The sequence below is a fragment of the Triticum aestivum genome, chromosome 3B, assembly GCF_018294505.1.
Source record: "Triticum aestivum cultivar Chinese Spring chromosome 3B, IWGSC CS RefSeq v2.1, whole genome shotgun sequence".
NCBI lineage: Eukaryota > Viridiplantae > Streptophyta > Magnoliopsida > Poales > Poaceae > Triticum > Triticum aestivum.
Genome location: NC_057801.1, coordinates 550,685,713 through 550,754,236, shown reverse-complemented (window position 1 = coordinate 550,754,236; position 68,524 = coordinate 550,685,713). Strand labels below are relative to the sequence as shown.

Here is a 68,524-nt window from a genome sequence, read left to right as displayed (position 1 = left end):
GTGAAATACCTTTCCAGGGACTCCATTAAGCAATACAGAAGAAGTTGCAGATGATAAAGTCATATTAATCCAATGAATCCATCTGTCTCCAAAGCCTCTAGCTTTCATGAGAGAAAAAATAGCATCATGCTCAATTAATTCAAAAGCCTTTGCAAAATCCAGCTTAAGCACCACACTAGGTTTTTTTTATTGCTGACACATGTGCAGATATTCAAAAGCCCATCCCAGACAGTCTTGGATTGTTCTTTTCTTGAGGAAACCATATTGGTTATCATGAACAATTTTTAAAACATTGCCTTGCAATCTGTTGGCCAATAGTTTTGTAATGATTTTGATTATGCAATTCAGCAGGGAGATGTGTCTGAAATCATTTGGACTGCTGGGGCTATCCTTATTGGGTATAAGTGTGATGTAGGAGGAGCTTATACTCTGAAGAGAAAGAACCTTCATAAAAGTCCTCAATAAGCTTGTAGAACTCCTCAGAAATTATATCCCAGCAAGCTTTGATAAAATCCCCATTAAATCCATCAGGGCATGGTGCTTTATCAGATGGCAAATGCTTCACTACATCATCAATTTCCTTTCTTGAAAAAGTTCTTTCCAGATCACTCAATCCATCCATTCTTTTGATAAGTGAAATAATATCGAGGTGGTTATTTGTGGGAGCAGATTGCCCTAGTCTTTCTTTAAAAGATTTCCAAAGAATGGCAGCCTTTGAATGGTGCTCAGTATGCTCAGTGCCTTGTTCATCTTGTAGCATATGGATATAGTTGTTTCTGTATTTGATTGTGGCTTTAGCTTGAATTTTTTTTTAGAATTCTCATTCCCAAATTTGACCCATTTCATAGTTGCCCTTTGCTTCCAGTAAATTCTTTGGAATGAAAGAAGTATTAGAAGGTGTTCTTTTAACAAGTCTCTTCCATTTTTCTCAATCACTGTCAGGGCTCTGAATTCCTCAAAAATGTCCCACATTAACATTGCAACATTAGTAGCTTGAATGTTCCCAGCAAGATTCGACAATTGTCTGCTCTAGATCTTAAGCCCCTTTCTAAGTCTCTTGAATTTTGATGTGATTAATTGGCACTATCACTCTCCTGCAAGGGCTTCCTCCAAATATTCTTAACTGTATCTTTGAAATTGTTGTGTTGCAACCAAAAATTCTCAAATCTGAATAGACTGGATTTAGGGATATTTGTGCCAATGGAGATGACTATGGGAGAATGATCAGACACTGGTTTTTCCAAAGAAGTCACTAATGTGTTAGAATAAACATTTGACCAATGCTCTGAGGTGAAAACCCAATCAATCTTTTCCAAGAGAGGAGCTTGTTGTGTATTGCTCCAAGGGTACTTTCTGCCTTTGAGAGGGATCTCTACCAGAGCCAGTGAACTAATGGCTTCATTGAACTGCATCATATTATGAGTATCCCCTGATCCATTATTCCTGTCAAAGGGATATCTTATATAATGGAAATCCCCTGCAATGATCCAGTTAGTATCATCTGGCATTTGAATGTCTTTGAACCAGTTTAAAAAATTGATTCTGCCTATATTGTCACAGGGCCCATAAATGTTTGTGAGAACCCAAGAGCTGCCATTGTGCACTAAGGAAAACCTGATAGATATGGAGAAGTTGTTTTTGAACAGGCACTCTCCACGGAAAACATTATCGTTCCAAGCAACCAACAAACCTCCTGAGGCACCAACAGATGGGACATACTCAAATTTATTTATTCTCTTAGGGCAGAAATGCTTGAGGTAAGGGCTATCAAAGTGCTCTCTTTTAGTTTCTTGCAGGCTGATTATAGCACACCCTGATTCTTCTATCTTATTAGAGATGGCCAACCATTTCTCACTGGAAATAATACCTCTCACATTCCAATTCAGTATACTCCAATTTTTACTCATAATGGGATAGGTGATCTAAACACTGGTCCGGAAGATGATTGATGCCACAAGCAGGTAAGGAAGGAAAGCAGATAATACTGGGTACAACAGCCCCTTTCTCATGTTTAAATGTTCTGGCCCAACTTAACAAAATAAGAGTCCTCATAAAGGAAAATTTCACTGACAAGAACAAGCAGATAGAAGTGCCTATTACATAACCAGATCCAGAGAAAGTACAAGCTTGCTTTCTAGGTCTATTGACAAAATATTGCAGCATTTTCTTTTCTCTTTTTCTCTGTTGCAGATCCCCTTCTAGTCCTTCCATGTTGGCTGCTTCCCTCCTTTCTTCACCTTTTTCTTCTGAAGAATTTCCTCGGTGCAACTCTTGGCATCAACCCTGCGATAAGATATGTTCAAGTTTTTAATGACTTTGCTATTGCAAGCTGGAGGCTGAGCTATACAGGCCGTACAATTAGCATCTTGGCAGGTTTTCTTTTTGAACCCTTTATTAATATGTAGCAGTCTCTCACTCCTTACCATGGCGGAGGCCGAAGCCACGAAGGGTAGCCATGTCGTGGGAATGGAAATCCACCGCGACCGGCATTAGACTAGGTGACTAGTTGAAGTATGTCCGAAATTATACCTCTAGGACGAGCTCCGCTTTTAGGTTAAGTATGTCCGAAATGTAATGAATTTTGTCCGGTTTATATGAAATCCGGCATTTTGCATGAATTTCGTCTGGTTAGTTCAGACAGTGATTGAAATGTAGTGTTGGATGACCGCCTCCCACTTCAGTGTCCGTGGACTAGTTCCCCTGTCCGCGGACAGATGCCGGAGCAAATTTGCGGGTCGGCGTTGGAGATGCCCTAAGACTGCAAACAAAACAACCAATGCCATTGTGGCACAAACCAAATATACTCTTAGAGATTTAGACATCATGGGAGAATCATCACTGTCGGTGTCAAAACCGGGGGATCTCAGGTAGGGGGTCCCGAACTGTGCGTCTAGGCGGATGGTAACAAGAGACAAGGGACACGATGTTTTTACCCAGGTTCGGGCCCTCTCGATGGAGGTAAAACCCTACGTCCTGCTTGATTAATATTGATGATATGGGTAGTACAAGAGTATATCTACCACGAGATCAAGGAGGCTAAACCCTAGAAGCTAGCCTATGGTATGATTGTTCTTCGTCCTACGGACTAAAACCCTCCGGTTTATATAGACACCGGAGAGGGCTAGGGTTACATAGAGTCGGTTACAATGGTAGGAGATCTACATATCCGTATTGCCAAGCTTGCCTTCCACGCCAAGGAAAGTCCCATCCGGACACGGGACGAAGTCTTCAATCTTGTATCTTCATAGTCTTGGAGTCTGGCCGATGATCATAGTTCGGCTATCCGGACACCCCCTAGTCCAGGACTCCTTCAGTAGCCCCTGAACCAGGCTTCAATGACGACGAGTCCGGCGCGCATATTGTCTTCGGCATTGCAAGGCGGGTTCCTTCTCCGAATAATCCATAGAAGATTTTGAACACCAGGATAGTGTCCGGCTCTGCAAAATAAATTCCACATTCCACCGTAGAGAGGATAATATTCACATAAGTTCAATCTGCTGACGTATTTCGTGGCATGACGTCACATCACGGCCAAGCCTTTACTCGAATCGTTTTTGTTGTTCCACCTCAGTGTGTTTGGCGAAGCGGTTTCCTTGGCACGTCTTGTCAAAGTAGAGATCGTGTCCCCTTATTCCGGGATTCTCATCAATACGGTCGTGGGTAACCCGACCGCGCCCGCTGGCTCGCCCCCTCCATCAAAGGCGAGTCCCAAACGGTTACGGGGACGGCTCTTGGTATTCAACCCCTTTATAACGAGACCAAGGCATGTTTCTTCTCTTCAATCTTCAATCGAATCCGCCCCTCGCCCCGAGTTCCAACACCCAAGGTTCCAGATTCAGGCGCTTCGGACCTTCGACAATGTCCGGCTCCGACCTACAGAGCCGGTGGATGCCCTCTTCCGTCACGGAAGAAGATGTGCTAAAGCTGAGAGACGCCAGGTATCTAACTGGCGAAATTTCGCATAGGCTGCCCGTACAAGGGCAAGTTATTCCCACTCCTGAGCCTGGTGAGAGCGTGGTGTTCGTGTCTCACTTCCGTCGGGGTTTAGGCTTCCCGATGGATCCCTTCGTGAGGGAGCTCATGTTTTATTATGGGCTGGAATTCCATGACTTGGATCCGGAGTCCATCCTCCACATCTCATCGTTCATTGTCGTATGCAAAGCCTTCCTCCACACCACTCCTCACTTTGGATTGTGGCTCAAGACCTTCGACGTGGAGCCGAAGATGATCGAGGAGCGGCAGGCAGAGTGCGGAGGGGCAGTTATAAGCAAGAGAGCTGACGCTCCATGGCCCGAGGGCCTTTTTCAAAAGGAGCTCGGTTTGTGGCAATAGGAGTGGTTCTACATCACCGCTCCCAGGGGCACCAGATGGGTGGCGCCGCCTGCCTTTCGCTCGGGCCCTCCACAACGGCAGGCGTCATGGGTCAACAAAGGGCTTGACTGGGGGTCGTCCAAGGACGTGCCATTATTGCAGGGCCGTATTCGAGACCTCCAAGAGAGGGAGATCAATCTGGTTGTGGTGGCGCAGGTCATGCCAATTTGGCGCCTTCTGCCCTGCAAACGTCGCCCCCTCCGCCTGTGGGAATTCAATCCGGAGGGACCGCGAGCTCTCCAACACTTCATGGGTGCGACGCCCGTGGAGATGTATAAACTGTTCTTCGGATCACAAGAGATGTGTCCGGACCTAACCGAGGACGCATGCCTGAGCTGCAATCGCCCGGATACTCAAGTAAGTAGTCTTGTGCCCGGACATGCTGTCCATACATTTATCATAAACTTGCCCTTTAACCAGCTATCCCTTGAACAGGAGTGGATAGCAAAAGCAAAACTGATACGGTGTCCGGGCCCCCTCCATGAGATCACGCCGGATCCGGTGTTAATCAAGATGCTGGAGGTTGCGCCTTCGGAAGAGGGCGAGGGGGAAAACAGGAAAACTACCGCCTCCGCTAGGGAGGCTCTTAAGAAAGGGGGATCTAGAATCCCTCCTTCCAGGGGGAGAAGAGGACCGCTTCTGAAGATCTGGAGGCCAAGGCCTCAAAGCGGGGGAAGAAATCTTCAGCAGAGGGCCCTGCGCCAGGAGAAGCCCCGGCCTCATTGTTTCCCCAAGAGAATCAGCCCTCCAGCGAGCCGTAAGTAGAAAGGGGAGTTTTGTAATAAGGGACATCCCTGTTTTTATTTCTGAAGATAACCGAAGTTTTACCTTGTAGTTCGGATCTCAGCCCTTCTCAGCAGAGCTCATCTTCGGGGGATCTTCGTCCGGAGATGATGGAGAGCGAAACGCCTCCATCTGCCGCACCATTAGGAGGGGCAGACGACCCTGAGGTATCTTAGCGGAGGGTCTCCCCGAGTCCGGCGGGGCCAGAGAGTTCGGCACCAACTGGTGTACGGCCGGAGGAGCTAAAGGATCTGCTCGGGCGGGCGTCTATCTCAGAAGATCACCGTACGTTGATGAGTACGGTGATTGAAAGGATTTCATCCGCTGAGAGCGGGTTGCATGAGGCCGTCAGAAGTTTACTGACGGGGTTTGAGGTACGCGAAAAATGATATACCTTTTGACAGTTTTGCGCATAGAATGCGCCCTGTATAGATAGTAGCCCCTGAGACTCGGTACGTTGTCTAAGGCGACAGCGTGCCGAGGATCATAATCTTAGTTATAAGATGTCGCCCTTCCTATTCAGGTGGCGGAGCGTTCGGTGGCCAACCAGACTGATAGAGTTGCCGAACTGAAGCGGCAACTTGACGTTGCGGATGCGGACATCGCGGTGGTCAATAAGCGACTTGACGAGTCACAAGGTATGTGGCTTCTCCGCGGACGCCTTGTAAGGGAGCTTGACGCTCGTGCCTTACAACATGTATGCTTAATGCAGATGGCGCCGCTGCTATGGAGGACCTTCGGGCGGAGCTTGCCCGAGCCAAGGAGCAAGCCAAAAAAAGTAATGCGGCTGCCTTGAAGGCGGCCGAAGAGCTAAAAGCCGAACAGGCTGCTCACTGCCGAAGCAGGGAGGAAATGGCCGAAATGGCCGTGAAGCTAAAGGATGCTACCGACCGCTATGAGTTTCTTGAAAGAGAACGCCGAGCGAAGCAAGAGGACCTGAAGAAGGCCATCGCCGAAGCCAAGGATGCCCGCTCCGCGATGAGGGCTATAAAGGAGGAGCTACGTCAGGCCGGGGATATTGCGGCTGGAAAGCCTTTTCTGCTACATAGGAAATTCACGGATCTGAAGTATGCTCAGTTGGGCTAGTTGTGGGGTGCGGAGGATGCTTATCTGAATTTCGCGGTGAGTGCCGCAGACGCAGTCGCACACTTCCGGAGCCAAAAGGATCACGGAATGGAAGAGCTTTTTTGGTCGCAATTCCATACTCCGGAGCGTCCACTTCCATTAACCGATCGGTTAGCCGAGTGGGCTGAGCTGAATAGGTTGTCCGGACTTGCCATGAAGGATGTCGTGGCTCATTTGTGGCCGGAAAGGCCCAAGCCGAAGAGTTATTTTGGCTTGGTGCAGCAGTTCCTTGATGCGGTGCCGCATATCAAGGCGATGAAGTGGTCGGCATGCATAAAGGGTGCACGGATGGCTCTCGCCCGTGTCAAAACATACTGGGCAGAGATGGAGGCCACCGATGTTGCATCCCAGGACTCGGACAGAAGCCGATTACCAGCCGAGCACTATTTTGAGGAAGTCCTGCAGGGCGCTCGTTTAATAGAGTCGCAGTGCTCAAAAAACGTTATGTTCAAATGACATGTATGATTTGTGAAACCATGTTTCAAATATAATATAAGGCTTTTTTATACTTGGGCGTTCAAGTGTTGGAGTACCTCCTGTGCGGCCGTTAACGTATATGTGTATATAACCTGAAAGATGGCAGTCCTCGGCTTCAGCCCCCACGCACATAGTGCGGGGGTGTTTGCAAAAAAAGTGCATTTTCACACTTAATCCAATGTCTTGGTCTTGTGAAGGAGGTGATAGCGTAGCAAACTAGGCAACCAGACTATCATGCTTTATCACTTTCACTTAGCCATAGGAGTTCGATGGTGGGGCTACTATATAGCCCCTAGGGGCACTGCGCTCTCCGAATTTCGGGGTGCGTATGTGCCTGGCCGAGAAACGGTCCTTTGTTAAAGTGGAGGAATTCTAAACATTTCGGTGGTCGATCGAGTGGTTGACCAGTCTCTCGCTATATCATGACAGTCAGTTTTCGGCTTTCTCTACTGAGGTGCTCACCTGGGCGAACCGGGGCACAATCGCAGTAGTTCTCCTGGTGCCGCGTTAGCCGATAGAGCGGAATGTAAGGCAGCAAAAGACAGGAGCCGGGCAAACCCAACATTTGACAAAAGACATGATTCGGAGCTGATGCATATAAGGCCTAACTCGAGACGCCGAACACTCCCTAAGGTATTTGGTCTTTATGAAAACGGGCAGAACAATGCCCTAAGCCCCTAGTGTCCAGGTACGCGCAAAAATTTCTGACGTGGTCGATGCCAAAACGCCAGATTCCTCCTCGGTATAGCAAAAAACCGGGGGATGTATATCAACAAGAGACAGTAAAAAAGGTTTACGCAGGGCCTTAATCTGAAAAGAATCCTTGCATCGGGTCCCTACTGCACGTCTGCGCCTATGTCTCTGTTGTGCCGTATCCTGGACGGGTGTCGCACGGCGTTCATCTATAAAAGAGAAGAACTTAGTTGCGAAAGATGTATTTTGAAGTAAACAGAGTATGATTCAAAGAATGAATAAAATTGAGCTTTATTGTCTCTTTTTGTGTATGCGTGGAGCCCTTTGTAAAGGGGTACGCGGCTAGTAAGCACCTTGTTTATTTATACCGGACTCGCCTAACCGTGTCTGGGGTCTGAATGACCTGTTAAGGGGCTTTGATCAGCAAAGCCGGATTAGTGTGTGGCTGTCAAGGCAGTCTCACTTTCTTCCGTATTCAAGGAACACTCGAAGTTTCCCTTTAATGAGATGATGCCGCGTGGACCGGGCATTTTGAGTGTAAGAGATGTGTAATGCGGTATTGCGTTAAAGCGGGCGAAAGCTTCGCGTCCCAATAGTGCTCGATAGCTACTTTTAAATGGGGCGATGTGAAAGATTAACTTTTCGCGACAGAAGTTGTCGGATGAGCCGAACACAACTTCTAGTGGTAGAGAGCCCGTACAATGGGCATATTGGCCTGGCATCACTCCTTTAAAGGAAGTGTTGCTATGGCGTATTTTGGTTGGGTCTATCCCCATTCTGCGGATTGTATCCTGATATAGCAGGTTTAGATCACTACCGCCGTCCATTAGGACCTGTGTAAATTGTAGTCCGTCGATTACAGGATTTAATATCAAAGCAGTCCATCCTGCGTTCCGGATACTCCCGGAGTAATCCTGATGGTCGAAAGTGATTGGTTTTGACATCCAGTGTCGGGACTCCGCTAGGGTGGACCTTGCGGTGCATACTTTAATGGGCGCCGCTCTATTTTTTCCTGTTGTCACTTGAAGTGAATTTACTATTTTGACCTCTTGTGGGAAATCCTTTTATTTTCCGGTGCTCTGCTTGTGAGGTTCGTCATCGTCCTCACTTGGTGTGTCTAGCCTCTTGTGTTCGGCGTTAAGTCGGCCGGACTGCTTGAAGACCCAACAATCTCTGTGGGTATGGTTTGCAGGCCTCCCGGGGGTACTGTGGATTTGGCATATCTTGTCCAAGATTTTGTTTAGGTTGGATAGCTCGTCGCTGTTCTCCTTGAGAGGCAGTTTTTTGTTGTTCTGCCGAGAGCTTTTGAATCCGGCGTTGACTGCCATGCTCTTTGGACCATTTCCTTTAGTCTGGCGCTGGTCCTTGTTGCGCCGTGGTTTCACATTTCCATCCCTGACCTCGGATGTACTTGGGTCGTTGGTGTTGCATCTTGCCAGCCAGCTATCCTCTCCCGTGCAAAAGCGGGTCATGAGGCTTGTTAGTGCGGCCATTGTTCTTGGCTTTTCCTGGCCGAGGTGTCTGGCGAGCCATTCGTCTTGGACGTTATGCTTGAAAGCTGTTAAGGCTTCGGCGTCCGGACAGTCGACTATCTGGTTCTTTTTGGTGAGGAACCTGTTCCAGAATTTGCGGGCTGACTCTCCGGGCTGTTGAGTTATGTGACTTAAATCGTCTGCATCTGGAGGGCGGACGTAAGTCCCCTGAAAATTTTCCTGCAATGCATCCTCGAGCTCTTCCCAACTTCCAATGGTATTTTCTGGGAGGCTTTTGAGCCAGTGTCGGGCTGGCCCTTTGAGTTTGAGGGGTAAGTATTTTATGGCGTGGAGGTCATCTCCTCTAGCCATATGTATGTGCAGGATGTAATCCTCAATCCAAACTCCGGGGTCTGTTGTTCCGTCGTATGCCTCTATATTTATGGGCTTGAATCCCGTTGGAAATTCATGATCCAGCACCTCATCGGTGAAACATAGGGGGGGTGCGGCGCCCCTGTATTTGGGTGTGCCGTGATTTTCAAATACTCGACGTGTTGTGTTACCTTCTGGAGCTTGCTTTCTTGGCCCATAGATGGATCTAACCGGGCCATCCTTTTTGCGAGGGTCCTTATGTGGATCGCGTGCCGGCTTGTGTGCGGCGCCGCTTGCCGCTCTTTGTTTGTCATGTGGTCGTTTATCCGACCGGGCGGCCTCTTTGTTTTTTGATTTTTGGGGCTCTACGGCCTCCTCATCAAGTTCGGGCAATAGTTTGCACTTCGAGTAGCTCTTTGCTTGGCGACTATCGCCGTATTTGTCTGTGGTCTTGAGTACTTTGCTCCATCTCATTCTGAGTACGTCTTCCGCTGTTTTGAGCTTCCGCTTCTGCTTCTTCAGGCTTCGTGCAGTGGCGACGAGCCTTTTGTGGAGGTTCTTCTGCTCCAACGATGTGTCCGGCGTGAGATCATCCGGACTGTTGTGTTCGTCGGAGATGGGTTGCCTATCCAATTCATCCTGTTTGGATGGTTGCTTGGGGGCATGTTCGTCGTCCACTGGTTCGCCCTGCTCTATGGCTGGGTCTTCATGGGTGCTGCTGTTGTCGAGGCGGGACTTTGGGCGGCGCTTGCGTCGCCGTTTCAGCTGTTTTTCGGGGGAATTTTCCTTCGCAGCATCCCGTTGTTCCTCGTTATTGCTTCCTTTGGGTGTATCCACCATATATATATCGTGAGTTGAGGTGGCTTTTCCGTGCCCTGTCGGCGCTGGTTCTTCGTCGTCTCCGGCATCGTCGTCCATACCGTCGATATCTTCGGAGTCGAAATCTAGCATGTCGGTTAAGTCATCGACAGTGGCTACGAAGTGGGTGGTGGGTGGGCTTTGAGTTTCTTCGCCGTCCGCATCCCAACCGTCCTGGCCATAATCCGGCCAAGGCTCTCCTGATAAAGAGAGGCATTTTAGCGAATTTAGGATGTCGCCGAAAGGCGAGTGCTGAAAGATGTCCGAGCGGTGAACTCCATGATCGGCGCCCAATCGGGTTCGATTGGCAGGAGCGCGGAAGGTTCGGGGTCCGGAGAAGAGTCCGGCACCTTGGAGTCACGAGCTTCACAAGGGACATGGTCAATATTCGGCTCCATCGCCGTATAGGTAGCAGCCCCCGAGGCGGTGTCTAGCCACCCATCCTCGATCGGCGCAGTCGGCTCCGAGTTAAGGGTCGGGGCGGACTCTTGTGCGGCCTCCAGGGCACTGTCCGGCGGCAGAGCTGAATCATGCCCATCATGACAGTGCGGCGCGCTCGGCTGTGGCTCGAGTCCGTCGAAGATCAAGTCTCCGCGGATGTCGGTCGTATAGTTTAAACTTCCAAATCTGACCTGATGGCCAGGGGCGTAGTTTTCGATCTGCTCCAGATGGCCAAGTGAATTGGCCCGCAGTGCGAAGCCGCCGAATACGAAGATCTGTCCGGAGAGAAAAGTTTCGTCCCAGACCGCGTCGTTGTTGATGATCGAAGGAGCCATCGGGCCTATGGGCGACGACACAGAGGAACTCTCAATGAAAGCACCAATGTCGGTGTCAAAACCGGCGGATCTCGGGTAGGGGGTCCCGAACTGTGCGTCTAGGCGGATGGTAACAGGAGACAAGGGACACGATGTTTTTACCCAGGTTCGGGCCCTCTTGATGGAGGTAAAACCCTACGTCCTGCTTGATTAATATTGATGATATGGGTAGTACAAGAGTAGATCTACCACGAGATCAAGGAGGCTAAACCCTAGAAGCTAGCCTATGGTATGATTGTTCTTCGTCCTAGGGACTAAAACCCTCCAGTTTATATAGACACCGAAGAGGGCTAGGGTTACACAGAGTCGGTTACAATGATAGGAGATCTACATATCCGTATTGGCAAGTTTGCCTTCCACGCCAAGGAAAGTCTCATCCGGACACGGGACGAAGTATTCAATCTTGTATCTTCATAGTCTTGGAGTCCGGCCGATGATGATAGTTCGGCTATCCGGACACCCCCTAGTCCAGGACTCCCTCAGTCACCAAAAGCTTAGGCGCCTTAGATAATGGAAGGGGGTAGAGTGGGGCGTTTTGGAGCTCAACCTCAATGGAGGCCGATTTATTTATTTTATCGCCAAAAAGCGTCGAAAATTTTGAAAAATTCAAGTTCTCGATTTCAATAAAATCTGAAAAAAAAATATGTACAGGTAAACAAGGATGTGATATGTATGCGTACAATTTCAGGACTATGAAAAAAATCATGGATTTTCAGGAAGAATAGTGCATCTACTTAAGAAGCCTCGAAATGTTTTTGTGTAGCACTCATTTTAATGTATTTCATCATGAAAATTTACAAACTTGTGCATGTCTTTATGTATATGTGGGGTTTTTTTCAAAGTTTTTTTAATGTGCAAATTTGAATTTTAATCATTTCAAATTTGGCCTCCACGGAGGCCGAGCTCTCCATTGAGCATTTCGGGAGGGAGTACAACTATATCACACCACGGTAGGCCACATACATGATCTTGTTTGCGGAATGGTCAAAAACAGGAAGGGTTGGTTCACCGAGCCGGCACCTCCCCACCCCGATCTACAAGCATATAGATAATAACAAGAAAATGAACGAATAAAACAATGACCAGCTAGAGGTAATACACATCTACTATTTCCACTGCTCAACAACACTCGGATCCGAACAGCCGCGCACATGATCGCATCAGCCAAGAAAGAAACCATGCCCTTTCTTCCTTTTATCCCACGAGCGTTTACGAGGGAGGGAAGAAGCGGTTGAGGTTGAATGGCAGGCTGTAGAACTCCTCGTTCCTGCTGTCCCCCTTGAAGGAGCGGAAGGGCACCCACCACGGCATCCCGCGGTCCCTGCCCGCGTCCTTCACCTCCAGCGTGTTGTCCAGGAACACGGCCACCATCAGCCCCACCGTCGGCGGCGACGAGAAGATGGTGTTGATGTAGTCGTTGAACTGCAAGCACACATGTCACCATGCCAGGGCCGGCCACACACGATGTTAAAGTGGAGTTCAGGCACGCCAAGAAGATGTTTTGACCACTACGAGCCACGAGCGAGAGAGAGAGAGAGAGAGGGACGGACCCATCCAGCTTTAGTGTGCGCAGGACCACGCTGGGCAGCCATGCTGTAGCGGAAGAAGTACTCCGGCACGGACAGGCCAAGGAAGATGGACACGCCGACGATGAACAGGTTGCGCATGGAGTTCATGTTGGTGAACTGCAAGAAGGAGAGCCCCACCGCAGCTGCAGACACACAGAAAAAGCCAACAGCGATTAACCAGACCGTCAAATCAAATGCACATAGTACTCGTAGCAGCAGATGGGGCGGGGTAACCAACCAACTAGTCCGAACAGGACGCAGTACACGGCGGCAAAGATGGTGAACGGGATGGAAGCGAACAGCGCTCCAAATTTCCCTGCACATGATACAAGAGAGTGGAGTTGTTCAGGAATACGGTGTTTCTCAGCATAAGGAATGATCTGAAGAAAGACAGTTCAGTTCAGATAGCTCACCCAGCATGGAGAAGAAGATCATGAAGCCAGCACAGATTTGTATGACGCGGCGGCTCCCGATCCTCGTTGATCCTAGTAACCCCACGTTCTCCCTGCATTTGTTCCCGACAGTATCAATCAAGGCTGGAAGAAACATTTTTGTAATGCTTCTTCGTATATTACGAAATTGCTTTCGCGTAACTTACACTGAGACAGTGGAGCCGGTCCCTGTTCCAAAGAGCCCACAAAGGAGGATGCCAATCCCCTGTTTCATAGAGCATTATTACTCATCAAATCTCTTATTAGAGTAAAATTAGTTTTCAGTTTTGAATGGCATTCAGAACAGAGAAGAATAAAACAGCCAGGGCTCGAAGATGATATTTACCTGCCACCCGATGCCTCTGCTCAGGATGTGAGCTGGGGGTGGAGTTGCACTTGCAAGCCGAGCTGCAGCGCTGTAAGAAGCTGTGGACTGTTGTTCAACGGAGACATTGTTAAGATCACGACTAAATTGCATAGAAGAAATGGATCCTGTCAACGAGCAATTAGGGGTATCACCTCTATTAGCGACACCAAAACCGCAGACACCATACCGAACGATTGCCCGGCACTGAAGGTTGGTGCCCCCCACTGCAGGGGATATGGGATCTTAATCCTGGAATAAGGACAGCACAATCATATCAGTACGAAACTCAACCGAATAATAAGTAATGCTCTTTAAAATGGATTATTATTTTTTCCAACTGGAGCTAATTTGAGAGTTAGTATTAGATTAAAAAAAAAACATGATGCACAGTACAGATGAACCATTTTCATGTACACGCAAGAGGTCAAGAAGATTCTAGATTTATATTGGGAAAATTGGCAAAGGGGCTAACCATGGCGCAGAAGAGATGAGATTGGCACGGTCAGTGCGGCAGTTGATCTGAGTGACCTCGGTGCTATGATTATACGCGCCACCAGAAGTGAGGATTTGAGCATACGCCCAGACCAATGCGATACAGATGAACAGGGAGAACCGTTCCAGTATGGGGATCTCTCTTATCTGTACATTCTTCAGATACTGATAAACAACAAAAACAAAACGGCACTAGTTAGCAATGCTGAACTTCCTAGCACGACACGGATTTTACTTTAACTAGCAGCAAAGACTTGGGGGTGATTAGAGTTGCTTTTCAAACCTGGGAAAGCACAACAAAGAGGATTAACATTGGCAGGCCAACCTCAACGCATCTCCCAACCTGATATACACAGTATCAAATAAGTACCAATGCTGAACGACGTGCCACCTTTCTAGGAAAACACGCACATATACAGAGTTTGCTATTGTGGCCAAATTGAGAAACACCAAATGAAAAATCAGGTACAGAGCAGGCCATACCACAGGGAATCCTCTTTCGAAGAGACCAAAACCGAGCAGCGCAACCACCGGCGCCATTCCCAGCGGACTGAAGAATCTGAAAGTTACACCCATGACACACATCCATCAGTAAGCAAAACTGAACTAATGTGTAAATGCAGCACGCAACATGTTAATACTACTAATACAACTACTTGACAGACCTGGAGAAAATACCCCAGAGCTGGCTGTAACCAAGGATGATCTGAATGCTGGACGACACTATCAGTGCCCCCTGTATGGCCCGCATGCTCTGGAGGAACCTCTGCTCAAAGATGATTTTGATTAGACCATACCGTTAAAGAATTTCTGAATGTGCGGATACTAGGAAGTAAAAGTGAATGAATGATTGGTCACCTCGTGGTCGTCAGATATGGCTGCGAGCGAGGAGTCCTGCACGATGGCCATCACCGGGATGACGAAGGCGTATGAGCCGCCTATGACCGTCGGCAGCCGCGTCCCGAAGAGCGACTGCAGCAGCGTGTTGATGCCGGTGACGAATAGCAGCGTCTGCACCACCCTCACCCTGTCTCCCTGCAACCCATCCGAGATGGCAAGCCGAGGACACCATCAGACACTGTTGGCACTGAAACTTGTGACGGCAGGCGCCAACCCATGGGGTGGTGCGATGCGAATCAAGAAACGCGGAGGCGCACTCACGTCGTTCCCGCCCATCATGGGCACCAGCACCGCCGGGATCATGACGGCCGTGCCCAGCGCCAGGATGTAGTGCTGGAAGCCCAGTATGATGGCCTCCCCTGAAGAACACAAGACAAGAGACCACGCCTCAGAGTGGAACCCAGACAGAGTAGCTCGAAAATGCAGCAAAGCTGGTGGGTTAGAAACAAGCATCCCCTTGTCGGAGTCACTCACCCCATGGAGGGTTGGAGTCGATGCAGTACTCGAACCCCTGCAGCTGCTCCATGGCCGGGTGGCTGATCTCCTCCGGCTTCACCTCCGACATCTCCCCTTGCTGGCCTCGCACCGTCGCCGAGAGGAAGAAGAAAGAAGAAACGCCGCTCCTCTGTACCGCACTCCACAGGACTGCTTCCCTCCCTCGCTTATGAAGGCAGCCACCGCACCGCACGGCGGCCCTGTGGGTGATCCCTTGTGACCGCCCCTTGTCCTCTGGCGGAGGAAGAAGACAACCGGACGGGGGCTTGCTTCCGCCGCGCACAGCACTCAAGAGCCTCGGCGCCCCTTTGCAGGAGCCCGGACGAAATCTGTTGGGGAAAAAGGCTGCGAGGATGATGATGGTGGTGAGCAAGCGAGGGGCGAAGTGCGAACGGCAAGAGCAATCCGCGCTGCTACGATACTAGAGATACTGCGGCTGGCTGCTAGCGTACCACTACACCACTAGAGTCGCCAGCCTTTCTCGTGCCGTGGTGGTGGTGCCTCTCCTTTCCTTGCCCCTAACCTTTTCCTTTTATCCTCGGGAGGCTCCTCCTCCGGGGTTAAATGCTTTCCGGTCTGTGGAGTGAGACAGTGAATGTGTTCTTCTTCCCTCCTCCATGCATCCTCACTCCCGGAGAACTGGCCGTTGGATTTTTGGCTCTGACCAAACTGCCCCCGGCGTCGCACTGCATTTCATTTTCCTACCGGCCGCTCCTACGAACCTACCTAGGACATCCGCATCATAATCTACGCACTGCACTGTAGGTCTTTCTTTTCTTTTTCTTTCCCCTTTCCTTTGAACCATGTCGTGTCTTTCATCATTTGCCTACTACTTGACGACCAGACTTTACCCATGAGCCCCCGCCGTAACGTGCGGAACGCAAAAGGTGGTGGTGGCGGTAAATACTTTCGTGCCAGTACGTCTACGTGGCTCTCCTCCTCCTATCATTGAGGCATTGACGACTCCTCCCGGCCAAGGTCCAGAAGCGACCCAAAGATCTTTCTTGGCACGCGAAGGGCACCTGCATTGCACGCACGTAAGGGCATCTCCAGCCGTTGGCCCCTTATGGGGCGTCTAAAAACGCCGCCTCCGGGTGAGCCGGCGCAAAAAATGGTCCTGGGGCGAGTCGGTCCACAGCCGTCAGCCCCAGGGCCGCCCCCAGGCGCGTATTAAAAAAAAAACCGTTCGACGAAGTTATGATAAAAACTAGTTATATTTCGGCCAACCATGGCAAGTTTCGGCGAAATTCGTCCAAACATTACATTAACCTAATCTAAAGTAAAAGAAAGTAGCTGAAGTCGTCGCCGCCATCGTCGTTGTCGGCCTTCTCCTCCTTGACGCGGGTGCCCTTGCTGGACCCCTGCCCGGCGTCGCCTTGGCGAACAGGCGGCGGCGCGTCGTCGTCGTCGTCGCTGTCGCATAAGACGACGACCCCGCCTTCCTCGCGGCCGCGTCGGCGCTCCTCGAAGCGGCGTAGGGCGGCGCACTGGCGCTCCTTCTCCTTCTCCCGGCACGCCTTCTTCAACGCGATGGAGTCCTGGCGCGCCCATTCGAGGGCCGCGTCGTCGTCGTCGAACTCCGCATTCACCGGCGCCAGTCCTGGCTCCGTCTTCACCGGCGCCAGCCCCGGCTCCGTCTTTGGCTTGACGAAGCGCGGAGGAGCCGACGAGGACGAGGCGCGCCGGCCGCCCCCGTTGATGACGATGCCGGCGCTGCGAGTGCGTCGGTTGAGCGGCGTCTCCACCGCGGGCTCGGCCTTGACGCCGAGCAGCGCCGGAGAGCCGGATGAATGGGAAGAAGAGCGCGATGAGGAGGAAGAAGAAGAAGAGTCGAACCTCCTCGGCGCCCATGGCCCGACGCGTCGGTGCTGCGCCGGGGCGGCCACCCTCGCCGGGGGGTACGCCAACGGCGGGTCGTTGCTGCCCTCGAGGTACGTGAGCACGCCCTCGAGTGTGCGGCCGGGGACGCCCCACCAGAGGTGGCGCCCCTCGTTGTTCTGCCGGCCTCCGACCACCGGAGCGCCGTTGGTGGACGCCAAGCGCTCCTGCTGGCGGCGCTGGAAATACGCCTCCCAGGCCGCGTGGTTGTCGGCGGCGTACTGGGGGAGGGAGCGGTGGGCGTCGGTGAGGGACGCGCGCACGATGTCGACCTCCTCGGCGAAGTACCTCGGCTTCGCCACGGCGTCGGGCAACGGGGGAATGGGCACTCCCCCGGCGCTGAGCCTCCACCCCGTTGGCCCGGCGCGCATGTCCGGCGGCGTCGGGATGTTCGCCTGGAACAGGAGCCAGGACTCCTGTTCGCGGAGCGAACGGCGGCCGAAGCCGTTGGCCGCCGCCTCGTCTCCGGGGAAGCGTTCTGCCATGGCGACGGCGGGGCTGGGCGGGCTCGGGAGAGGTAGAGAGAGGGGCTGGGCGGCGGCGCTCGGGAGAGGCAGGGAGAGGGAGGGGCTGGACGTCGGCGAGGGGGGGCTGGTGTGGGCACAGGCGAGTGGAGGCCGCCGGCTTTTATAGCCGGCCCGCGCCCGTGTGTACGCGTGCGAGGGAGGGAAGGCGTTGGCGCGCCGTCCCGTGAAGCGCCGCCCGTGAGGAATCAATGACAAGGCTGGCCGGCGGCAGCCTTGCCATTGATTCTCCGTGGGAACCGAGGCCGTTGAGGGGAAGATGAGGCGCCGAGTCGCTGACGCGGCTGGCCCGCGTCTTTTTCGCGCCAAAACAGTTTGCCCCGGCGCCCCCGTGCGCCCCCCAGCGCGTCGGGTTCGGGCTGGGTCCGCCGGCGCTGTTTTCGGCCCAAGCCGACGAAAATCGGACTCCTGGAAACGCGACTGGGCCGTTTTTTCGGCGCCGGCGTAAAAAAATCGTCTGGGAAGGCCTTCGTGTGGGCGCAGCTGGAGATGCCCTAATATCGTGAGATGGAGTATCATGTGGCCCTCCTCCGCCCGTTGGGAGGGGGAACACCTCCTGATGAACCCGATGGGACATACACTCACTCGGTCCAATTAGATATCCACAGCGCCGCCTGACGGCCGCAGGGGATGCTTGTAGTCTTCCCGATTGTTAAAGCGCGCGGGCACGTCAGCTCATGTCCTTGTTTTCTGCCTCGCTCGCAGTAGAATACTGCGCCCGAGATGAGACACCAGCCAGACCACGGGAAAGGAAAGTTACCGTTGGGTGCGCTGCGGTGCGGTGTGGGTTGATGATGATGAGACGTGTGTTGTGTTTGGGCTTCGTGGCGAGAGAGGAGAGGAGGAGCACATAGCACGGGCAGGCAGCACCGGCGGCCCAGTTGCCTCTGGGCGGGCGCATTACCGTGCAAGACGACGTCCCCTCCTCCCGGCCAGCAGCCGGGGCCCCGCGTACGGCCGAAAGCGATCTCATGAGATAGCCTGCTGCTGCACGGACTCCCGTGCAATGCCCCCGCCGCTGCGCCGGTCTACATTTGTGTGTGATGCTACCGTGGCCTGCCATGGTGGGTGGCCCTGCCTTCAATACGTACTCGTACGAAGGAAGGAGGAGGTGAAGTGAGGCCAACTCCACCGTGCGACCCTATCCTGTCCACTCCTGTTCGTTTGGGGTAAAAGGGACAAAAGAGGCGGCCCAGTGCGCGGCCTCAAACGGACAAATGTCCGGATTCCGTCCGTTTTCGACCCATCCCCGGCCTAAACTTGCGCTCGGTTTGGGGTGAAACGGACAGCGCGCGGACGGGCGGGACGCGCGCGCTTGTCCTCCCCTGGCCCGCCTGTCGATGGGAGAAACCAACCCCCCCCCCCACGCCCATTTGGCGCCATTTCCGCAAACCCTTCCACGTCCCTCCCGCCGCCCCCTCTCTCCCCCGTCCATGGCCGACGCCCCGCCGAGTTCCGGCGGCCTGGCCGTCGACCCGCGCCGCAAAGGTGAAGAAGAAGGCGCCAAAGAAGCCGCGGTCGGAGTGCACGCCGGAGGAGATCGACAAGTTGGACGCGGAATCGGCGAAGAGGAGGGAACGGAGAGCGGTCGTCAAGGTCAATGCCGCCGCGGCCAAGTTCGCCGCCCAGCGCGAGGAGCTGGAGGCCGCGCGGCGCAAGGCCGCTGCCGACGAGAAGGAGGACCTCGTCAACAAAGCGCACGCCATCCTCATGCTTGGCATGGGCCGTCCTGCCGGGTTCCCTGCATCGGCCGTCGGCCCGGCGAGCACAGGCTCGTCGGTCGCCCGGCCTACGCACTACCAGTCGCCGACGTCGCGCACCGCGCCCATGTCGCCCTGCTTCCCTCCGCCAAGGCACGACGGCCAAACCCGTTTCTCGGGGTCGCCGGACGTGTTCGCGCCGTCCACACCGCGCCCCGCGGCCGTCATCGACCTCAACGTCACGCCTGGGTCCAGCAGCGGCGGGCGGCCGTCCGTCGAGATGCTAAGAAAGCAGGCACGGGCACCGTTCACGGGCACCATGTCGCCCCCCCGCGTCTTGTTTGACGAAATGCCAACCCCAACGCCAGCGGTCGACGACCCCTTCTACAACCGCTACATGGAGGACGTGATCTTCGACGGTGGGCATGGCCGTGCCTACGACCCTGGTGAGACCCAAAGTCAGGATGGCCGCGCCGAGTACGTCCCCGATGAAGGTGGGCACGACCGTGCTGACTACGACCATGGTGACTCGTGGCATGAAGACGGTGACATCTATGTCGAAGATGATGAAGAAGAAGAAGAAAGCAATGACGTTGATATTAGTGGTGCGCCATTGTTTATCGACGAGCTCACCCAAAGAGCGGAGGCACAAAAGAAGAGGAAGAGCATTCGCACGGGTTCATATACACAAGATGAGGACAAGTTGATTTGCCAAGCTTGGATGGAGATTAGCCAAGATCCGAGGACCGGCGCGCAACAAAAGGGCATTGTTTTTTGGACGAGAGTCCACAAAACATTCCATGAAAGGAAGATGTTTGAGCCCTTCAAAATTACAAGCAACCGTGGCATCGGCTCGATTCAAAAAAGATGGTTGTTCATCCAACAAGAGTGCAACAAGTATTGCGCCGCATTTGAGAGCGTTGAAGCACGGCCCGTGAGTGGTCTCGGCGTTGGGGACATGGTATGATCTCCTCTTTCTAGCCCTTTCCTTGCTACGGCCATGAGACTTCGGCCGTGTATATATTTGCATGTTCACTTGTTGTTGATCATGTGGTGTAGGCATTCCAATCTTTGAAGGTATTCAAGGCCCGGCACAATGACAAGCCATTCACTCTTACGCATTGTTGGACGTTCATCAACATGTGCCCTAAGTTCAAGGACCAATGCCGTGAACTACAAAGGAAGAGAGGACTGAAGACGGCCAAGTTCGCCGGAGGTGGAGATGGCGAGGCGTTGAAGAGGCCGAGGGGCAAGACCAACTCCAAGGTGGACGACATATGTGATGCCTCATCCATGACCTTGCATGAGACTTTGCATGGCATGATGTCTCAAAAGGATGTGAGGGACGAGAAGAAGCGGCAAAGCAAGGACGAGCAAATGAAGCAATACCTAAACCTTCAAAGACAGAAGCTTGAGATGGAGGAGGCGGCCAAGAGGAGGAAGATCGACATGGAGGAGGCGGCCCGGCAAAGGCAGCTCGACATGGAGGAGGCGGCCCGGCAAAGGCAGCTCGACATCGAGGCCGACAACGTCAAGGCCAGGCAGAGGCAGCTCGACATCGAGGCCACCAATGCCGCCACCAAAGCGAAGGAGGTGACCCTTGCGGTCATGAGCGTGGACTTGTCGAAGATGAGCGACAAGACGAGGGCCTGGTTCGAGGCCAGGCAGAAGGAGATGCTCGACGCCGAAGGCCTGAACTAGGTCGTCCGATCGGCGTGGCCATTCTTTTTGAGGCTGGCATGGGTGCCGCCCGTCCGGCCGTTGGTAGTGTGCCGGCGAGAAAACATTCATTTTGGAGGCCGGCTGTGTTGCCGGCCGCTGGCTGTGTTGCCGACGAGGAGAACTATTCATTTTGAAGGCTGGCTGTGTTGCCGGCCGCTGGCTGATGCCGGCGATGGACGTGTAGGCCGCTGGCTCTGTTGCCGGCATTGATGAACCGAGACCGCTAGCCTGAAGCATTTGAAACGTTGCATTTAGTTTTTTAAGTAGACGCGGACAGGATGGGGTAAATGGATGCGGCCGCGCGCTGGGCGCACGGCCACCGCATCTCAGTACACGACTCCAAATCCTTACCCAAACGGATAGAATCCGGACAAAGCGGACGTCCGTTTGGGGTCGCGCGGTGGAGTTGGCCTGAGAAGGCTCCATTTTTTTTACTGGTAGAGCAGAGAGCGGAGAGCCGAGTTATTGCTGCTGCGGTGCCAAAGGGTCCGTCTAATCCACAGGAAGTAAACTTATTTCTTACTGCTGCGGCCAGGCCAACGGGAAGTCCCATTCACTTCACTGTGCTGCTGCACTGCACTGCGCTGCCAGATCTGGCTGGTGTGGTTGTACACGCTGCACTGTGGTGAATTGAAGGACAAGCGCCAAGTTTGTTCGCAGTAATAACTAATGGCAGGGACGGCGGTTGCCCTGCCGGTTGGTGGTTCCAATCACCGACGAGCCACCAAGTTGCAGTCCCAGTCTCAGGGCTGATCTCCGCTCCGTTGTGTGCTGACTGCTGCTTGTTTTTGTTTTCCCTTTTAGGCAAATCTTGTGCTGGCTACTGACCGTTCGAGTGGCAAATGGCGTTCAAATGGCTGGGCCTTGAATACGCCGTCCAGTTGATTGACGGTGTAGCCGCGTGTAAGAAGGGACGGCTACATTGTACGCATCCGTGGTCCCATACATGCATGATGAATCTAACTGATTGTTCACACCGAATGGCCATCAGCATCATCCATGCGACCAGACCGGACTCCTGAAAAGTCACGTGAAAATGATCAGTGTAGCAGAATCGAGATTGACTGGACTCATAGAACACGAGCAACTTGATAGGAAGTTTGACGGTAATGTTGATAAACTTTCACCCTCTAGAAACGCCAGAACAGTCAATTAGGGTAGAGTAAGAACCACAGCTACGACAAGCTTAGCATTGATCTATAGGGGGAAAGTGCTCCCAGTTCTTTTAATGCATTCGTGTTGGCGCATATGATTTTTTTTTTCAGGAGTCCCTTGCAGCAACTACAAAATTTGTTTGTACATTACATGATTACACAACTATGCAATCCGAAATCTCCCAATCAAATAACAAAATAGAACAGCTATGATCTCCTATCTGACTTGTAATCACTTGTCCTCCTTTCTTCAGCTTCTTTTCTCTTCTGTTGCCTGAAAATAAATAAGAGAACCATGTTACTTGACATGATGCCCAGAAAGATAACGAAAATGGATAGTATTAAAGGTTGCTGCAATCTATCTTGATACAAGTCGTTCTTATAAACTATGCAGTTCAAGTAAACAAATCCGCATGTAGTTATCATGTTCAGAGTTGAATAATTGCACAAAACCACAACTTCAGGGCCCCCCTTAGCAATTTACCACAGCTATAGGACTTGTTTTCACAAAACACAACTTCTGAACTAATCTTTATACAAGTAACCCAAACCGGCCAATTCCATGTTGAAAAAAAAACATGACATGATGGGTCCACTCGCCAGCGCTTTGTGTGGACGCTCGCATGGGATATGCTGAAGTGGATGTGGGAACCACAGGCCAGCCTCTCATCTCCCTCTTCCCTTTGTTTGCTTCCTCCTATCATCTTTCTATCCAGGCTCTAGCAAAGCCAAGTCGTGAAGAAAAACATAGCGAGATGGTGTGCCAGCAGTTGGTGTGGAGGCTGTTTGGTTTGGAGCCTTGAGCTGCCCAGCCAAAACATCGGTCGTTGACCAGGCTTCGGCTGGCCGTTTGGATCGCCTCCAAAATTTTGGTGCGCCGGCCAGCCTCAGCTCCCTCCCGCTGCTCTTGCACCAAATCGTTGGCAGAAAAGCGAGAGGCCGAATCCCTCGCCAATATTTTGGCATGCCAACAGCGCCCAGGATTTGGCAGGGCGGACATGGGAACAAACCAAACAGCCCCGTGGTGTCTGCAGACTAGGTCCCCAGTGTACATGAGCAGCAGGGCATAGCAACAGAAGACAGTGAAGTAGGAGCCGCCGAGTAGGTTTGTGCCTCCCATGCGTATGTGCACGACACAGAGCAGCCCACCTCACAATCAGGCCACCCGCCACCACTACCGACACACGCCACCATGCCGTTCTGCTCTCTGTTGCAATCGTGCCGCCACCGTCATATCAGATCGGGCCAGTGGCCGGCTGTAGCAGCAAACTGAACCTGCGGAGGAGGCAGCAAAGGGACTGGTGACAGGGATCGCACTCAAGATCAAGTGGTGGCGCTGGGTCAAGGTTGTCCTCCATCTCCAAGTCCCACGCTGGAAGCTCGGATGATTGTCGAAAGGAGGCTGGGGAGGTGGAGATGGTTGTGGATGGGCGGCGGACTCGAACATAGCAGACGTCGGAGAACAAGTCTGTGGCAACAAGACAACAGATCAGAGAAAGAGGAGGTGGAGCGCCAAGGAGCTTGAGGTTGGAGGAAAGGAGAGAGGTCATCGAGCAGACAGGGATTCAGCCTTGGGAGGGAGAGACAAGAGAGAAGGCTTGCAGGTAGGCCCCATATCACCTCTAGGCCCAGTTCTTTTGCCAGAATCTGGGGACTCTCCTAGAATCCGACCCCTACCCGGCTTCTCCCAGAATCTTTGAGCCCCATTTGTTTTACAATCCTGTCTAATTAGATCCTAACTAGATAGGATTGTAAAACAAATGGGGCTCAAAGATTCTGGGAGAAGCCGGGTAGGGGTCGGATTCTAGGAGAATCCCCAGATTCTGGCAAAAGAACTGGGCTCTATTATACATGTGGCCATCCATGTTAGCACAGACGGGTGGACTCGTCTTGTCAGGTTTGCTCTCAAACATCCAAAAAACAGCTGATTTGGGTCATCCATGAAAGTTCAGACTACAATTTGTGGTTCTGTGAAAAAAGAGGTCCAGAGAACCTGAAGGATTGGAGTATCACCAAAGAACTAGCTATGGACAGGGGTGCGTGGAAGCATGCTATCCATGTGCCAGAGCCATGAGTTGGTCGCGAGATCTTATGGGTTTCACCTCTAGCCTACTCCAACTTGTTTGGGACTAAAGGCTTTGTTCTTGTTGTTGTTGTTGTTGAAAAAAGAGGTCCAGAAATTGTGCTGAACTGTAAAAGGGATACCTAAAGTTGTGGTTGTGTAATTAACTCTAAAAAATAAGCTGAACTCTTCATTGTCGCATTAATAATGTTCATTAAATAATTTAAGTTAACAATTTCAACATCAAGTTCAGCTTGGTACCATTACAATTATGCTACAACAGCGTGGATAAGTAGGCAGATTTCATCAGGAAAAAAACAAGCATATAAAAGCACACGGGGCTACAGCTATGAACATTTCCATTGGTTAATCTGATTGGCAAGCATATTTTGATCAGCAGGAACAGACAAACAAAAATATGACTATTAAGGAACAACATGTGCCATAACAGATTATGAAGGAAATAATTGTGTGGAGAGAAGAGAACTTACGCAAAAGCAGCATATCCACCAGCACCAGCATTTTCAGAAGTCAAAAGTGTGGCAGATCCACCGGCTGCTGACCGATTGTCAAGTCCACTAGCAGCTGCAGGGTTCTTAGTATCACCATCAACCTAGCTAATAACAGAAAACAGAAGCCGGTCATAAAAATGTTGATTCCAAAAGAAGGTAAATGCATTGAGCGAGGGAATTAGAAACCTTATCCCATTTTGACTTTTTGTTTGGCCTAGCCTCTTTCTGTACAGTATCTGCCGATGCCGGAACCGATACACCAGCTACAGCTGCTGCTGATATGGCGGCTGCAAAACATACAGATGTGAATCAGAAATACAAGATTGCCTGAAGGTAATAGTTTGTCAAAATAAAGCACGCACACTTCTTTTTTCTCGCAAGAAAAAATGCGAATGTACCTGAAATCTTCGCTATTGATGGATTGATTGGAGGTTGTATTCCAGAGCTAGTAAAATCAATTCTTGGATTTCTTTTCTTCTCCTGTTCCTTCCTCTCAAGTTCACGCTTCATATCAGCTTCTGTAGGCAAATTGGCGGCACATACAAGATCGTGATTGGACTATACTTCATTGGATAAGACCAAAGCATAAAGAACTGAAAGATTCACTGTCAACAAATGCACACACACGGGTTGTAAGGATAGTTCACCAACAACCAGGATAGAAGGTGGTGAGTGGGAGATGTTTGGTAAAAAAAAATGAAACAAATCTGAAACTAAATAAAATGTTAGAAAAGAATACAGACACAAAACAAACAAAGAACAAGCATGGATTGGCCGTAGTAGAACACCTAGGGTTAGGACTAGAACATATGCACTTAAGGACTTACCACTAGGTGTATAACCCATCTGGAAGAGGATAGCGGGGAAAGGTATGAGAGTTCAGAAGGACGGGTACAGCGGGGAAAGGTACAAGAGTTCAGAAGGTCGAGGGCAGCATCCAGGAAGAGGGATTTCTTATTGCTTGAGAAACAAAAGATACGAGGCCGACTGGCATGTCTTCAAACTCAAGGAAAAGACAGCTTGGACTCTTTCCAACGAGTTACTTCTAATCTCCTCTCGACCCTACCATAACTTGAATCGGCTTGATCCTGGCCTACTCGTAACCTGCCATGACAGCCTCTTCTGAGTTTGTATGCTGTGCTGCAGCACTTTCAGCAGGAATGTCTAAACAAACACCAGGAACGTCTAAACAAACCGGGACCTGTATAACCAGCTTGTTCTTTTTCCCTGGCTAGCTCAGCGCCCTTGCGTTGGTACAGAACCACCAAAAAGCTGAGGAGTTAGCCACACAGCATGGGAGATCTATGGACAAGCTTATGTGCAATTTGACCGCTGCACGGGTCTAGCGAGAAAAAAGAGAGTGAAATGGAGGGAGAGAGTTGCAGCCTTGCCAGCAGGGATGCTGCGAAGCAACTAAAACAATCATGGGAAGGTTGCAGGATTTGAATTTGAGACATGGATGGATGGGCATAGCGAAGAAGAGATACGGCCATGGTTTTGGGGTTCAGTCTGAAATTTTCAAAACACGGTTCCATAGAACCTGAGCCCCTCCGCCTTGGGCAGGCGGCTTGTCAACACCATGTCCGGTGGCTCACCAGCCTTCCATAGCATTTCTTGTGCAACACTGGAGTGGATTGTACCGTCCACAATGGCATACCGAACATGCGATGAAGGTCAACAGCACCTATCACGTGCATGGTGCAGGGGCATGCTCTCAGAGTACATCCAGACGAACCCTTCTCTGCCGAATTGCTCCCAATCAAATAGCTGACTGAGGTTACCCTTACTCCTTGCTGGTGTCACATGGATGGGTGACTGCGCTCAGCAAGGACAGATGGAGTGTAAACGCATGGCGCTTAAGGTGGCACTGGCGGTGGACCTAACGGTAAGCGCTTGACAAAGGCAGCAATCATGAGGGCGGCTGGACGAGTTAAGGGAGGTGGTTCCAAGAAGACGCTTAGATGAAGGTTGGAGAGGAAGATCATGATGGAAATGGCTCAAAGAGGGTGGTTGGACGAGGCGCATGGTAGGGAAGGGAAGTAGGAAATGGGAAGGCGGTATTGATCATAAAGTGGTGCACAGACCAGATGGGCACCACTGCAATCACCACTGAAGGGCAACGAGTTGGTGTGGTCAAGCTGCAGAGTTCTTGAGCTCGGTATAGACTGCATGTGGTGTGTTTTGGACTTATAAGCAGGAGTTTGGGTGGTGATTGATCAAATGCCATGATTCATCCTCCTTGTTTTAATTCATAGCTGATTGTTATTTACTAATACAGGGTTTGATCTAGTTTCTAGTGTGAACTTATGATGATTAACAGGAGAACAAGGGCCCTGTTCTAGGTGAATATTGTTAGAACAAGCCCAAAAAAAAGAAACTGTGGCTTTGTAGTGCGTATGCGACAAGTACATGGGGTTCTCTATATTTTACTATAAAATAAAAACAACACTCCAGACAGCTTCATGATTGTCCACAACTTCTTTGATCTTCAATAGCTAATCAAGCCCGGCATACTTGGAAATTTGAGGCAACCTGGAGGGTCATGGGATTCGATATGCCTTACAAGCAAGTGCACACACTCAAAAATTAAAAGCAGTGTGCATGTTCCTTTGCAATCACATCCCAGATGGCCGCCATAGTGGAGCTTCTATTGATTTCAACTTCATTTGCATGACTAAATAGGTACTAGTATTATACATGAACATGGAAGCTACACTCAGATGTTCAATTATCTTTCAAAACGGAAGACGTGGCCCAAAAGGATAGCATATTGGATCAAACATGACTATAGCATACCTATCTCATCGTAGTAGTCACTTTTATCGTACCCATATGGATTGAAAACATCTTTACTGAAGCAGGTCCCTATCTGATCAATTTCTTGATACCGCACAGCATGCTGCAAAAAGTCAGGATTTCTGTAGTCCTTTCTGTTACGCACTTCAGCATTAAAGCTCTTTCCAGACCTTTTGTATCCAAGGAACTTGTTAATCCTTTGCTGCAGGAAAACAGTGGAACATGAGTAACTATTTACAGCCGTATTTTCATGTAAAAACAAGAACAAGTGTGAAGGATGTAGACATGCATTCCAAGTGGTATGGGTATCACATGGAAAGCCGTCATACTACGATAAGTTAAAGTTAACATGAAAAAAGACCCACATGAGTGCACAAGAAATAATCAAAAGTTTAAGAAACCATAATCACAAATAGGCTGCCTGAACAATTTGTAGATCTATTTATGCATTAGAAAAAAGAAACGGTAAGTACAAAAAAAAGGTATCTCAGAAATATCGTATTGCAGGAAGTGGTGTGAAAATTCACTGTGCATTCGGTTTATTCGGTTTACATGGTTCAGTTTATACCGTTTTTTGGTTTGTACGGTATGAAATTTAGATATGGTTCGGTTTCGGTATATACCAAATTATTTCGGTATGGTTTCAGTATATACCATAAAAACCAAAGTTGACGCGAATTTGAAGATGACATATAATAGTTTGCAAATTTATGACTCGAAACACATATCTTTTTATACAAAGAGTATATAACTATATGCGAGTGTATATGCATGCATGGATTCGATGGTTATGGATGTGCTTACCATTCTTTTGAAGAAAAGTATGACTACGTTACAAGAAAAATGGATGCGCTTAACATGAAATCTAGCTTATGTACAAAAAATGACTACTTGTATGGTTGTTCTCCCCAAGATATATACACATATTTTTTACTTCGGTTTATTCAGTAAACCATTCGGTTTTTCGGTATATACCATAAAAACCAGAATTCAAAAGGGTATGAAAAGTTCATACCATAAATACCATAAAATTGGTTCTGTTTGGTTTATTTTCGGTATGGTTTTTCGGTTCGGTTTTAAAATGCACAGGGTGGGTGAAAATATATGAAACAGTTGTCAGCGTGTCTACCAACAGACTATTTTCACCATTTCAGATTACACAAATAATGACATTGCCAGAAGGGAGCTGTATGTTCTGCATGAGAAATATGATGAATTTTTTAATGCTGAAAATAGTGTGGGGATAATTATTTGCTCGAAAGATAACCTGTAATGCTGTAGAACATTTTGTAGACACGGGCAGAGGAAGAAAACGGCTCAATGGATCATCATTGTGAACATTGGTAGAAATATCAGAAGCTTCCTCCACCCTAGCATCTTCAGCTTCTGTTCCAGTTACATCCACTGGAACATCTGCCCCCATTTGGTTCTGCTCAGGTGCATCCAAATGCTGAGAAGTTTCTGATAGGACTTTTGGGGTGAGAATATTAACAGTACCTGAGAGAATTCTTTCTTCAAGAATCCCTACAAGATAGGATAGAAATATAAAGCAGACTGGATATAAAATCTGAAGCGTAGATGTTGTAATGATTCCACAAAAAGGTGAAGAGAGCCAGTAACTAAACTGAAAACACTTCTATAGATGACAGAAATATGTACGTCAAGAAAACCCAGTAGTGAAGTCAAACATAATATCAAGCGTTCCAATAATAAAAATAAAATAGAATGCATACAATTTAGCGCACATGAAAAGAAGTGTAGAGGCTGTTATGATTTGATCTTGCACAAAAGGCGAACAATACGTTCAACTTAAAACACTTCTATGCATGACAGAAATATGTACGTCAAGCAACACCAGAATTGAAATCCAACATAATATCAAGAGTTCCCATTTGTTTACTGCACATCTGTTGGTATTTACTGATGATCACAATTCTGGTTCATGTTTTGCTCGCCTATAAATTGGCCAACATTGGCTAAAAAAATGAACTATAGATGGGAAAGGAGCATTGCATGCCAAAAAGTTGGCACTCATCCAGATAAAGACCAATATTTTGGTCATAGCCAAAAAAAAATGGTAATAAGGTACTATTTGGTCACAATCCAAACAAACCCAAAGTGTTCCAAGTTTGAGGTAGCAAGCAAATGTACTCTGGACAAGATTAAAGAACCTACAAATCTGTTGCAGAGGTTATTAGTAGCCAAATAATCAAATGCTAACACATGGAAATAAGAATATCTGTAGCATTCTCTATTTTCATGGTTCCAGCTATGCCTTTGCTCTTCTTCAGGTCATACTTGTCAACAAATATTCTGTATATAGAATAATAGAAATATTAAACACTTTCAGAACTTCCCACGTCAAACATTTTGGCACAAGGAAAAAATCTACACGGTTTAGAGAATAATTTATGCCGCATGTCACCTATTTCATCTCATTTTGACACAAGTTAACATTATCTTGCAGTTTCAGTGATTTGACTACTGCTAGATGATTTAAATACTTGTTTCGATGTTTGAATTATTTCCGTGCATGCAATATGCAGTTGTACTAGAGCATTACGAAAGAAACCATGTATTATAAATATTAGCGATGAAATGAGATATCAGGTACAAATCTGAAGCAGATAGCACATCAGATATCAGTAGCTTTTATGGACTTCTGCCACAAACAATATAAAGTGTATTTGCTATCTGGATCACATGTGCGTCATCTAAGTGTCTAACCCAAAAAGAAATTACACATTCAAAACACGAAAAGCTGTGTACTAACATGACTCTTCAGCGAACAACTTAAGCAAATATAACATAATCAAATGTTACAGTTTTTTATTTTAATTGACTCATCGCTAAAGGAAGAGATTTCCATCTTACTGTCTTATGAATAAATGATAATACTCCATTCAGATTTCCAACCACAGCTAGTAGTGTTTCATGTTTTCTAGTGTGCCTTATCCAACTGACATCACTGGTACATTTCACCATATCTCTAATTCGTGTTCTTCTGATAGCATAAGATGTATACTTGAGGCATAACCACAAGCACCAACACCCATAGCAATCGGCAACATTGAAAAAGTAAAACTCTATGTGCCACCATTTCATCAAACTAACCAGGCACATTAATCACAATTATACAGCATGCTTACCCTCAGCATCCTGAGCATCCGAGCCCAAACCGCCTATGCCACTCATGATCTCCCCGTCCTGCAACCAAACCGCAAGTAACAACGTCATCGTTAATTTAGAAAAGCAATAGAATACAGCCAAGGATTACTAATGACATACTCCCCAAGCTCTACCTCCTGGTCAGGCGACATTGCCATCTCGTCATGCGCGTAGTCCACTATAGCAAGCGACCCGCGCCGTGGCGGCCGCGGTAGATCGGGCGGCGGGGCGGACAGCGGGGGGCGAGATGGGGAGGGGGACGAAACCGCGAAGGGCAGGGGCGAACGGCGCGAGGGCAGCGGCGGAAGCGCCGGCGAGACCTGGGGGCTCGCTAGGGTTTTGCGGCCGGCCTGCTCCTCGAGGAGGGGAGGGGGCGAGTGCTCCGGCGAAGGGTTGGGGTTCGAGTTAGGGTTGGAGCTCTCACCTCCGGTTCGAGGTGACGTGGAGGGGGAGGCTGCCGCAGCGGGCGGCGGCGGGGAAGGAGGTCCGGGCTCGTCGGCGTCCTCTTCGTCGTCATCGTTGTACATGGAGAACAGCGCGGCTATGCCCTCGGTGTCTGACGCCATGACGATGAGGAGGGAGTGGAAGGGAGGGTCGAATTTGGGGGTGGATCGAAGGCTAGGGCGCGGGGAGGAAGAAGGCGAAATATTGCAAAGTGTTATCGAGGAATTTGGGAGTTCAATACTAGACGACGATGGTCAGGCGGTGACGGCTCTAGGGCCCGCCTTCACTAATTCTAGTCAAAGAGGTGTTTGAATAACAGGGTTAGATGAAGCACGGATACGGGAAGGCGACTTCACGGACGATGCGAGAGGGAGGAAGGAAGAGGACGAGTAGCTTCAAGGAAGTGGGTAGGGATCTGCTACGGGGAAAACGAGAGAAAATGTGTTTTTTAGTGGTCCTGAGAAGAACTAACCCAAATAAGCACCTTTTGGGTGGGTTAGCCTGTTTGGATATTTTTGAATTAGCTGGGTCTAAACTAACTCAAACTAACTCTAACCCGTGGATCCAAACAGGAACAATCTAGTAAATCTTCACTACAACTCTACGGCATCATTCGGTTTGGAGGAAACCAAAAATGTAGAAATTAAAAGTAGTATAAGAATTTGATAGGATGACACTTATCATCCTAAAGAATTGATTTGCCTCATTCCTATGCATAAAATAAGCTTTGAGGTCTCATTCGGTTTGGAGGATTTTTCGTAGGAAAAACATAGGAGCAAGGATTCTGAAGGAAAATTTCCTATATATACATTCGGTTTATAGGAAATGCGTACATGAATTTCCTAAGAGTACTACTCATTTTCTGTGTTTTTAGGAAAACTACACATCCATTCAAAGCTCATTTTGCGCGTAGAAACGAGGCATGTCAAATTCTTAAGATGGCAAGTGTGATCCTATCAAATTCCTATACTACTCATAATTTCTGCGTTTTGATTTTCTTCAAACCGAATGAGCCATGTAGTTTCCTCCAAAAACACAGGAAATTAACGGTATTTCTATGAAATTCCTATATGTATTTCCTACAAACTGAATGCATATGTAGTAATTTTTTCCTGGAATCCTTGTTCCTATGTTTTTCCTGTTAAAATCCTCCAAACCGGACAAGGCCTACACCACAAAGTGCACACGGGATAACTAGATGTGTTCGATCAAACCAACTTAGTCATATCCAAGTGTCCATGTTGCATCAATGATCTGCAATCCGATCAATGGTTCAAATCAAATTTTCTGCCAGCAAACTACCCCGCACGTCCTGCTAGATAACCAAACGATCCCTACCTCCAGAAATCTACACTACTATTAAAGAGCAAATTTAAATTTCTCAATAACTACACCACAAAGTGCACACAGGATAACCACGTGCGTCTGATCAAACAACTTAGTCATATCCGAGTGTCCACGTTACATTAATGATCTGCCAATCAGATCAATGGTCCACATCAAATGTTCTGCCAGCAGACCACCCCGCATGTCCTGCTAGATAACCCAACGATCGCTACCTCCAGGAAAAAACACAAATACATGTGATCTGATCTCGCTAACCCGATCAACGTCACCACCACGCCATGCACTGCCCTCGCTTCGCCATCCTCGTCGCTGGTGTCCACATTGTCCTCGCCCGAGTGGTCGTACCGTCTCGAGGACACCTCAGCCCATCTCGGCGAGCTGCCCTAGTGCTACTTGTGAGTTGTGTTGGGATTTTCCCTGAAGAGGAAGGAAGATGAGTACAGTAGATATAAGTATTTTCCCTCGGTGACAACCAAGGTTTATCGAACCTAGAGAAGGAGTTTCTCTCGAAAAAAGTGAGTGGGAGGAAAGAAGAACTTGATGAGGTAATTGTACCTGCTCTCAATTTGGAAAGTAGCTCATCCGAGAAATCTGTTCCCGTGATGCCTACACCAACTGGAGAGGAAGCTAATGATAAAGATCATGAAACTACAGATCAAGTTGCTACAGAACCTCGTAGGTCTGGTAGAGCACAATTCACACCTGAGTGGTACGGTAATCCTGTTCTGGAGGTCATGTTACTTGACCATGACAAACCTATGAACTATGAAGAAGCTATGATGAGCCCAGATTCTGATAAATGGCTTGAGGCCATGAAATCTGAGATAGGATCCATGTATGAGAACAAAGTGTGGACTTTGGTGGATCTGCCCGATGATCGGCGACCCATGGAGAATAAGTGGATCTTCAAGAAGAAGACTGACGCTGATGGTAATGTTACTGTCTATAAAGCTCGACTTGTTGCGAAGGGTTTTTGACAAGTTCAAGGAGTTGACTACGATGAGACTTTCTCACCCGTAGCGATGCTTAAGTCTATCTGAATCATGTTAGCAATTGCCGCATTTTATGATTATGAAATCTGGGAAATGGATGTCAAAACTGCATTCCTTAATGGATTTCTTAAAGAAGAGTTGTATATGATGCAACCAGAAGGTTTTGTCGATCCTAAAGGTGCTAACAAAGTGTGCAAGCTCCAGCGATCCAGTTATGGACTAGTGCAATCATCTCGGAGTTGGAATATACGCTTTGATGAGGTGATCAAAGCATATGGTTTTATACAGACTTTTGGAGAAGTCTGTATTTACAAAAAAATGAGTGGGAGATCTATAGTATTTCTAATATTATATGTGGATGACATATTAATGATTGGAAATGATGTAGAATTTCTGAATAGCATAAAAGGATACTTGAATAAGAGTTTTTCAATGAAAGACCTCGGTGAAGCTGCTTATATATTGGGCATCAAGATCTATAGAGATAGATCAAGATGCTTGATAGGACTTTCGCAAAGCACATACCTTGATAAAGTTTTGAAGAAGTTTAAAATGGGTTAGTCAAAGAAAGGGTTCTTGCCTGTGTTACAAGGTGTGAAGTTGAGTCAGACTCAATGCACGACCACTGCAGAAGATAGAGAGAAAATGAAAGGAATTCCCTATGCTTCAGCTATAGGTTCTATCATGTATGTTATGCTTTGGACCAGACCTGATGTGTGCCTTGCTATAAGTTTAGCAGGGAGGTACCAAAGTAATCCACGAGGGGATCGCTGGATAGCGGTCAAGAACATTCTAAAGTACCTGAAAAGGACTAGGGTTATGTTTCTTGTTTATGGAGGTGAGAAAGAGCTTATCGTAAATGGTTACGTCGACACTAGCTTTGACACTGATCCGGATGACTCTAAGTCACAACCCGGATACATATTTTTATTGAATGGTGGAGCTATCAGTTGGCGCAGTTCCAAGAAGAGCTTCGTGGCGGGATCTACGTGTGAAGCGGAGTACATAGTTGCTTCGGAAGCAGCAAATGAAGTAGTCTGAATGAAGGAGTTCATATTCGATCTAGGCGTAATACCTAGTGCATCGGGTCCAATGAAAATCTTTTGTGATAATACTGGAGCAATTGCCTTGGTGAAGGAATCCAGATTTCACAAAAAGACCAAACACATCAAGAGACGCTTCAACTCCATCCGAGATTTGGTCAAGGAGGGAGACATAGAGATTTGCAAAATACATACGGATCTGAATGTTGCAGACCCGTTGACTAAGCCTCTTCCACGAGCAAAACATGATCAACACCAAGACTCCATGGGTGTTAGATTCATTACAATGTAATCTAGATTATTGACTCTAGTGCAAGTTGGAGAGTGAAGGAAATATGCCCTAGAGGCAATAATAAAGTTGTTATTGTAGATTTCCTTATTCATGATAAATGTTTATTATTCATGCTAGAATTATATTGACTGGAAACTTGATACATGTGTGAATACATAGACAAAACATCATGTCCCTAGTATGCCTCTACTATACTAGCTCGTTGATCAAAGATTGTTAAGTTTCCTAGCCATGGTCATGAATTGTCATTTGATAAACGGGATCACATCATTAGTTGAATGATGTGATGGACAAGACCCATCCGTTAGCTTAGCATAATGATCGTTCAGTTTTATTGCTACGGCTTTCTTCGTGTCAAATATATATTCCTTAGACTATGAGATTATGCAACTCCTGGGCACCGTAGGAATGCCTTGTGTGCTATCAAATGTCACAACGTAACTGAGTGATTATAAAGATGCTTTACAGATATCTCCGAAGGTGTTTGTTGGGTTGGCATAGATAGAGATTAGGATTTGTCACTCCGAGTATCGGAGAGGTATATTTGGGCCCTCTCGGTAATGCACATCATATGAAGCCTTGCAGGCAATGTGACTAATAAGTTAGTTGCATGATGATGTGATACATCTCCGTCGTATCTATATTTTTTATTGTTTCATGCCAATATTATTAAACCTTTACATACTTTTGGCAACTTTTTATATGATTTATTTGGACCAACTTACTTATCCAGTGCCCAGTGCCAGCTCTTGTTTGTTGCCTATTTTTATATCACATAAAATCCATGTCAAACGAAGTTCAAATGTGATTCAACTCCACGGAGAATTATTTTGGAATATTTGTAATTTTTAGGAGTTGGAATCACTGCAAACGGAGGCCCGTGGTGGGCACAACCCACTAGGCGCGCCAGAGGAGCCAAGCGTGGCGTGGTGGGTTGTGCCCACCTCGTACGTCGGTTGGAGCTGTATTTCAGGCGCAAGGAAGCTTATATGAGGAAAAAATCGTGTAAAAAGATCAACACAATCGGAGTTACGGATCTCCGGGAATATAAGAAATGGTTTTCGGCCAGATCTGGAGAACGCGAAACAGAAGAGAACAGAGAGGGAGATCCAATCTTGGAGGGGCTCCCGCCCCTCTGCCGCCATGGAGGCTATGGGCCAGAGGGGAAACCCTCCTTCCATCTAGGGGGGAGGCCAAGGAAGAAGAAGAAGGAGGGGGCTCTCTCCCCCTCTCTCCCGGTGGCGCCGAAACGCCACCGGGGCTAGGATCGTGACGGCGATCCACATCAACAACCTTGCTACCATCAACACCAACTTTCTCCCCCTCTATGAAGCGGTGTAACACCTCTTTACCCCGTTGTAATCTCTACTTAAACATGGTGCTCAACTCCATATATTATTTCCCAATGATCTATGGTTATCCTATGATGTTTGAGTAGATTTGTTTTGTCCTATGGGTTAATCATGATCTTGGTTGGTATGAATATTGTATATTTTATTTATGGTGTTGTCCTACGATGCCCTCTGTCTCGCGCAAACGTGACAGGCCCCCACTGTAGGGTGTTGCAATATGTTCATGGTTCGCTTATGGTGGGTTGCGGAGTGACAAAAACTTAAACCCGAGCAGGTGGGGTATGACATATGGGAGTAAAGAGGACTTGATACTTAATGCTATGGTTGGGTTTCACGACCTTAATGATCTTTAGTAGTTGCGGATGCTTGCTAGAGTTCCAATCATAAGTGCATACGATCCAACTAGAGAAAGTATGTTAGCTCATGCCTCTCCCTCATATAAAATTACAAGAATGATTACCGGTACTTGTTATCGATTGCCTAGGGACAAATGACTTTCTTGTTAACAAAAGCTATATACTTTTATTATCTTGCAATTTATTCTTAGTTTTATTCTCGCAAAGTACTCGTAGTTTTATTCTCGCAAAATAGTTTCATACTTGTTTTAGGTAAAGCAAACATCAAGCATGCGTAGAGTTGTATCGGTGGTCGATAGAACTTGAGGGAATATTTGTTCTACCTTTAGATCCTCATTAGGTTCGACACTCTGACTTATCGAAAGAGGCTACAATTGATCCCCTATACTTGTGGGTTATCAAGACCTTTTTCTGGTGCCGTTTCCGGGGAGCAATAGCATGGGGTGAATATTCTCGTGTGTGCTTGTTTGTTTTATGACTAAGTAGTTTTTATTTCCTGTTCTAAGTTGTTCTCTATCTTTAATTATGGATATGGAACACGAAACACCAAAAAATTTAGCTGTACTTGCTACTCATGCAGATGGGGAACCTCCTAAAACCCTCGATGCTTGTTATGTAAAAGATATTATGCACTACTTTGATAATCTTGAGAAAACCCCATTCAACTATATAATGGGAGTAATGTTGGATCAACATGAATATTTTAGGAATTATCGCTTGACACAAAAAGGGAAACTTTTATGTGATCAAATTTATATGTTGCATTGGTATGCTCGAGATTTATGCTTGAGATATGATTTTACTTGTTGCTCTAGGATGAATGCTCCACACCTTCCATTTTCATGTGAATTTAATGATAATGAAACCTTGGCTTCTTATGCTAGAGGTATACTACCACCGTCCCAAAATAAGTGTCTTAACTTTGTACTAGCTCTAGTACAAAGTTGTACTAAGCTTGAGACACTTATTTTGGTACGGAGGGAGTATATGATTATTATGATGTGTAACGAATAGAAGAACTTGTTGCTTTTAAGGGTGCTTATGAAATTGAATCTTTGTTTGAAAAGTTTGAAGCTTTTGATGATGATGTTTATAGGCCTGAAAATTTTGCCATCCTTAAATATTGCTATGATAATTATAAATTCAATTCCGATATTGATGTATTTATTGAGAAAGTCTCCACTGTCCAAGAAGAGACTAATATTTTGCACGAGCCTATGGAAGAAGGAATTGATGAAACTGTGAGCTCATTGGATGAAAAAGATGATGAGGAGAGCAAAGAACAAGTGGAGGAAGAATGGAGCTACCCGTGCCTACCTTCTAATGAGATTAACACTCCAAGTCATACATTATTTAATGCCCCTTCGTTCTTACCGAAGGATGAATGCTATGATAATTGCTATGATCTCGTTGATTCATTTGAAATATCCCTTTTTGATGAACTTGATGCTTGTTATGCTTGCGGCCAAGATGACAATATGAATTATGCTTATGGATATGAACTTGCTATAGTTCCTTATGTTAAGAATGAAATTGTTGCTATTACACCTACACATGATAGTCCTATTATCTTTTTGAATTCTCCAAACTACACTATATAGGAGAAGTTTGCTCTTATTAAGGATTATGTTGATGGGTTGCATTTTACCGTTGCACATGATGATTTTGATGAATGTAATAGGCATGTGATTGCTGCTCCTACTTGCAATTATTATGAGAGAGGAACTACATCTGCGCCTCTTTATGTTTCCAACACGATAAAATTGCAAGAAACTTCTTATGCTATGTATTGGCCTCTACTTGATGTTCATGAATTGTTCTTGTATGACATGTCGATGCATAGGAAGAGAGTTAGACTTCGTCATTGCTTGATATATGTTTCTTTGTGCTCAATACTAAATGCCAAATCATTGTTAATTAAAATTGGCTTTGATATACCTTGAGATCTGGGTGGATCCATTACATGAGCACTTTATGCCTAGCTTATTGGCTTTAAAGAAAGCGTTGTCAGGGAGACAACCCGAAAGTTTTAGAGAGTCATTTATTTTTGTTGAGTGCTTTTATAAAGTTTAAAAACAAAAAAAATATAGAGGGGAAACTTAAAACTTCACTAAAAGAAAAGTGAAAGTGAGAGGGACGAGCATTGTGAAAGTGGGAGCTAGCCTTGAACTTTGTTCATGCCCATGGAAACTTTGTGAATTTCAAATTACAGAAACTTTTTTAAAAAATTATCCCCTTGTACAATTCCATTGTATCATAAAAATAATGTGCCAAGATTTTCCTTTAGGATGGGTAGATTGTTTGTTGGTTTGTGCGGTGCAAAACAGAAACTTTGGCTGTAGTGCGCGATTTTACGTTTTTACTAGAATGTCAAACGGTTCTGAAACCTTTTGTACTGTCTTTATATACAAAATGTTTATTTTTCCTAATTTTCTCATAATTGTTGGAGTACCAGAAGTATGGTAGTGTTCAGATTACTACATACTATCTTGTTTAAGACAGATTCTATTTTTGATGCATTGTTTTTCTTGTTTTGATTAAACTATCGATTCTATCGGTGGTATAAGCCATGGAAAAATTATATTATAGTAGCTAAAATGCAAAAAATATGAATTGGTTTGCAATAGTACTTATAGTAGTGATTTGATTTATTATACTAACGGATCTTACCGAGCTTTCTGTTGAGTTTTGTGTGGATGAAGTGATCAAAGATCGAGGGGGTCTCGATATGAGGAGAAGGAGGAGAGGCAAGAGCTCAAGCTTGGGGATGCCCAAGGCACCCCAAGTGAATATTCAAGGAGACTCAAGCGTCTAATCTTGGGGATGCCCCAGAAGGCATCCCATCTTTCTTCAACAAGTGTCAATATGTTTTTGGTTTCATTTCGTTCGCACGATATGTGCAAATCTTGGAGCATCTTTTGCTTTTAGTTTTCATTTTTACTTTGTGCACCATGCTGGTATGAGATATTCCATGCTTGATTTATAGATTTCTCATTGAACTTCACTTATATCTTTTGAGTATGGCTTTATAGAATGCTTTATGTGCTTCACTTATATCATTTGAAGTGTGGATTGCCCGTTTCTCTTCACATAGAAAACCGATGTTTGTAGAATGCTCTTTTGCTTCACTTGTATTTTTTAGAGCATGATATTTTGTAGAAAGAATTAAACTCTCATGTTTCACTTATATCTATTTAGAGAGTCAACAGGAATTGGTCAATTGCATGGTTAGTCATAAAATCCTACATAAAACTTATGGATCACTGAATATGATATGTTTGATTGGAATTGGTCAATTGCATGGTTAGTCATAAAATCCTACATAAAACTTATGGATCACTGAATATGATATGTTTGATTCATTGAAATAGTTTTGCGATATAGAGATGATAAATATGTGGGAAGTACAAGTAAACGGTTGTGGTTAAGTAAGAATGTTGGTGGTAAGGTTTGTGATTACCGAAGCATGCACATATAGTCTCTCGTTATGCTATGAAAGTTGGAGCGCAATTTATCCTTGATTGTCTTCCTTATGAGTGGCGGCCGAGGACGAGTGATGGTCTTTTCCTACCAATCTATCCCCCTAGGGGCATGCGTAGTAGTACTTTGCTTCTAGGGCTAATAAACTTTTTCAATAAGTATATGAGTTCTTTATGACTAATGTGAGTCCATGGATTATACGCACTCTTACCTTTCCGTAATTTGCTAGCCTCTACGGTACCATGCATTGCCCTTTCTCACCTTGAGACGTGGTGCAAACTTCGCCAGTGCATCCAAACCCCGTGATATGATACACTCTATCACACATAAGCCTTAATATATCTTCCTCAAAACAACCACCATACCTACCTATTATGGCTTTTCCATGGCCATTCCGAGATATATTGCCATGCAACTTCCACCACTTCTGTTTGATGACTTGAGCATTCATTGTCATATTGCTTTGCATGATCATATAGCTAACATAGTAGTTGTGGCTCAGCCACCGTGCATCATTTTTATACATATTACTCTAGATCATCTGTCAGTGGCATTCATATAGAGTCATATTTTGTTATAGGTATCAAGTTGTAATTCTGTTGAGTTATAAGTAAATAGAAGTGTGATGATCATCATTTTTAGAGCAGTGCCCCACTAAGTAAAGGATGATGGAGACTATGATTCCCCCACAAGTCGGGATGAGACTCTGGACATTGAGAGAGAAAAAAGAAAAAAGAAAAAAAAAGAAAAAAAAAGAGAGAAGGGGCATTGTTAGTATCCTTTACCACACTTGTGCTTCAAAGTAGCACCATATTTTTCATATGGAGAGTCTCCTATGTTGTCACTTTCATATACTAGTGGGAATATTTCATTATAGGATTAGATGCACACCCACTTAGTTTTCATATGGAGCTTTCATACACTTATAGCTCTTAGTGCATTCGTTGCATGGCAATCCCTACTCCTCACGTTGATATCAATTGATGGGCATCTCCATAGCCCGTTGGTTATCCGCGTCGATGTGAGACTTTCTTACTTTTTTGTCTTCTTTATATTTACCCCTATCATCATACTCTATTCCACCCGTAGTGCTATATCCATGGCTTGCGCTCATGTATTGCATAAGGGTTGAAAAAGCTGAAGCGCATTAAAAAAGTATGAACCAATTGCTCGGCTTGTCATCGGGGTTGTACATGATTTATACTTTGTGTTAAGAAGACAGAGCATGACAAGACTATATGATTTTGTAGGGATAGCTTTCTTTAGCATTGATATTCTGAAAGACATGATTGTTTGTTGGGATGCCTGAGTATTGATGTCTTTATGTCAAATTATAGACTATTGCTTTGAATCACTTATGTCTTAATATTCATGCCATGACTAGACATATGATCAGTTTATGCTAGGTAGCATTCCACATCAAAAATTATCTTTTTTATCATTCGCCTACTCGAGGATGAGCAGGAATTAAGCTTGGGGATGCTGATACGTCTCCGTCGTATCTATAATTTTTTCTTTTTTTTCATGCCAATACTATTCAACTTTTACATATACTTTTGGCAACTTTTTATATGATTTATTTGGACTAACTTACTTATCCAGTGCCCAGTGCCAGCTCTTGTTTGTTGCCTATTTTTGTATCACAGAAAATCCATATCAAACAAAGTCCAAACGTGATGCAACTCCACGGAGAATTATTTTGGAATATTTGTGATTTTTGGGAGTTGGAATCACCGCAAACGGAGGCCCGTGGTGGGAACAACCCACCAGGGCGCACCAGAGGAGCCAGGCGTGGCATGGTGGGTTGTGCCCACCTCGTACGTCAGTTGGAGCTGTACTTCGGGCGCAAGGAAGCTTATATCAGGAAAAAAATCATGTAAAAAGATCAGCACAATAGGAGTTACGGATCTCCGAGAATATAAGAAAGGGTTTTCGGCCAGATCTGGAGAACGCGAAACATAAGAGAACAGAGAGGGAGATCCAATCTCGGAGGGTCTCTCTCCCCTCCACCACCATGGAGGCCATGGACCAGAGGGGGAACCCTCCTCCCATCTAGGGGTGAGGCCAAGGAAGAAGAATAAGGAGGGGGGATCTCTCCCCCTCTCTCCCGATGGCGCTGGAATGCCGTCGGGGCTAGGATCGTGACGGTGATCCACATGAACAACCTTGCTACTGTCAACACCAAATTTCTCCCCCTCTATGCAGCGGTGTAACACCTCTTCCCCCCGCTGTAATCTCTACTTAAACATGGTGCTCAACTCCATATATTATTTGCCAATGATCTATGGTTATCCTATGATGTTTGAGTAGATTTGTTTTATCCTATGGGTTAATCGTGATCTTGGTTGGTATGATTGTATATTTTATTTATGGTGCTGTCCTATGATGCCCTCCGTCTCGTACAAACATGAGGGCCCCCCGCTGTAGGGTGTTGCAATATGTTCATGGTTCTCTTACGGTGGGTTGCGAGAGTGGCAGAAACTTAAACCCGAGTAGGTGGGGTATGACGTATGGGAGTAAAGAGGACTTGATACTTAATGCTATGGTTGGGTTTCACGACCTTAATGATCTATAGTAGTTGTGGATGCTTGCTAGAGTTCCAATCATAAGTGCATATGATCCAACTAGAGAAAGTATGTTAGCTCATGCCTCTCCCTCATATAAAATTACAAGAATGATTACTGGTACTTGTTATCGATTGCCTAGGGACAAATGACTTCCTTGTTGACAAAAGCTATATACTTTTATTATCTTGCAATTTATTCTTAGTTTTATTCTCGCAAAGTACTCGTAGTTTTATTCTCGCAAAATAGTTTCATACTTGTTTTAGGTAAAGCAAACATCAAACGTGTGTAGAGTTGTATTGGTGGTCGATAGAACTTGAGGGAATATTTGTTCTACCTTTAGCTCCTCATTAGGTTCGACACTCTTACTTATCGAAAGAGACTACAATTGATCCCCTTACTTGTGGGTTATCATGATGCACTATGGTGGGTTACGCCACCACAAAAGTTGAAAATCTTCAATTTGAGTTTTTTTATACTATGGTGATTTCTTGTGGGTTATCATGATGCACTATGGTGTGTAGATGAACAATTGTACGCGGTGTCTGAAGCCAACTTTCTTATACGGTGGGTTACGCCACCACAAAAGTTGAAAATCTTCAATTTGAGTTTTTTTTTAAATTCATCAATTTTGTTGTAATGTCTTCACTATTTCCGTCGTTTGTCTTCATTTGAATATATATATATATATATATATATATATATATATATATATATATATTCATATATATATATATGAGTTTATGTCCTCTACAGCATTCACTTATTGCTGATTCTTCAAGTTGACTCTTTCCGCTAAGTGAATGTGATCGGACCCTTCCCCCTCTATGCTAAACTCAATCTAATCTTTTCACAAATTCTTCATGTGCGTTTTGATTTGAAACTCGTTCAAAATCTTCACTGTGTCCTTGACAGCTGAAGAAATTGCGAACGGAAACTTAAAAAATCTTATCTGAATTTTCGGCTTTGCCGCTTAGACCATTCCGCATTCCATGATAAAATACTTATCTATTCACCCATGATCCTACAAGATAGCCACCTCACAGTACGTGGGTGACACATGTCACGTGAATGAGAAGGGCCAGGGGCACGTTCGTCCGAAATCTTCGGGCGCACAGTTTTTCACTGCCTCTATAAATACCCCTGCCTCTTCCTCACTTCATTTTTACTCCGCTCGACCTCTCTCCCGCTCGAGCTTCCCAAACCCTAGCACCGCCGCTACTTCATCATTGCCGGTGAGGAAGAGCTTCACTGCCTCGACCTCGTCGCCGTCGTACTCGCGCTGGTTGCGGATTTCTTCACTCCGCCGCTGCTGTAGCCGTCTTCCTCTACCGAGTTAGGGCGTGGAAGATCTGAACTGACGAACTTCACATCTACACTTCCCAGTTCGTCGTGTTCTTCACTTCGGGTAATTAAAAGTTACTTTTATTGCCCGCTTTGATTCATGTGTTTTCTTAAAAATCTTCAAAGGTTTTTATTCTTCAAATCTTCACACACTAAACACCTCACATGTCATTTGCTCTTGATTCGTTTCTCTAAGCAATGATTTTCTTCAAGATTCCTCAATTGTGTGGATTTTCAAATCTGTACAACTCTGGGACCTAAGATAAAGAACGCTTAGTGAAATTCTTCAAGACTCATCTGGTCAAATTCCTCAAAACCTATTCTTTTTGAAAAACCTTCTGAGAACGCATATGACCTCTCCAAATTCCTTGCAACTATACTCTGTTCATAGGTACAAATGTCCGTTGCTGAATCACTAGGTTCTCATCAACTTAACTCATTTGCAGCGTTCCTCGAAGAAAAGTTGCATACCTCTTCAAAAACTTCAGTTATTCGTATTCCTCAGCTAAAGAAAAGGAGTGACAAAAGGCCACGGAAGGGAGGAAAGAGGCCTGAGGTCAATACTGCATTTGAAATCCCTGAGGACATTTATGCTGGATACTGCACTCCTGATGAGGGTAAGTTTGGCAAGGAGGACAAGAATCAGCGCAAGGTGCGCATACAATGGATTGAGAGGAGATGTGCACGAGAATGGAGGGAGTACAGGTATGTTACTCTCAAGTACATGAAGAAATTCGCGCTCAACCCTCCATGCTCAAGACCTCCATCGAGACCTGGCCAACTGGCGGATCCCACCAGCCTCAAGCGCGGTGAGGACCATGCTGATGAATGGGCAAGGCGTCAGGCCAAACTGACCAAGCAAGCAAAAGGAGCAGTGAGGAAATTCAATGAAGATTCTGCTGCTGCTGCTAACGCTGCTGAGGCCTCTGGTAGTAAGCCCAGGAAGGCTATGCCAAAGAAGCCTGCCCACAAGTCCAGTGCTTCTCCTTCAATGCCCTCACGGCCAAGCTCCTCAGAAATGCCCTCAAGGCCAGTATCTTCAAAGCCCTCACGACAAATTCCTCAGTCTGCTCCTCCTCCTTCAAAGTCCTTAGTTCCTCCGACAAAGTCTTCAGCTGCTCCGACCAAATCTTCGGCACCTGTGCATCTTGCCACGTGCCAAAGAACAACTGGCATCTCTATTGCCTCAGGAGCATCTGCTAGCTCCACTGCTGCACCAAGTTCCTCAGTTGGTCCATCTCTGCTAAAGAAAAAGGCCACTGTTGGACGAGGCCTTCGCCCAAGTCCTCACAAGAAGCAGGTTGCCTTCCAAATCCCCTCTGATGACGATGAGGCTGATGATGAAGAACTTGCTGAAATCATCAGGGACAGGCAAGCCAAGGCCGCAGAGCCAAAGGCAGCAATGTGCCACTAATTCTGGATCCCAAGTGTATCCTTGATTTCATTGACGTATGGGACAAGGACACCACTACACCTTTGCTGAAGAGGAACCTCACTCCTGGTCAAAGTCATGTGCTGAATCACTTCATTGAGGAAGAGAAGTGGAAATATGAAGAAGGACGAAGGCTGAAGAAAGCGCAATACAAGAAACAGCGCTACCTCAAGGACAATGTCCTCACTCTTACCCCTGAACAACTCATTGCAGTACAAGCTGAAATCAAGCAATTGAGTGATGATTTCAATCGGTACTATGTTGATTGGAAGGGCGCCAAGGTGCGTTTCGTCAATCTGACAAAGAAATTCACTTCAAGTGTTGCTCCACCTGTGCACGTTGAAGTTACTCAGGCTGAGGCATCTGCTCAGCCTACTGAAGAACTTGCCAGCACCGCTGATGACATTCAGGCTGCTGAAGAAAATGAGAGTGCCAGGGCTGATGACTCCATTCCAGCCGATGAAGATATTGCTAGGGCATCCACTAGTGATGTGCCTGAGGAAAGTGAACAAGTCAGGGCAACTGCAACAGTTGCACCTGAAGAAAATGCACCAACATCCTCTGCACCTCCTGCACCTACACCAGCTCCTATCCTTCCTGAAAGTGCTAGTTATCGACTAGAGGGGGGGGTGAATAGGCGATTTTTATCAATGTCTTCAAAACACAGAAGTTTCAAAGACAAACAATAGAAATGACCTAATTCATATGCAGCGGAAGATAAACTACAACAAGCAAACCATAGTCAAGTATGCAATAATGTGAAACTACAAAGACTAATAGCAGATTGGTAGTAAGGATCAGGATGGACGATAGTATGAAGCCAATCAACGATAGTAGTCAAGCAATGAAGTCAAACAGGCAATGACTTCACGAAGACAAACTCAAAGTAAAGGGAGTTAGAGGATAGAACCAGTCACTTGTTGAAGACACATGATTTGTTGGACCAGTTCTAGTTGCTGTGACAACTGTACGTCTGGTTAGGGAGGCTGAGATTCAACTCAGAAGATTGCGTCTTCACCTTATTCCCCTTGAGCTAAGGACACACAGTCCTCGCCCAATCACTCTGGTAAGTCTTCAAGGTAGACTTCCGAACCTTCACAGACTTTGTTCACCGGTGATCCACAATGACTCTTGGATGCTCAGAACGTGACGCCTAACCGGCTGGAGGATACACAGTCCTCAAGTGTAATAAGTCTTCAAGTCACTCAGACAGAAAGACTTCAGTGATGCCTAACACTCTTTGGCTCTCGGTGTTTGGGCTTTGTCCTCGCAAGGATTTTTCTCTCTCAAAGGCTTCGAGGTGGGTTGCTCTCAAAGGACAAAAGCCGTAAACTAACTCTGAGCAGCCACCAATTTATGGTGTAGGGGGTGGGCTATTTATAGCCACAAGGCAACCCGACCTGGTATGTCTGAAATGACCCTGGGTCACTAAGGAACTGACACGTGTTCCAATGGTCAGATTTCAAACACACATGACAACTTTACTTGGGCTACAAGCAAAGCTGACTCATCCAGCTTTGGGTAAGATTTGCTCTCATTGTCTTCGCTCGAAGACATAGGATTTGGGTTGAGCATCACTTCAGTCATTCTGACTTTGTTCACTTGGACCCCACTTAACAGTACGGTGGTTCCTATGACTCAACAAAGAAGAAAAGGAAACAGCGAAACAACACAGTCTTCGCGCTCCATAGTCTTCACTCATTGTCTTCTCATGTCATAGTCTTCAATATGAATATCTTCACATACCACTATTGTCGTCAATGTCTTCATACATTTTTAGGGGTCATCTCCGGTAGGTAAACCGAATCAATGAGGGACACTACCTGCATTATCCTGCAATTCTCACAAATGCATTAGTCCCTCAACCAACTTTATCGTCAATACTCCAAAACCAACTAGGGGTGGCACTAGATGCACTTACAATCTCCCCCTTTTTGGTGATTGATGACTAACTGGTTGAAGTTTTCAACGGGGATAAAGTAAGTGAAATTGTAAAGTATAGGATATTGTCTTCATAAGTGACAAAGGCTCCCCCTAAAGATGTGCATATAAGTAATTTGCTTTTGGAATGCAAATGCACATGGCAGGTTGTACTTGTGGAGATCCTCTTCAACTTATGAAGATAATTCATTATGCATGAAATGATGTATCTAAGAGAGTGACATGCATAATGAGAAATGGACGTCTGCAGAATGATCTAAGTGCGGAAGTTATCATCGCACATGGAAAAGCAAATAAGTAGCAGACGACCATCGAGTTTAAGTGTTACAACTCAAAGAACGAAATGTATCTAAAGCAAGAGTTGTAATCACTAGGCAAAATATAAAGCAACCGCCCATATGAACCCGCTTGAAGACTATCAAACTCATATGCTTCTCCCCCTTTTGTCAGTAATGACCAAAAAGGTTTGAAGACATAGAGCATCTACTCGTCCTCATGAGGAGTAGGTGAAGCAGCAGGGTTGTCGTTGTTGGTTGGCGGCGCAGACGAACTTGGTGCAGTGTCGATGCGTGCAGAAGTAGGGGGCGGTGAAGTAGCATCATCTTCATCATCGATCACTTTGGCATTCACAGTTGCCGCGGAGGAAGAACAGTCAGATTCTTCAAGGGATGGAGTTCGACGTAGGACAGCATTCCGTGGAGGAGTGGAGTCAAACTTGAATCTTTCAGTGAAGCCATCGTCTTGAAGATCTGCTTCAGCACTGAGCAGCGTCAAACTCTTCCATGATCGCCGACAGGTCTCATGAGTGACAAAGGCATTCTTGGTGGCAAGATTTCGAATGCGATTGACGTCCACCAAGAGGCTTTGCATCTGTCGCTTGAGCCAAAAGTGATGCTTGTCTTGTTTCTGATGCAGTGCCACAAGAAGTTCTCGGTCATTTAGGACGCGAGAGCGCTTCTTAGGCCTTTGGGAAATTGTGCTCTCAGTAGCTTCAGTTGGTGCACGATGAGGCAGACGAGTGTTCCCAGCCATTGGATAGACACGAGTTACTGCTTGGACTCCTTCCATGGGCTGAGTGAAGCTTTGGTGTTCAACATTTTGAAGACAAAGAGGCTTCTTAGCAGGCTCAGGGTATATGGCTTCAACTGACATATCAACCTCTGGTAGAAAGATCAGATGATTGCAAGCAGAGGGTTGATAGTTGATAGAAGAGCGGAGCTTGATGAGGCGCATGACCCATGGAGCATAGAATTTCAGGCCAAAAAGGTCAGATCCAGACGCAGCCAGTTACCGGAGGAAGAATTCTTGTGCATTGAAGCTGATGCCATTGAGGATGTAAAAGACCAATGTCTTCATGGCTCCTTCAAGTTTTGTAGCTGAAGAATGCCCTTTGATAGGCCATAGAGTTCGCCTGATTATGTGATATATTGTGCGAGGCAGATACTCAAGGTCATCAACAAAGAACTCCGTTGGGTATTCAGCGTCATGTGGCAAAGGCTTCATCATGCTCAACATCTGGCTCATGTTGGGTTCTGGCTTATGGAAGATGCTCTCCAGTGCATTGCGGTGGAGTTGACAATCGGGTTCATACAGCTCTCCGGGAGTGGATAAGCCTATGAGCTCAATCATGTCAAGAGCTTTGGCTTCATGATGAACATTTCCTGTCATCCACTTGAGAACCCATGTCTTTGTATCCCTGTTGTAGCCGCGAATGTGGAGGGTAGCATAAAATTGAAGCAAAAGTTCCTCATTCCAATGTTCTTTGTCCGTCACAAAGCTGAGCAGACCTGCATCATGAAAGCAGTCAAGTGCTTCTTCTAAGCATGGTAGTCCAGCAATGGCTTCAGTGTCGAGGCGCATATGAGGGAGAATGCACCCTTGATCATACAGAATGCAGGAGTAATAGCTTCGCTGCTGATGGCTCCAGAAATGGTCAGATGATATTCTTGGCCTTGAGTAGGGGTTCTTTGCGCTGTCAAAGAAGGTGTTGTGGCTTTTGAAGCCATTTGCATTGAAGGACCCTGTAGAGGTGGCAGTACCTGAGAACCTTGGCAGTCTTGGCTTTGGTTTCTGGACCTGAGGCCTATGCTCAATATGATAATCAAACTGAGGACCAGAGACATTAGGCGGAGGGACCAGAACGGGCCATCTGATAGTGATTAGCTGGCCATGGTTGTATAATTGCTCAATTGTATGGGGCCTTGGTGGCGGAACAGGAGCAGTGGCAACAACAGAGGGTTCAGGCTGCACAATAGAAGCTTCAGGAGCAGTTGCAGCAGTTGCAACATTGGCTTCTGGCGTATTGGTTGGTGCAGGCTCCACGCTTGCTTCAGCCATGACTACGTCATAGGCTTCATTTGTGTTGGTGGTGGCAGCCTCAAGATTTTCAACCTCCACTTGATGAGCTGGAGGGTCTGGCACTAGCACGGTTACTTCAGGAACAACTTCTTCAGTAATGGGGGGAGTAGGGACACATTCTTCTTCTTGTTCGTCATCGGCTGATGCAGCCGGATTGTCTTCAGCAGCTTTGGCTTCAGACACGGAGACATTCACAATCGGAGTGGCTTCTGTAAACACTTGACGTGCAACAGATTGGTGGTGCACTTCTCCTTCTAGAACTCTCAGAAGAGGGACTTGAGGCCTTGGTCCTTTGCGAAGCCTTTGTAATACTGGCGACGCCTTTGGAGATGGAGTTGGTTGGGTCTCATCCTCTTCAACTTGCACAGGTGGTGTGACTTGTTGTTGTTGGGGAGTACTTGGGGAGTCTTGTTGTTGTGGGTGATCAGCCCATGATGCATCCTGAGCAATTGGCGTCAGAGGATGACCAATGCTGATGATTTTGCTGTTCGTGAGAACAGGCGATGATACCAAGTTGTGTTCGATCTGAGGAAGAACTTCATCATCTTCAACATTGTCATGGTGACCAATGTCTTCAACAGCGATGGGATCAACTGTTGGAATGTCTTCAGCTTCATAAGCCTGTGTGGAAGCAGGCTCATGAACAATCATCCGTCGTTCTTGGTGTTCAGATGCAGGGCGAACCATTGAGATAGGTTCAACAACTAAGGGCTCTGTGGGAGCAGCCCGATTCTTCTTGGTTTTGCGCTTCTTCTTGGAGGGAGGAACATCAAAGGCTTCTGTGTTTTTCCTCTTTCTGGCTTCAGCCTCGGCAACCCTCGTCTTCTTCAGTTCTGAAGCGGTTGACATGACCTTTGGCTTCGAGCCAGTCATGCTGCTTGGGAAGACTATGCGAGGTTCATCCTGCCTTGAAGGTGCAGATGGGACAGTTGATAGCTTCTTCTTCTTTGCAGCCATTCTGGGGTCAATGCCAGGACGACCAAGAGCCTTGCGCTTCTTAGCCTCATTGTAGGCTAGCACACACTTGTCAGCCAGATTCTTCATGCGCTCACGAGAGCCTCGAGCTTCTTCGCGCGTCTTGTGAAAGGCTTCTTTGAGCTCGTGCAGCATGATCCTGAAGTTTTTGACATCTTGCACGCTGAGCTTGGCCACATGCTTCTTGAACTGAGCTTTCTCATAGTCGATCTTGTGCTTCAGTTCAACGATGCGCTGAGCAAGAGCTAGCTCAGAAGCAATGGTGCCACTGAAGGAGATGCTGAGGCCAATGGGAAGTTGCAGATCATCAAAGCTGAGATTTGGGGTGTCAAACCACTCATCAATGAAGTTATGGATGATTGCCACATCAAAGAGAGGCAAGTTATTGAAGATCTCTACTTCTTCCTTGCTCTTGATTAGTTGCTCAAGAGCATCATCTGCAAGATCGTCATCGCTGGACAGATCAATGTGCTCTTCACGCAGAATGGCAGCAGGAGTCAATGTCTGATTAGTATTCTTGATGATTTTCTTTTTCTTCTCCGTCTTCTTGGAGATGCGTGATAAATCTTCAGACTGCACACTGTCTTCAGGAGGTGCAGTGGCCAGTGGCTTCGCACGTGAAGCTTTTGGAGGTGTAGCTGATTGTGAAGCCTTAGTCTTCTTTAGCTTCTGCGGCTTTGGAGGAGGAGTTGGGGCTTCATCAGTGTCAGCATCATTATCAGAATGATCCACTCTGGCACCTTGGACCAAGATGTAAGTGATGAGGCCATCAAGGTTTGAAAAGGGGCCGATGACATTGGGTTATGCATCACATGAGCCGTCAGTACGGGGAGCAGAGGGACCAGGGTTGAAGTCTAATCCCAATGACTTCTTGTTTTCCTTGGCCGATGCCTTTGCATGCTGGAAGTTGCGCTTGAAGAGATTATCGTCACGACACCAGAGCAATGATGATGGGTTGGCATTTTCAGGCTGAGGTCCACGGACCATACAAGGATAGAAATCCTGTGCAATAGCTTCAGCTCTCTCCTTGGGTGGAAGGCCTCGATAGAGAATATCACCCCAAGGACTTTTGATAGCATTCTTCTCAGCATATTCCTGGGTCACGAACTTGTATTTGAACCATTGTTCAGCCCAAAATCGTCGAATCCATTGGATTCGTGTCTTGTGTTGATTATAATCCTCTTCGGGATCTGTCTTGTAAAGGTCTGCGAGGTCATCAGGCAAATCTTTTGATGTTCCCCCTCGATGCTGTCCGCGACCCTTCCTTACTGATTTCTCTGCAGCCATGAACTTCAAACTGAATGGCTTCAATACGTTCAAAGGCTTCAAAGGCTTTCGTTTGCTGGACAAACAGGAACTGGCTTCGGGAGAGTTAATGTGTTGGTGTAAGAATTCTGCAAACGAATGCAGACTATGAGAACCAAGGGATTCTTCCACGGACATGTACCTGTGACAGCATTAGAGATGCGAGGGAAGGGGAAGAGGTCATATGCATTCTCAGAAGATTTTGAAGATAAATCAGTTTGAAGACATTGACCTCATGATGCAAAGACATTCACTTATATGTTGAGAGTTGGTTCCAGATTTGTACGAATCCGTGAATAAGTACACGTGAGGAATCTAACTAGATATGAAGCTTAAGTGAATATACTAGGCAGTATGAGATGCAGATAGAATAGATCTAACATTGTATAGGCAGAAACCAATTTTGGTAAATAGGATGAATCATTGAGGATCAAAAAGATGGTAAAAATAGAGTTATATTTACCACACGAAGAACTGCTAGATGAGATGAATAGGAGACCGAGCAGTTCAATCCACAGTGCCCTAACTTGGCGACGAAGGACACCTACGATGGCGGTGGAGAGGACGATGTCCGCGACCGGCGTGAGGACGGCGTCGGAGAAGTCGCGGTAGCTAAGCGCTTCGTCGCCGGCGTCGTCGCGAGCTAGCGGTGGCGCTAGGGTTTTGACGAGGTGGAGAGGTGGAAGAAGGTTTTCTTTACCACAGGGGACATATATTTATAAGGAAGTGTGCGACATAGCGCAATTACGCAGGTGCCCCTGGCCGCTCATATCTGAGGGGCATGTGGCAAGCATGCAACATACTCAGAGTTGTCCCACGTTTCCACGCCCGCCAATTTTGTCGGATGGTTGTTCCGGCTTCTCCGGATTTCAAACAATAAGGATGAATCATTTAAAACAGACTTAATGTTTGTCTCTGTGTCTTCTGCTGACAAGGATGCAGAGAAGACATTCGACTATTTCAATAGAATGCATATGATTTGGACAGATAGAGTTTGAGATAGAAAGCATAGAGAGATTAGGGTCCGATCACATTCACTTAGTTCAAAAGTTTTAACAAGGAAGACATAGCTATAAGTGAATGCTATAGAGGACAGAACACTAGTATATATATCAGAAAGCAATCAAATCAACATAGTGAAGTAAATCATGAAGATAAGTTGAAATTTGAAGACAAACCAAATGCGAAGACATTGCAAAAATAACGCCATGAGTGAAACACTTCAAACCAAGAAATTTGGTGGTGGCGTTACCCACCGTATAGGAAGTATTAGACCCATACACGACGCACAATTATCGTGGCGCTCCGAAGTCAAATTCCACGTTAATGTATTCACACTCAGAATGTAAGTCTTCATTGATTGAAGATATACTTTGCTTCGTGTGTTGCGCATTTAAGTCATCAACATGCATAAGTGTTAGGATGTGTGCCTGATCACAGGACATTTGAGGATTCCAAGATATTTAGCTCACACCGTAACTTGCAAAACCGTTTCTCATCCAAGGGCTAAAGATATCTGCCAGTTGCTCTTCAGTGTTGACGTGAATGATGTCAATATCTTTCTTCGACATGATCTCTGAGAAAGTGATGACGAATTTCAATGTGCTTTGTCTTCGAGTGCTGGACCGGATTGTTGGCAATCTTGATGGCGCTTTCGTTGTCGCAGAAGAGAGGTACTTGTTTCAGATTGATGCCATAGTCCTTGAGAGTTTGCTTCATCCACAGAAGCTGAGCGCAGCAAGATCCAGCAGCAATGTATTCAGATTCAGCAGTTGAGAGTGATACACAGTTTTGCTTCTTTGAAGACCAACAGACAAGTGATCGTCCCAGAAAGTGACATGTGCCTGATGTAGACTTGCGATCCACCTTGTCTCCAGCATAATCAACATCCAAGAATCCAACTAGATCAAATCTTGAGCCCTTTGGATACAATAATCCGAGTGTTGGGGTGTAAGCCAAATATCTAAGAATTTGCTTCACAGCTAAGTGATGCGATTCCTTTGGTGCCGCTTGGAATCGAGCACACATGCAAACACTAAACATAATATCTGGCCTAGATGCACATAGGTAAAGTAAGGAACCAATCATGGAGCGGTATACCTTTTGATCAAACTCTTGACCATTGTCGTCGGGACCAAGATGGTGTTTGGCTGGCATTGGCGTCGTGTAACCTTTGCAATCTTGCATTCCAAACTTCTTCAGACAGTCTTTGAGATATTTTTCTTGAGATATGAAGATGCCATTCCTTTGCTGACGAATTTGAAGACCAAGGAAGAACTTCAGCTCACCCATCATGGACATCTGATATTGCTCTTGCATCATGTATCCAAACTCATCACTATACTTCTGGTTGGTGCAGTCAAATATAATGTCATCCACATATATTTGGCACACAAACAGTTCACCATCATATGTCTTCGTGAAGAGTGTGGGATCGAGGGATCCAGGTTTGAAGCCTTTGCTCTTCAGGAAGTCTTTGATCGTATCATACCAAGCGCGAGGAGCTTGTTTGAGGCCATACAGTGCTTTGTTTAGCTTGTACACCATATCAGGATGTTTTGGATCTTCAAAGCCAGGTGGTTGAGCAACGTACACTTCTTCTTCAATCTTGCCGTTGAGGAATGCACTCTTCACATCCATTTGATATAGTAAGATGTTGTGGTGGTTAGCATAGGCTAGAAGTATGCGAATAGCTTCAAGCCTAGCCACAGGAGCAAATGTTTCATCGAAGTCAATTCCTTCAACTTGAGTATATCCTTGAGCCACAAGACGTGCTTTGTTTCTGACGACTTGACCATGCTCATCTTGCTTGTTCCGATATATCCATTTTGTGCCAATAATGTTATGCTTGCGAGGGTCAGGACGCTTGACAAGTTCCCAAACATTGTTCAGCCTGAACTGTTGAAGTTCTTCTTGCATAGCTTGAATCCATTCAGGTTCCATAAAGGCTTCAGCAACTTTCTTGGGTTCTGATATTGACACAAATGAAAAGTGCCCACAGAAATTTGCTAACTATGTTGCTCTTGAGCGAGTAAGTGGACCAGATGCATTGATGCTATCAATTATCTTCTCAATTTGTACTTCATTTGCAACACGAGGATGAACTGGACGAAGACCTTGCTCTTGCTGATCATTGTCATCATTGGGAGGATTGTCTTCGGTCTGAGCATTGTCTTCAGGTTGGTTTGGTGCAGAAATGATAAGTTCCTCTTCAGGCTGTGCTTCAAAGGGCATGATTTCACCAGTTCCCATCAGCTTGATAGATTTGTTGGACGGAGCTTCATCTAGTGTACTTGGCAGGAGCTCTCTTTGTGAACCATCGATTTCATCAAATCGCACGTCCACAGTTTCAATGATTTTGTAGTGATAGAGGTTGAAGACTCTGTAAGAGTGCGAGTCCTTTCCATAACCGAGCATGAAGCCTTTGTGAGCTTTAGGTGCAAATTTTGACTTGTGATGGGGATCCTTGATCCAGCACTTAGCACCAAATACTCTGGAGTAGCTGACATTTGGCTTCTTGCCAGTAAGGAGCTCATAGGATGTTTTGTTCAGAAGCTTATGGATGTAAACACGGTTGATGATGTGACATGCTATATAAATAGCTTCAGGCCAGAACTTTCTTGGTGTCTTGTACTCGTCGAGCATTGTTCGAGCCATCTCAATGAGGGTTCTGTTCTTGTGCTCTACAATGCCATTTTGCTGAGGTGTGTATGGAGCAGAAAAATCATGAGTGATTCCCATTGTATCCAGATAAAGTCAAGCCCAGTGTTCTTGAACTCAGTGCCGTTGTCACTTCTGATATGCTTGATCTTGACGCCATAATTGTTCATGGCTCGATTGGTGAAGCGTCTAAAGACATCTTGCACTTCAGTCTTGTAGAGAATTATGTGCACCCATGTATATCTTGAGTAGTCATCAACAATGACGAAGCCATAGAGACAAGCTGTTGTTGTGAGGGTAGAGTAGTGAGTAGGGCCAAATAAGTCCATGTGTAACAGCTCGAAGGGTTGAGATGTCGTCATGATTGTCTTCGAGGGGTGCTTTGCCCTAGTCATCTTTCCAGCTTCGCAGGCACCACACAAATGATCCTTCTTGAACTTGACACCCTCGATGCCTATGACATGCTTCTTCTTGACGAGTGTGTGTAAGTTCCTCATGCCAGCATGCCCCAGCCTCCGATGCCAAAGCCAGCATTCTGAAGCTTTTGCAAGAAGACATACGGCAAGCTGTGGACCTGCTGAGAAATCTACCATGTATAGATCATCTTTCTGATACCCTTCAAAGACTAGAGACTTGTCAGATTCCATTAGTACAAGGCAACGATATTTTCCGAATAGCACAATCATGTTCAAGTCACAAAGCATTGAGACAGACATTAAGTTGAACCCAAGGGATTCAACAAGCATCACTTTATCCATGTGTTGATCCTTTGAGATTGCAACTCTACCTAGACCCAATACCTTGATTTTACCAGTGTCAGCAAATGTGATGTGACTCTTGTCCGATGGACGTAAAGTTGAGTCCATGAGAAGACTTCGATCACCAGTCATATGATTAGTGCATCCGCTGTCCATAATCCATTCTGAAGCATGAGGTGTCATACCCTACAGTGTAGTTAGGAGGATAGGCTTCACAAAATGTGTTGTGAAGCATAAGCATTTGACGCACATAAGGATTATCACAGCTTAGATCAAGGTTAGTAGTGTGACTGGTAAGCGATTCACATGTGAAATACATAGTAAGATCATTTTATCATGCATCCTTAATGTGTTTTAGGTCCCCAGTAATAGTAACAGATGCCTTTGATAGCAGGCTGGAGACCTTATTCTGCAAAAGAGAGTTAATTCTTCTTCACCACCCACATCTTCAGGGGTGGCTTAGAAGCAATGAGTCTAAGTGCAGCATCTGAGAACTTCGGCTTTGGAGCCCTAGCAAATAGCCTTGCAGGAGATGAATGATACTCATATGAATAAGCAGAAAAGTTCTTAGTTCTATGAACATAGCGGTTTGAAGACACACGCTCATATTCATAAGTTTGAGTATGATTTCCCTGCAAAACATTGGCATTAGGGTGACTCAAGTGAGTCATGTATCTGTATGAAGCCTTTGGGTTATATGAAGCCATAGGTCTGGGGTTTGTCTTCTTCCCTGGTGGTGTCATGATCACATTCAGTGGAAGATTCTCAAGACAGCTTTTGGGAACCCAGATCTTCTTCATAGGTGGTCCATTCCTGCAGTTAGTACCAATATACCTGGCAAACACTTCACCATTCTGATTTTTGAACAATTTATAGTTTGCATCAAAGGATTCATCAATGATAATAGGATTAGCACAGGTAAAGCCAGATAAGGTGGATGGATCCACTGAAGGTTCCTTTGCAGCAACCCATGTGGTTTTGGGATACTGCTCGGGCTTCCAGTAGGAACCATTAACATTCATTTTCCTCTCAAACCCAACACCCTCTTTCCTAGGGTTTCGGTTCAGAATCTACTTTTTGAGGACATCGCAAAGTGTCTGATGTCCTTTCAGACTTTTATACATCCCTGTTTTAAGCAATGTCTTCAACCTAGCATTTTCATCAGCAATAGTAGTGGTATCCTCAACAGAGGGGTTAGTTACCACATCAGTAGTTGAAGACAAAGCAACAGTAGCAACAGTGGAACATTCAGCAACAGAGGTAGCATTATCACGCTCAATGCATTTTAGACATGGTGGTTCAAATCCATCCTGAGCGGAACTGATCTGTTGAACGCAAAGTGACTCATTCTCCTTTTGAAGATCTTCATGAGCCGCTTTCAATTTCTCAAGCTCTTGCTTCCTTTGAAGATAATCATAGGAGAGCTTTTCATAAGTGGTTGAGAGCGTCTCATGAAGACTTTCAAGTTCCTGGTACTTAGCATGAAGATTTTTTATGTCTTCAACTAAGGACTGTGAACGTGTCATTTCCACGTCCAACAGGTCATCGCTTTTGTCTAACAGTTTTTGAGTATGTTCCATAGCTTTTTGTTGTTCAGTTGCAATTTTAGCAAGTGTTTTGTAGCTGGGTTTGGATTCACAATCAGAGTCATCTTCACTTGACGTTTGAAAGTAAGCATCACTTGATTTTACCTTGGCACCACGTGCCATGAAGCAGTAGGTGGGAGCAGGATCGCCCTTGTCATCAGCTTCAGCGTTGGTGTGGAAGTCATTGTCTTCAGTGTTGAAGATGGACTTGGCAACATAGGCTGTGGCTAGAGCCAGACTTGCAACGCCAGGGTCGGACTCCTCTTCAGACTCCACCTCCGCCTCCTCAGAAGCAGACTCCTCCTCTGAATCCATTTCCTTGCCAACAAAAGCACGAGCCTTGCCAGATGAGATCTTCTTATGAGATGAAGACCTTGATGAGGACTTAGAAGAAGACTTTGAAGATTTCTTCTTCTTCTTGTCATCAGAATCATATTCCTTGCTCTTCTTCTCCTTCTTCTCATTGTCCCACTGTGGACACTCAGAGATATAGTGTCCAGGTTTCTTGCACTTGTGACATGTTCTCTTCTTGTTGTCATGAGTGGAAGCTTCATCATTTCTTGAGCTAGATCGTGAAGACTTTCTGAAGCCCTTCTTCTTGGTGAACTTCTGGAACTTCTTCACAAGCATAGCAAGTTCCTTTCCAATGTCTTTAGGATCATCAGAACCGCAGTCAGATTCTTCTTCAGATGAGGAAACAACTTTTGCCTTCAAAGCGCGAGTTCGGCCATAGTTGGGACCATAGATATCTCTTTTCTCAGAAAGCTGGAACTCATGTGTGTTGAGCCTCTCAAGTATATCAGACGAATCGAGTGTCTTGAAGTCAGGGCGTTCTTGTATCATGAGGGAAAGGGTGTCAAAGGAGCTGTCAAGTGATCTCAGTAGTGTCTTGACGATTTCATGCTTGGTAATCTCAGTGGCGCCGAGAGCCTGAAGCTCATTTGTGATGTCGGTGAGGCGATCAAACGTGAGCTGGACATTTTCATTGTCATTTCTCTTGAAGCGGTTGAAGAGGTTGCGAAGAACACTGATCCTTTGATCTCTCTGAGTTGAGACGCCTTCGTTGACCTTGGATAGCCAGTCCCAGACTAGCTTTGCCGTTTCCAAAGCACTCACACGGCCATACTGTCCTTTGGTCAGATGACCACAGATGATGTTCTTTGCAGTAGAGTCCAGTTGAATGAACTTCTTAACATCAGTAGGGGTGACACCTTCACCAGTTTTGGGAACGCCATTCTTGATGACATACCAGAGGTTGACATCAATGGCTTCAAGATGCATGCGCATCTTATTCTTCCAGTAGGGATATTCAGTTCCATCGAACACGGGACAAGCAGCGGAGACTTTGATTATCCCTGCAGTCGACATAGCTAAACTCCAGGTGGTTAAACCGAATCACACAAAACAAGGAAGTACCTTGCTCTGATACCAATTGAAAGTGCTAGTTATCGACTAGAGGGGGGGTGAATAGGAAATTTTTATCAATGTCTTCAAAACGCGGAAGTTTCGAAGACAAACAATAGAAATGACCTAATTCATATGCAGCGGAAGATGAACTACAACAAGCAAACCATAGTCAAGTATGCAATAATGTGAAAGTACAAAGACTAATAGCAGATTGGTAGTAAGGATCAGGATGGAAGATAGTATGAAGCCAATCAACGATAGTAGTCAAGCAATGAAGTCAAACAGGTATGACAAACATGCAATGACTTCACAAAGACAAACTCAAAGTAAAGGGAGTTAGAGGATAGAACCAATCACTTGTTGAAGACACAAGATTTGTTGGACCAGTTCCAGTTGCTGTGACAACTGTACGTCTGGTTAGGGAGGCTGAGATTCAACTCAGAAGATTGCGTCTTCACCTTATTCCCCTTGAGCTAAGGACACAGAGTCCTCGCCCAATCACTCTGGTAAGTCTTCAAGGTAGACTTCCGAACCTTCACAGACTTCATTCACCGGCGATCCACAATGACTCTTGGATGCTCAGAACGCGACGCCTAACCAGCTGGAGGATACACAGTCCTCAAGTGTAATAAGTCTTCAAGTCACTCAGACAGAAAGACTTCAGTGATGCCTAACACTCTTTGGCTCTCGGTGTTTGGGCTTTGTCCTCGCAAGGATTTTTCTCTCTCAAAGGCTTCGAGGTGGGTTGCTCTCAAAGGACAAAAGCCGTAAACTAACTCTGAGCAGCCACCAATTTATGGTGTAGGGGGTGGGCTATTTATAGCCACAAGGCAACCCGACCTGATATGTCTGAAATGACCCTGGGTCACTAAGGAACTGGCACGTGTTCCAACGGTCAGATTTCAAACACACACGACAACTTTACTTGGGCTACAAGCAAAGCTGACTCATCCAGATCTGGATAAGATTTGCTCTCATTGTCTTCGCTCGAAGACATAGGATTTGGGTTGAGCATCACTTCAGTCATTCTGACTTTGTTCACTTGGACCCCACTTAACAGTATGGTGGTTCCTATGACTCAACAAAGAAGAAAAGGAAACAGCAAAACAACACGGTCTTCACGCTCCATAGTCTTCACTCATTGTCTTCTCATGTCATGGTCTTCAATATGAATACCTTCACATACCACTATTGTCGTCAATGTCTTCATACATTTTTAGGGGTCATCTCCGGTAGGTAAACCGAATCAATGAGGGACACTACCCGCGTTATCCTGCAATTCTCACAAACGCATTAGTCCCTCAACCAACTTTGTCGTCAATACTCCAAAACCAACTAGGGGTGGCACTAGATGCACTTACACTTCCATCTGCCCTGGATGTGAAGAAGACCAAGGCTGCAGAGCATGCAGCGATGAAAAATGAAGCCTTTGACAAGTTCAGCTGCAAATCCTATTGATGCCATTCCTGTCTCCTTCATGCCATTAAAGGACCTTGTTCCGTTTGGTGAAGACTATGAGATTCCCAAGGAATCCGATGAAGAAACTCCTTCTGCTTCTTCGACAAAGCAGTTGGACAAAGAAATTGAAGTGGATAGAATCCCTTCAACCCCAGTCATCTCCTCACCTATGCCTCAGTTCACTGCTGAAGAGGCAGGTGTTGAAGAAATGGAAGATGAGGATGTGGACATGGGCTGTACCACACCAGTACTGAATGATGACTTTTGGGAAAGTCAGCATCCCAGCTCTCCGTTGTTCACTCCTCTCCAAGCTGTTGCTCAGTCCCTAGCCGCTACTGAAGTACAAGTGGAATCTGAAGAACCTCGTGCAACCCCGTCTGTCCATGAAGAAATTCCAGCCACTAGTGCTGAAGAAAATGTGAATGAAGAAGTGATGACCCAGGCTACAACTGCAGAGGAAACTAAAATTCCTCAACACGAGGAACCTGAGATTGTGATTCCTGAGGTGGTTCTGCAGATCACTGAAACCCCTCAACCCAAGCCAAAGAATCCCTTCTCCAAGAAGCCAAAATTCAAGGCTGATGATTTCTTCAGCGAGCGTGTGTTCTTCACTGATTTTAACCCATATGACAATGCTCGTCTTAGAAGGAAGCGCTTCTGGACTGCCAGCCAGGCCAACTTCTATTCCTCAGTTCTCTTTGACAAGGACAAAGTCTTCGACCACGAGCACATTCCTCATGTGGACATGGAATCTATGCCTTGCTTCACGCCGGTCCTCAGTATGCTTCATGATGCAGGTCTCCTTAACTTTTGCACTGACATCGTTGACTGGAATGAAGAGCTAATTCTTCAATTCTATGCAACACTGCATATCACTGGTGAAGCACATGACATCAACTCCTGGGTGTTGGACTGGATGACCGAAAACACTCAATACAAGGTACCAGCCTCTGAATTGCTTCGTGCCTTGCCAATCAGTCCTCCACCAGAAGGCGCTCGCTGTCTGTATGATGAAACTGAACTCACCGACCACTATATGCAAGTGCTCATGAAGCCGCTGAAGCCTGGACAAGTTCAAAGGACCAAATTCCTCGTGAAGGATTTGATGTATGTCCCAAGAATCATCTATCGCATTCTGACGAAGACTATCAGTCCAATCAAAGGTCATGATTCATCAGATGAAGAAATTGTGGGGATGATGAAGAATATGCTCTTCAACATCATGCATGGTATTCCTATCAATTACCATGATTTCTTCATGAGGACTCTAGCGAATGTTGCACTTTCACCGTTTGAGCTGAAGCATTATGCTCCATGGATCATGAGATTCCTCAGATCAAGGTCTTCACTCAACTACAAGGCTGATACTCTTAACCATGGCAGCTACTTTCCCCCTATTGAAATCCTCAAACGGACATATTCCTCATCTGAAGGAAAGGGCAAGGCACTTGCTATTATCGATGAAAGCACTCGTCCATTGGATGGTCAGTTCCGCAAAGCTGCATCTTACTCCACCAATGACGACTCTGTCACTCATGATACTGCTGCCAATGCTACCAAGACAAGTCCTCAAGCTACTGCTGCTCGTGTGCTGACTGATCGTGAACTACTGATAAGTCTTCACCAGAAGGTGGATCGAAACCACAAGTGGGTTAAGCGTCAGTTTGGCTCTATTCTTCACAACATGACTTCTACACATAATGCAGTGAAGAAAAACCACTACTACCTCCATGAAGTGTTTGATCGCACCTGGGCTATTCTGTCACATCTATATGGTGAAGAAGATCTGAAGCAAATGGGCTTCAAGGAAGACTTTGACTGGTCTGCACCTCCATCGAAGAGATTCAAGAAATTCAAGGTTCCTTCCTTGGTGGCCAGCTCATATTCTTCATCACGCGCCACGGACGAGCATGAAGACTTGGACGACACTGCAGCAGGCCCTACAATGACTCAAGACCCTGACAACGCTGGCGCTCCTCCATCAGCATGATATTCTTCAGGGGCGTTAGTCCTCAGTTTCAACCCTTTTGGTCGTTCGATGACAAAGGGGGAGAAAATTGAGTTAGTCTTCAAGCGAGTCTATCTTATATGGGCGTTTTTTTTCTAAGTTACAACTCTCGTTCTTCTGATGACTTTGCTGGATCGAGTTGTAATCTTAAACTCTATGGTGACCTGATACTTTTGTTGTGTTCTTCTGCATGCTTATTCCTCTTTAATGTTAATGCATGCATGTTGAATTACATCAATCACCATATTTCATCATGCATTTCAAATTCTTCATATTATATATCAAATGCGTGTATGAATTACAAGATATAGGGGGAGATCTCCATGATTATACTCTTCAAGTGTGCATTGCTTCAAAAGCAAATTCCTCACTATGCACATCTTTGGGGGGAGTTCTTCTATATCTTGCAATCAAATTCCTCAATATTAGTATTTACACTTCATACGATTATCACCGTTGAAAACTTAACCTATATTGTCATCAATCACCAAAAAGGGGGAGATTGTAAGTGCATCTAGTGCCCCTTAGTGATTTTGGTGTATTGAAGACTTATAGGTTAAGGGACTCATGCGTTTGTGAGTGTACACAGGTCTATAAGTCTATGAGGAGTTTGATATTTACAGAGAAAGTCGACCCCTAAAAATGGAGTTCTTCGACTGAAGACTTTGGATTTCTGAAGACTTTGAAAGTGAAGAAATGGGTGTGACCTTGAAGACTTGGTAATCATTCGAGGAACATAAAGCATGAAGACTCTTGTTTTTACTGTGTCATTTTCTCTTTCTTGAGTCATAGGAAACACCGTACTATTAAAGGGGGTCAAGGAAATACTAAGGAAAAATTTCCATGTGATGCTCAACTCAAAATCCTACACCTACCAATCCCTTAGAGTGAAGCCATTGGAAATCTCGCACAGTTCAGTCATATTCTTCAGTGACAGAGACGGAGTTCTTCTAGTCTCTGAGGAATTTGTTCTGACTGAAGAGTTAGGAATTCACTAGTGCGAATTGCCTACACAGTGAGGAACATGATAGCCCTGAGGAATTCGAACTTCAAATGTTCCGACCATTGTTGTGCTACGTGCCAGCTGTCCCAAAATATCTACCCACCTAACGGTCATATCAGACAAGGGCATTTATGTCTTATCATGTCGGGCTGCTCCCCGGCTATAAATAGCCGCCCCCTACAACCACTAGTTGGTTGGCTACTCCGAGAGAAACTGACACTTGTCATTTGAGAGCAACCCATCCTCCGAGGACTTTGAGCGAAAATCATCAAGTGAGGAAAACCCAAACCCAACACCTACAAACCCAAAGTGATTGAGCATCACTGAAGAGATTGATCCTGCATGGATCCGACGCTTGTTTCCTTTGAAGACTGTGCTTCTTCCAGACAGTTAGGCGTCAAGGTCTAGAGCATCCAAGAGGAATTGTGGGTTGCCGAGTGACCGAGTTTGTGAAGGTTCGGAAGTCACCTGAGGACTTACCACGAGTGATTGGGCGAGGTCTGTGTGACCTTAGCTCAAGGAGAATACGGTGAGGACTGTGTGTCCGTGACTGTGTGTCCTCGAGTTTAAGTACTCATTCACTCCAACCAGATGTACAACTGAGACAGCAGTTGGAACTGGTCTACCAAATCATTGTCTTCACCGAGCTAACTGGTTCTATCTCCTCAACTCTTTCATTTCCTCATGTATGTTATTGTGTGCCTGTTCATATCTGTTTGAAGACATTGACTGAAGACTTTCTCAATTTCCTCAATTCTATTTCTTCAGTCTGTCCGTCTTCTTCCTTGTGTTATCCTGTGTTTACGCTTTCTGTACTATGTGCTTGTCTTCATTTCATCATGATGACTATGTTTGTGTTCTGTTATGTTCCTTTCTAAGTACTTATTCTGTTGCAAGTAGTTCTTCACTTAGGAATTTCCTCACCAGCAAATTCCTCAGAAAGAATTCATAAAAATCGCCTATTCACCCCCCTCTAGTCGATATAACGCACTTTCAATTGGTATCAGAGCAAGGTACTCCCTTGTTCTGTGTGATTTTGGTTTAACCACCTGGAGTTCTAGTTATGTCGACCGCAGGTATGATCAAGGTCTGTGCTGGGTGTCCTACCTTCGATGGCATGGACTACCCCTACTGGAAGAATAAGATGCGAATGCATCTTGAGGCAATTGATAACAATCTCTGGTATGTTGTGGAAAATGGTGTTCCCTTAGTCACACCTTCCCTGAATGCTGCTGATGTGAAGAGATTCAAGCAATTCAATTCTCAAGCGAAGAATATCATATGTGGCCATCTAAGTAAAGGGCAGTATGGTAGAGTGAGTGCTTTGGAAACTGCTAAGCTTATCTGGGATAGGCTCTCCAAAGTAAATGAAGGAGTCTCAACTCAACGTGACTCTTGTGTTGACGTTCTTCGCAATCTCTTCAACATTCGATGGCACGGACTACCCCTACTGGAAGAATAAGACGCGAATGCATCTTGAGGCAATTGATAACAATCTCTGGTATGTTGTGGAAAATGGTGTTCCCTCAGTCACACCTTCCCTGAATGCTGCTGATGTGAAGAGATTCAAGCAACTCGATTCCCAAGCGAAGAATATCATATGTGGCCATCTGAGTAAAGGGCAGTATGGTAGAGTGAGTGCTTTGGAAACTGCTAAGCTTATCTAGGATAGGCTCTCCAAAGTAAACGAAGGAGTCTCAACTCAAAATGACTCTCGTGTTGACTTTCTTCGCAATCTCTTCAACCGCTTCAAAAGACTCGACAATGAAAATGTTCGACAAACCTTCGATCGCCTCACTGATATCTCAAATGAGCTTCAAGCGCTTGGCGCCACTGACATCACCAACCATGAGGTGGTGAAGAAATTGCTGAGATCACTCGATTCTTCATTTGACACTCTGGCACTAATGATTCAAGAGCGTGCTGATTACAAGTTACTTGATCCCGCTCATATCCTCGAGAGGCTAAACACTCATGAGTTCCAGCTTGCTGAGAAGAGAGATCTCTATGGTTTGAGCTATGGAAAACCATGTGCTCTAAAGGCCAAGGCAGTCTCTGAGTCTGAGGAAGAAGACTCTACCAGCAGCCTTGGTGATCCTGAAGAACTGAGCCAGGAACTAGCACTGCTCGTGAAGAAATTTCAGAAGTTCTCAAGACATGGTTGCTTTGGAAAATCCTCAAGGAACAACGATTCCTCATCTAGTGGCTACAAGAAAAGGCTGTGCCACAAATGCAAGAAACCTGGTCACTACATTCAAGATTGTCCTCAGTGGGACAAGGAATTAAAGAAGAAGAAATACAAGGATTACAGTTCTGATGATGCCAAGAAGAAGAAGAAATCTTCAAAGTCTTCATCATCAAAATCCTCGAAGTCTTCATCTCACAAGAAGAGCAGCTCCAAGAAGGCTCGGGCATTCATTGGCAAGGAAATGGATTCTGAGGCTGAATCTGAGGATCATGAGGAAGAGGAGGCATCCGAGGAGTCTGAGTTTGGTGTGGCAAGTCTAGCTCTTGCTACCGCATTTGTCAGCAAGTCTATCTTTAACTCTGAAGAAAATGGCAACACCAACAATGCTGATGAAGGCAATGATGACTACGCTCCCACCTATTGCTTCATGGCAAAGGGTGCCAAGGTAACTAAATACCCCTCCTCTGAATCAAGTGAGGATGAATCTGATGAAAATCTTAAGCCCAGCTACTCTAAACTTGCTAAGATTGCTGTGAAACAACAAAAGTCTATTGAAAAGCTTCAAAACATGCTAGACAAAAGTGATGATATGTTGGGTGATGAAATGGACCGCACTAAAGACTTAACTGAAAATCTTCAGAGACTTCAGTCTAAGTTTGACAACCTTCAAAGTCATCATAACACTCTCTTATCTGATCACGAGAAGCTTTCTTATGAATTTCTTCAAAGAAAGCAAGATCTTGAGAAGCTAAGAGTGATTTATGAAGATCTTCAGAAGGAGCGCGATTCATTACTTGCTCAACAAATCAGTGCTACTCAGGAAGTATTTGTTCCTCCATGTCTGAAGTGCATAGAACGTGAATCTGCTAATTCTTCACTTGAATGTTCAAATGCTTCAAATGTTACAAATTCTTCACCTGTCTCTGCTATCACTAATTCCTCATCTGAGGACATTGCTAGTACTACTAATGATGCAGGGCTGAAGGAATTGTACATGACAGGCATGTACAAAAGCCTCAAAGGGCATCAGATTCTTTGTGATGTGCTTAAAAAGCAGATCCTTGACAGGAACCCTAGGAAAGAGGGTATTGCCTTTGAGAGGAAACTCAATGCTGATGGAACATATTGGAAGCTCGACCAGTACCCCAAAACCTCATGGGTTGCTGCAAAGGGACCTCCAGTTGATCCATCCAACTTATCTGGCTTTACATGTGAATCTCCTCATTCTTCTGATGAGTCATTTGACTCTAACTATAAACTATTCGAAAATCAGAATGGTGAAGTATTTGCTAGATATGTTGGGACTAACTGTAGGAATGGTTCCCCTATGAAGAAAATCTGGGTTCCCAAAAGTTGCCTTGAAAGTCTTCAAGTGAATGTCCTCATGACACCACCTATGAAGAATAGGAACCCCAGATCAACTTCTTCATATGAACCAAATTCTTCATATGGATCCAAGTCCTCAAGTGGACCAAATTCCTCACGTGGATCAAATTCCTCAAATGGATCAAAGTCCTCATATGATCATCATCGTGCTAACCCTTCTGTTTCACAGGGTAGAGCTAAGGGCTATGAATATGTGCATTATTCTTCAAATCATTATGTTCATAAGTCCTCGAAGAATTTCTCTGCTTATTCATATGCTTACCCTAACCCCTCTTATGTGAAACAAAGTGGACTGGCGTCCATGCCACCTTTCTCATATGGTGCTCGCAGAGTGATGAATTCTTTGCCACCCCTTCATATGTGGGTGGTGAAGAAAAAGAACTAATCTCTTATGCAGGGTCAGGTCTCTAGTCGCACTCAATACGACTGAAGAATTTGCTGGAGACCTGAACAGTGCCTGAAAGGACGCAGGCTAGTCATGAAGAAATGAATTTTCATTTCTCACGTCCTCATACTGAATTATCTGTGCTATTGCTTGATGAAATTGATCTGATGATATTGATGTCATATTCTTCACTGATGAAGTATATGACTTCGTAAGTTGCACTAATTCATCTGCAGGATGATCAACCCAAAGCAAACGAGTGGGTCCTCGATAGTGGATGTACAAATCACATGACGGGTGACAAGAATCTATTGATGGATGATCCTTTATCACCATCACATCTGAAGCATATCATCTTCGCTGACAAAGGCAAAAGTCAGGTATTGGGTCCAGGTAAGGTTGCAATCTCAAAGGATCGTCACATGGACAAAGTCATGCTTGTTGAGTCCTTAGGATACAACCTCATGTCTATCTCAATGCTTTGTGATCTCGATATGGTTGTTGTCTTTGGAAGATATCGTTGTGTTGTGATCATGGAAGTTGACCATTCCAAAGTCTTCGAAGGCTTTAGGAGAGGAGATCTGTATATTGTTAATTTCTCTACAGGACCACAACCAGCCGTGTGCTTACTTGCAAAAGCTTCAAAAGGCTGGCTATGGCATCGACAATGTCGGAGTAATGGGCCACAGGTAGGCTAACCTGAACCCCAGAGCCTTTCAAGACAT

At 46.0% G+C, this 68,524-nt stretch overlaps 2 protein-coding genes across 4 annotated transcripts; both read right to left on the bottom strand.

The window, feature by feature from the left end:
• Positions 1 to 11,883: 11,883 nt before the first annotated feature.
• On the bottom strand, positions 11,884 to 15,817 carry LOC123070842 (nucleobase-ascorbate transporter 2). The gene is made up of 15 exons (XM_044494212.1): positions 15,672 to 15,817; positions 15,199 to 15,564; positions 14,986 to 15,083; positions 14,683 to 14,859; positions 14,490 to 14,590; positions 14,308 to 14,383; positions 14,108 to 14,167; positions 13,805 to 13,989; positions 13,485 to 13,581; positions 13,312 to 13,398; positions 13,133 to 13,191; positions 12,948 to 13,039; positions 12,773 to 12,850; positions 12,517 to 12,677; positions 11,884 to 12,388 (listed from the first exon to the last, which is right to left on the bottom strand). Exons 2-15 carry the CDS (start codon positions 15,287 to 15,289, stop codon positions 12,176 to 12,178), a joined length of 1,575 nt encoding a protein of 524 aa, XP_044350147.1. The 5' UTR covers positions 15,290 to 15,564; positions 15,672 to 15,817; the 3' UTR covers positions 11,884 to 12,175.
• Positions 15,818 to 22,219: 6,402 nt separating this feature from the next.
• LOC123070841 (SAP30-binding protein) lies at positions 22,220 to 31,450 on the bottom strand. Of its 3 annotated transcripts, none has more exons than XR_006433967.1 (8): positions 30,870 to 31,450; positions 30,717 to 30,774; positions 28,835 to 29,091; positions 27,568 to 27,769; positions 25,170 to 25,289; positions 24,958 to 25,058; positions 24,751 to 24,876; positions 22,220 to 22,471 (listed from the first exon to the last, which is right to left on the bottom strand). XR_006433967.1 is itself a non-coding variant. In XM_044494209.1 (8 exons), the coding sequence occupies exons 1-8, from the start codon at positions 31,299 to 31,301 to the stop codon at positions 22,405 to 22,407; spliced, it is 1,359 nt and encodes a 452-aa protein (XP_044350144.1). In that variant the 5' UTR covers positions 31,302 to 31,446; the 3' UTR covers positions 22,220 to 22,404. The 3 variants fall into 3 exon arrangements, 2 of the variants coding, with proteins under 2 accessions (XP_044350144.1, XP_044350146.1); XM_044494209.1 differs by having other exon boundaries at positions 24,751 to 24,872; positions 30,870 to 31,446; XM_044494211.1 differs by having other exon boundaries at positions 24,751 to 24,872; positions 31,160 to 31,412.
• Positions 31,451 to 68,524: the final 37,074 nt, after the last annotated feature.

What these genes read in the sequence shown, in the direction of transcription:
- LOC123070842 (XM_044494212.1), bottom strand. Translation starts at nt 15,289, where the DNA reads ATGTCGGAGGTGAAGCCGGAGGAGATCAGCCACCCGGCCATGGAGCAG. An exon ending in CCATATCTGACGACCACGAG is followed by an intron (nt 14,591 to 14,682) that starts GTGACCAATCAT and finishes ATCTTTGAGCAG; the next exon opens with AGGTTCCTCCAGAGCATGCG. An exon ending in TCTTTGTTGTGCTTTCCCAG is followed by an intron (nt 13,990 to 14,107) that starts GTTTGAAAAGCA and finishes GTTGTTTATCAG; the next exon opens with TATCTGAAGAATGTACAGAT.
- LOC123070841 (XM_044494209.1), bottom strand. Translation starts at nt 31,301, where the DNA reads ATGGCGTCAGACACCGAGGGCATAGCCGCGCTGTTCTCCATGTACAAC. An exon ending in GGATGCTCAGGATGCTGAGG is followed by an intron (nt 29,092 to 30,716) that starts GTAAGCATGCTG and finishes CCTATCTTGTAG; the next exon opens with GGATTCTTGAAGAAAGAATT. An exon ending in AAAAGTCAAAATGGGATAAG is followed by an intron (nt 24,873 to 24,957) that starts GTTTCTAATTCC and finishes GTTATTAGCTAG; the next exon opens with GTTGATGGTGATACTAAGAA.